Source organism: Panthera onca, chromosome A2 (assembly GCF_046562875.1).
Source record: "Panthera onca isolate mPanOnc1 chromosome A2, mPanOnc1 haplotype 2, whole genome shotgun sequence".
Lineage (NCBI taxonomy): Eukaryota > Metazoa > Chordata > Mammalia > Carnivora > Felidae > Panthera > Panthera onca.
Window position 1 is genome coordinate 14,144,859 of NC_138340.1, and position 61,438 is coordinate 14,206,296.

The window sequence follows — 61,438 nt, forward strand, 5'->3', positions numbered from 1 at the left end:
TTCCCACATTTTAGTGCATGGTAGGAGGCCAGAAAAGATGTAAAGAAAGAAAAAGGAACCTCTTATGATGTAGTGACAGGAGTATTGGAAAATGAAGAACCATTCAGGATCAGGAACTTTTAGTGTAGCTGTGCAAACCAGGAGCCCTATGAACTGACTTCAAGCATTTAGAGAGCCCCAGAATCTTGGGACAAATAGGGAATTGGAGGTGGGGAGGTTCTCTGAGATACTATATAGAAAAGGAAGCTGAAGCTTGGAGTTAAGTTCATAAACCAGTAGCTGAGCCTGGGACAAACTTTTACTTAGCACCCATGTGTGGGTTATTATTATCCCCTTGGGGAAGACTGCGTGATGTGAACAAAGCCAATCCCTGTCCATGTGGAATTTTCCTTAATGTAGTTTTCATCCTATCTGCTTTATTATATGTTTTAACGTTTCGATTTTTAAGCAATCTCTACATCCAACGTGGGACTTAAACTTACAACCCAGAGATCAAGATTCGGAGGCTCCACCGACTGAGCCAGCCCGGGGCTCCTCTTCATCCTATCATAATGGATAGTATTTAACCTCTCCCCAGGGAGGAAACTCTAGGCTCAGAGAGTTGAAGTCACTTGTACAAAGTCACACAGCCAGAAGGTGTCTCGGTCTGGATTTCACCCCAGAGCAAGTGCTCCCGATCAACTTTGCCATATACTACCTCTGAATAGCGATTACAATTATGTAATTATAACTAATGTAATTAATAATTGCAATATAGCATTATAACGTTAGTATAGCTAATATATTAACATTATTGTTATGATGATTACTGTCCTAAAAAGCAGCAGCAACCACCTTTGCCCTGGGCCAGCCTCCATGATAAGGGCTGTCCCTATTCTTTTATTCAACCAATGAATGCTGACCACCTGTTTTGTGCCAGGTACTCCCCCCCCCCCCCCCCCAATTTCACAGATGGGGAAACTGAGGCCCAGGAAGCTTCTCCCAGAGTTTGAGGTATACCGCAACTGGGTGTTCCGAGACCACCTTTGGAAAGCAACCGGATAGTGCTCAATTAACCCGAGGCAGTCTCGCCGCCCCTACAGACGGAACCACCGCGGTCACACCGCCCACCGCCCAGCGCTACTGAACAGCGGTTGGGGCGGGACCACGTCCTCGTGAGGCCGCCGCGACGGCGGTTAGAAGCCCTGCCCCCCGCGCGTGCGCCCTGCCTGTTCCGCCGGCCCGCTCAGCTGCGGGTGTCCGGGCGCGGTTGGAGGCGTCCCCGAGGAGCGCGCGCGCTTGCGCCGGCGTCGGGCTCGCGCACGCGCACCTGCGCCGGCGTCGGGCTCGCGCACGCGCACGACGGCGGCGGCGACGGCGGTTCCTGCCGGGGGCTGCGAGTGGCGGGCGGCTCGGAGGGGAGCAGCGTCGCTGAGGGGCTCGGCGGCAGTGGCGGCGGCTCGGCACGCGTGGCTCTTGGCCCGGCTCGCGCAGCGGCGGGCGTTTCAGTCCGGTTCAGGGGCGTGGGCGCGGCGGCGGCGGCGGCCCGAGGCCTGCGGCCTAGGCCTCAGTGCGGCGGCGGGCTCGAGTGCGGCGCGGGGCCGGCCTGAGGGCCCTACTCGGCGGCACCATGAGTGTGGAGGCGTACGGGCCCAGTTCGCAGACGCTCACCTTCCTGGACACTGAGGAAGCCGAGCTGCTTGGCGCCGACACGCAGGGCTCGGAGTTCGAGTTCACCGACTTCACCCTCCCCAGCCAGACGCAGACGCCCCCAGGTGGCCCCGGCGGCCCCGGAGGAGGTGGTGCGGGAGGCCCGGTCGGCGCTGGCGCGGGCGCTGCGGCCGGACAGCTGGACGCGCAGGTGAGCGGCACATGGCGGCGCCGGAAGCCCGGGCCGGGCCTCGGCGCCCGGGAACCTGCCCCGAGTCCCGCACTCCGGCGGCGTCCGAAGTAACCTGTTCCAGGTCCCTCACTCAGGCCCGGCCCAGGCTGACCTTCCCCGGGTTCCCCGATCCGGCCGGGTCCGGAGTAACCTGCCTCGGCTCCCGGTCTCTAGCGGGGCCGGGGCAGACCTGTTTCGAGTCCCGCTCCGGTGGGGTCCGGGTGATCTGGTCAGGATCTACTTCAGGCCGCGTCTTAGGTCACCTGCCCGAAGTCGCCTTCTGGGCGTGTCCGAGGTGACCTGCCGTCGGGGGTGACCTGTCCCCAAGTTTTCCTCCAGCTGAGTCCGTGCCCTGTTCAAGCCAGCTCCGTGGTGATCCGTCCTCCCTGCCCCACCCCCCACCTGTGGTCCCAGCCGTCTGGGCATTCCCCCTCTCCCGCCCCCGGTCATGCCCACTAAACCGCGGGTTCAAATTTCCCCGGGCCCAGGGACGCTGGAGAGGGCAGGGTCGAAGCTCCCGGAGTAGAAACGGAATTTCAGCCTCCAGTTGAGAACCCCACACTCGCTGGTTATGAAGATTATTCAAGAGACAGGTTGCGTTTTGTTTTTCCTTCTTGCATTGCCTGTTGCTGAAACCGACTTGTTATGTAACTCCCCAGCTCTGTCTTGGAAAAGTTAGGTTTGAGTTTGTTCCTCCAATGGGGGCAGTGATAGTGGGTTTTACATAAGTGGTACTGCCACGTTGGAAAATTTTGTTTTTAATGATGTGAATGTTTAGGGAAAGCTACTTAGGTATTTTAAGTTTGGGTTTGGGTTATGAGAAGTATTAGGGACGCACTTCCTGAACCTATGTCCCAGCCCTGGAGTGGCAGAGGGGACTGGCTGGGGTTTTGGGGTGGGATCCCTTGTCACAGGTGTTCCTTGGCATGAGGATCCACTGTCAGGGCTGGGGGAGCCACCCCATCCTCAGCCAGAGTGAGCTCAGACTCTGTCCTTGGGGGAGGAGGGCTAGCATTCTAGTTGATTGAGTCACTCTCGTGGGTAGACCACCCACTTGGATTTTCTTTTAGCCCCTAATAGAAGCAGAAAACATTTGACTCATTCTAACCCCAGATTTCCTTAAAAATAGATGCCTGATGGGTGGAGCATCAGGGAGAACAGGTGTGCAAGTATGTATTTTTTCAGCTTGGTTTACATATGGTGGAGGAAGATAGGAGAGAGTTTGCCTGGAGAAACGAATGAGCCGTTGGACACTCATGATGACACCTGTAGACCTCTCTGTTTTCACAGCTGTGAAATGGGGGTATAGGAGTTTTATTTTTGTTACACTTTTCAACATACCTGAAATCTGCACTTATGTTTGGATGGACCGGAAACATACATGAAATCTGGACTCAAGTTTGGATGGACCAGATAACGCTGTTTGTAACTTGTGTCCAGTGCGTCCGGAGGCTGAGGATAAAGATCACTCAGTTGAGCGATGTGCCATGGTTAGTGGCAGCTCAGGGTTGGTAAAGGTAATCGTTTTATTGCAAATTCTTTTTAAGACTTTTATTGCATATTCTTTTCTTTATATTGGCCAGTGTTTTTCTGGCCAGTGTAAAACAGCTCTGAGTTCTAGTTTTGTTCCTTGTATTCTGTTTGTGATCAGTGAGTTACAGGGCATGCCCTTCTCTTTCAGTTGAAATAATCCATTTTTCTGCACCTGAGCACTGAGTTGTATAAAATAGGAGCTTTAAAACTCTCCACCAGAGGTAAATGTTGCAGTTGAGCTCACCTGAGTTCTGATGACATCAAAAGGGTTTATCCTTCTTTACTTTTAATTAACTCAGATGACCCACTCACGCGTGTAGCCCAAGTTTGTGTTTGGGGAATGGGAGTTACATCCTTTGTGTCGTAAGAGAAGGCTCTGAATTTGGGGGCAGGAAAAGTCTGAATAGAATTGAAAAGTGGAAAAAAAGTTGATTCTTCCCTATGCCAGTTGGTGGCATTGGCTGCCTACAACATTTGGGATTTTCCTTATTTGTCCTCAAGAGTTGGCTGGGTAACTAACTGTACAGTGGGGCTTCCAGAAAGACTCAAACCCATTCTGAATGCCTTTTGATTTTATCTTATTGAATGAGTAGCTGTAACTTATCAAGTGCTGTGCAGCTACTTCTGTTTCACAGCTTTCTTGAGATAGAATCCATGTAGCATACAGTTTGCCCATTTAAAGTGTACAGTTCAGTAGCTTTTAGTACGTTCAGAGTTGTGCAGCCCTCACCATCGTCAATTTTGGCATATTTTCATCACCCTAAAAAGAAACCCCATACCTCTTAGCTTGTCAGTCCTCCTTTCTCCAACCCCAGGCAGCCACTAATCTTTCTGTCTCAGGTTTACCTACTGTGGACATTTGATATAAATGACAATATGTGGTCTTTTGTGTCTCGTTTCTTTCACCAAGTATGTTTTCAAGGTTCATCCATGCTGTAACATGTATCTACTACCATTTCTTTTTTGACTGAACAGTATTCCACAGTACAGACAGACCACATTTTGTTTATCCACTTATCTGTTGGTGGATATTTGGGTTGTTTATCCTTGTAGCTATTATAAATAATGCTGCTGTGAACATTCATGTGCAGGTTTCTGTGTGGCTGTAGGTGAAATTGCTGGGTTGTGTGGTAACTCTGTGCATAACCTTTGCAGGAGCTGCCAGGCTCCTTCCCAGCGTGCAGCCACTTTTGATACCAGTTTTGCTTAGTGGGTTTTACCTGAAAGTTTGTTTAAATTTTTTTTTTTTTTAACGTTTATTATTGAGAGACAGAGAGACACAGAGCATGAGCAGGGGTGGGACCGAGAGATGGAGAGACACAGAATCCGAAGCAGGCTCCAGGCTCTGAGCTGTCAGCACAGAGCCCGACACGGGGCTCCAACTCACAAACCGCAAGATCCTGACCTGAGCCGAAGTTGGACGCTTAACCGACTGAGCCACCCAGGCGCCCCTACCTGAAAGTTTGTTTAAAGGCAGAATGTGTGTCCCTGCCAGGGTAGAATGGCACAGGGGTGACTCCTGCTGAGCTACAAGTTGGTTCAAATAACATTTGTTTTGCTTATGAAATGAAACTGATATTTATCAAAGCCTTCCAGATCATGGAATGAAAAGTGCTGACATAATCCTGCCAAGTGTCCTTAAGATACAAGGGACCATTTTCTTTTGCCTATCTGACTCTTCGTGGGCCCTTCCCCCGCCCATCAGAGGGCAGGGAAAGGTAATTTCAGAAGTGCTTTGCATAATAGTTGGTGTTATAAACCTTCTGCCCTGTCTAGTTGGAATATATCCTTTTGATGGTTGCTACTGTCATGTTTTCTCCAAATATGGGAATTATGGTAAAGATGTAAGAGTTGGGAACACTACCCAGGCAGAAAAAGGAATTGATACACACAATGATATGGATGCATCTCAGAATAATTCTGGGTAAAAGAAGCACTCTGACCAAAAAAAAAAAAAAAAAAAGAATATATACCCTGTGATTCTGTTTGTATGAAGCCCTAGAAAGTGCTAATAGTAGTAGAAAACAGATTAGTGGTTGGGAGAAGGAGGAAGGAAAAGAGAGAGGGTGACAAAGGGCATAAGGAGACTTGGTGATGGATGTGTTGGTTATCTTGATTGGGTGTTTACATACACTGATGTATGACAACTTATAAAACTATACACTTTAAGCATGCACTGTTGATTGTATGTCAGTTACACCTCAATGAAACTGAAAAGGCCACAGGGAGATACCACTACCTGCTCATAAGAGTGGCTCAAATTTTTTAAAAGGCTGGAAAGCCACTTGTAACTTTCATACCTTGCTGATGGGATGGTTCACCCATTTCTCTGTGGTCCAGCAGAGAAGCAAAGGTGGTTGTCCACACGTGGGGCTGCTCTGAGCATTTATAGCTGATTCGTTCTTGAGAGCCCCAGACTGGAAAAAACTCCAGTGACCATCAACAGGTAAATGGGTAAACAAAGGCTCTTCTTCAGTTGTAGTCTTGAGTACATACACTTGAGCTTCTTTTCCTCTTCAAGTGGTAGATACTTGAGTAAAGAGTTGCTACCTAGTCTTCAGAATTGATCATGGAAAGCTGTCCTAACATATTCTTGACCATCCAGGTAAACAGATCATCTTCTGCTTATTGGCCTGTAGTTTATGAAGAGGAGGAATGAATTCAGTACAGTCTAGGGGTTCCCAAAAGTGGTGAGTTTAAAATTTGAGTGGGACTTTTTCCATCTGGTTTTGTGAACACTCAGTTCAGCGGTGATATAAGCACACCTTGAGAAAATTGGAGATAAGACACTGGTAACCTTGCAGGAGCTCTGGCAAGTGTTCGTTCAGCACTTTCCCCTTATTGGATTTCCCAAGTTTGTTTCTAGATGGTTAGGACTCCATGGGCGATTAGGGGAGAGGAAGGGCTTACATGTCATTGGTGAATAAGCAAAATGACTTCTTACTCTGTTCACCCTAATTTCTTAACCCAGATTGAATACGATTGGGGGCAAAGTTAACACTTGAACAATACCAGTGTTAACTGAAAAACAAAGTTCTTTCTCAATCCTGCTCCCACAACCAAAAAAAGGAGACGTTTTTCTAATAGCTTTATTAAGGTATGATCACATACCATAGAGTCTTGTATGTAAATGTGCAATTCAGTGTTTTTCTAGTAAATTTGCAGAGTTGTTCGACCATCACACAATTCATGGCCTCTTTTTCTTCCCCTTCCTGCTCCTTCTCCTTCCTGCCCCTCCCCTTTTTGCTCCTGTTAATCTTTGTAGTTTCTCATCAGCATCTCTAATGTAGGGAAATGGAGTGACCCCGTGCTCAGCCACTCCCAGTCACCTGTTGGGGGAGATTCACCACCCTGTATGCTGGGCCCTCCACGTGGGTGCAGAGTCAGGAACGGAGGCCTGGCCACGCTGCTTTCAGGGTGAGCCTGGGAGCCCTCATATATCTGTTCATGTTTACTTTTGATCCCACTGTACATGCTGTCAGGCCAGTCTCTTCAGCCTGGTCGTTGTCTCCTGCCCCTCTCTGTAGTCCTGCTTCTTGCCTTGCTGTGCTCTCTGAGGATTGGGGGTCAAAGTGAATCCTTTGCCATCTGTAGCTGTTGTGTTAGAAATGACAGGTGCTGCTCAGACTGCGGTTGACCTTTGGGATCATGAGGGCCCAGAAGAGGGAGTGGTCTGCCCTGCAGAGGGAAAGCTTTTGTGAGCAGTGTTCCTTGAGTTCAGGAAGGCATGCTGCTGGGCAGAGAGGTGGGCATGGAGCGCTACACTTGGCTTGGTGTGGAGGAGAGTGGGTGCGGGCAAGGGTTGATACGCCGTGCCAGGGGCTCGGGCTGGATCCTAGAGCCTCATGGAGCTGCTGAGGGGATATTGTGACCTCGCTTGAGAGGAAGGGCCCTTAGATGGCAGGTAGACCTGGCAGAGTGTGGACAAAGCCAGAAGGGGAGCTCCGGCAGAGTGCCTTGTGGTCAGATATGTGCCTGTGCATGCCGGCGCATGTGTATAAATGTGAGTGTGTGAACTACTACAGTACCAGGCAGCCAGAGTGGCCACTCCTGCTGGGACATGTTGACTGCACTGGATACCCTGTTGCCCCTGAGTCCTCATAAGGAATTATGGCTAGAGCAGACACAAGTTCTGTCTGTGGTTTTTGTCAGGGCCCGTGATCCCCCAAGGCTGAGGCAGGGCTCCTCTCTGATGGGAGGTATGGGTGGAGTTGGCGCTGGTCAGCAGACCCTTTGGAGACACTGCCCTGAGAGAGAGGGTAAGAGGCTCTGCAGAAAGGGAGAGACCCCACCAGAGCAGCATGCACGGAGGCTGGAGGGAGCAGATTCTGGGCAGTGGCTCTCAACTGAGGGGCATTTGTGGTTGTTGCCCTGGCAGGGTGGTCTTGCAGTGTTGCCGGGATAGTCCTGCCCGCAGAGAAGGGTCATGACTCCCAGTTCTGCTTGGTGGGACCCGGAACAGAGTGTGGCCTGGAAGGTGTGGAAGGGCAGCGAGTCTGGCTGAGTCTTCAGGGCTTCATTTTCCAGGTCTCGGGGCCCTGCTTTCAGGGGGTCTTTGAACTCTTCTTGGCAGAGGAGCTTTCCTTGAGAGCAGCATCCTGCTTCCTCTAGTAAACATGGGGATGCTGGGTCCTGGGATCCCATGGCTGGGAAAGGATCGTTGTGCCTGTTTGTATGTGTTAGTCTGGTAGCAGCTTGTGAGCTGGATTACTGAGCCAAGCCGGGCTTCTTTGGATCCCTGCAGACTGTTGCCTGGATGGCTTCTAGACCTAGGCTGCTTGCTGAGCTCTGCGGGTAGCCCTTTGTCACGACTGAGGATGGCACTTTCGTGTCTGCTTTGCTCCTTGCAGAGCTCAGCTGCCAGGGATGCCAGTGACTTGGGGGAGGTGGCTCTCCTCATCTTGGAGTAGAAGGCATTTGGTCAGAACTGTGCTTGCCTTCCGTCACTCTTTTTGAGTGCATGGCTCCTCGGACTCCATGGAGGCCACCGTGTCCATCTATATTGTGTAAAAACGTTGGTTATGGATTCTCTGCAAGTAAAGAAAACAAACCCGGCATATCCATCTCCTCAGTTCAGCAGTTTTGTCCTCTGGCCCTTTATTCTCATCGCAGAAGAGCTTTAAAAGAAATCCAACATGTTATTACATCCTTCCTTCTGAGGTTGAGCCATATGAGTTAGCAATACACAATCATTTTGACCTATATTTACTATGCGTTTCTAGAAACAAAAAAGCATCTTTCCATCATAGGCAATACTGCCGTTGTCAGATGAACAGCACTGACAGTCGTTTTTTGGGATCATCTAATCCACAGGGCTTCCCTTTCTCCACAGATTCTTCACTCGTGAGAAGATGTCTTGACTTGGTCTGGCCCCCAGTGAGGTCCACCATTTATGTGATGGTTATGAATCTTGGCTTGCTCTCCAGGGCAGCCTCTCCCTCTTCTTTTCATGCCACTGAGCTGGGGTCCAGTCTGTGTCATTGTCCTGTGAGGTGTCCTGGCTTCTGGACTGAACCCATCATCACACCCTGGCTTCTCCCTGCAGGTGTGGAGTGGGCTCCTTTGAGAGTAATGATCCCAGGGCTGGACATGCAGAGGCAGCCCAGGTCGAGGTGGGGATGCCTCGGACACATCAAGGACACTCTGAGCATTGAAATGAACCATAGGCCTGGACTCAGCATGCTGACCAGAACAAGGGTTCTCTGTAAAGAGGGAGGCTGGTGAGGATCCTTTTTATCCAGAATCTGGGGACCACTCTCTTGAGTGGGACCATGTGAAGGCATTTTCGTAGGTCGGAAATGGTTGAATGTCAGCAGTTACATGTGGTTAAAACTGATGGATTAAAGAAGGCTAAAGAGACAGCATAAGTAACGAGTGTTAACTAGGTCTTGAATGTAGAAAACTAGAAAGGACGTTAGGGTGTTGGGGAATTGTGCTTGTGCTTATTAGATAGCAGTATTATATCAGTTTTATCAGCATAATTCCCAAGCGTGAGGCTTGTATAGTGATTACATGGAGAAGATGCTTGTCCTGGGGCTTGCGACTCTGAAATGGGTCAGGAAAGTAAAAGTGTGTGTGTGCAGAGGGACAGAGCACGTGTGGTAAAGTGTGCGTGGCTGGTGGATCCAGGTGATGGTTATGTGAGTTGTTTATTCCCTGTCGTTTTGAAACTTTCTCGAAAGCTGGGGGGAGGCCAGAACTTCTGTTAGCTTTTTCCAGAGGTGAGGCTCAGCCTCTCCTTACCCTGAGGGAAAGGTGATTGCCCACTCTCTTTTTATTTAAACCTCAGGATAGAAAAATACTTTTATTGATGAGATGAATTATTTTACATTTCAGTGTTTATGCTTTTAGTGTGAAGATGTATTCATTTAGCCTACACTATGAGGGCTTCCTGGGGTGTGGCTCATTTCTAGGTCCTGGGGTCATAGTAGGGACCCCTGCTTTGGGGCTCCACAGATGGAATGGGGGAGGCCTCCCTGGGAGGCGCCCTGTGGACTGAGACCCAAAGGACCAAGAGCCAGCTGTGCAGAAACCAAGGGACAGTGAGTGCAAAGGCCCCGGAGCACTGGCAGACTCAGAGACTGAGGGACTGAAAGGTCCATTTCATGCTGCGTGGTACAATGCTTATGAGGTTTGGAGTAAAAATCTGTGGTCTAAAAGTTCTTACCAGCACATTTGGGAGTGATTTTTGAATTTACATGCTTTTCCTCTGTGGGACTGAAGCAACCTTTCTTCCTGCTACTCTGATGTACACAGTGAATTCTGTAGTTGCTTGTATGAAACTGTCCCTGGGCAGAAAACATCTGCAGACCTCTACCCAGAGCAGAGGCGAAGAGGGAACTGTTTCTCCAGTGATGTGATGCCTGGGAGTGGGCTCAGGGTTCCTGTGGGTGCGGGGGGGGGGGGGGGGGTGCTGCCTCTCTGAGCCTTGCAGGCTGCGGGGGTCCTGACTGGAAGTGAGGGGTTGATAATCTCGGAGGACCTCAGTCCTGTTCTGGCCAAGGACCCTTCACTCCTCCCGTCTTGTCACCTGGCATGGGTTGTGGACCTTCTCTGTGCTGGGCACTCTCTAGTTAGAGCTTTGTTTTAACTAATTTAATTATAGTTTCTAAGGTCAGATGTATTTTTGAACTTAATGTTTATCTTAAAACTTTCCAGAGAGTAGAGGGAGAAACTAACAACCCCACTATAGAAGTCAGTTTGTGTTGTGGCCAGATCGTAGCTGGGCAGGAGTGGGGCTGAGTGGGAGCTGGGAGTGTGTGCGTGTGTGTGTGTGTGTGTGGGCCACGTATACATTATACGTTCCCTAACCAGGAGGCTGGAGGGCTACTGGGCCTTGGAGAATCTGAACTGTCTTCTCTGGGCCCCCAGCTCTAGTGGAGGTGTGGAAAGTCTACCTGACCTTGTATCTGTATCATATTGTCTCCCAAGAGTTCTGAGAGTAGACCTACATTTCTTTCCCCATTATTAACCTGAAGGGGTAAGTGTGCAGGGTGGGTCCCCATGTGGCTGGTCAGGAGGTGTCCTCTGCTGGTTCAGGCCTTCCCCTGGTGAGGGGAGGTGAACTGTGGGATCTGAGGCCCAGATGAGGCAGGAATGGGTAGGAAGATGGCACCCAGGTGGTATGCACTTTTCTGTATTACTCTGTGGACCAATTTTGATGTTTCAGGACAGTAAAGCTTCAGATATCACCAAGGGCATTTCTTTACACGTAAAAGCTTATGCAATCTAATAAGATATTTTAGGAGTTCTTCTAGATAAGGAATCTGTAAACATTTTCTTAAAAGGCTAGATAGTAAATGTCCTAAACATTGTGGGATAAGAAGTAAAATTGAGGATATTATTAGGTATTTAATCCAGCTGTTTATAAATACTGGGGAGCGCCTGGATGGCTCAGTCGGTTAAGCATCTGACTTCAACTTGGGTTGATCTCATGGTTCGTGAGTTCAAGCCCCGCTTCGGGCTCTGTGCTGACAGCTAAGAGCCTGGAGCCTACTTCAGATTCTGTGTCTCCCTGTGTCTCTCTGCCCCACTCACACTTGGTCTCTGTCTCTCTTTTTCAAAAAATAAACAATTTTTTTTTTTTTTTTTTTTTAAATATGAGTACCAGGGTGCCTAGGTGGCTCAGTCAGTTGAGTATCCAACTCTTGATTTCAACTCAGGTCATTGTCCCAGGGTCATGGGATCAGTCTCCAAACCTACTTAAGATTCTCTTTCCCGCCCCCTGCTCATGCTCTCTCTTTAAAAAAAAAAAAAAAAAAAAAAATGTAAATGCTATTCTGAGCTTGAGAGGGGGAGCTGCATGCTTATTCCTTCCTGGACCACCTTCTTAGCCTTCTGATGATCCTGGGTGGTGGTGGTTTGTTTGTTTGTTTGTTTTTAAGTTTATTTTGAGAGGGGCAGAGCATGAGCAGGGGAGGGGCAAAGAAAGAGAGGGAGAATCCCAAGCAGGCTCCGTGTGGTCAGTGTGCAGAACCCGACCCGGGGCTCAAACCCATGAAACCATGAGATCATGACCTGAGCTGAAATCAAGAGTCAGATGCTTAACCAACTGAGCCACCTAAGCTCCCTAATTCTGGGTTTTAAGGTGTTTTTCTGCTGAGATTGGATTGGAAAGATAGCACATTTCTCTTTAGAAAGATGAAAGCTGATCAGAGTGAAGTCATAAAAGGTGTCAATATGCATTTAAGCTCAGGATACCAGATCTATGGAAAGAATTGTTTGTTTTTTAAAGTTCATTTATTTTGAGAGGGAGAGCATGAGCAGGGGAGGGGCAGAGAGAGAGGGAGAGAGAATTCCAAGCAGGCCCAGCATTCGTCAGCACAGAGCCTGATACAGGATTTGAACCCATGAACTGTGGGATCATGACCTGAGCCGAAATCAAGAGTTGGACGCCTTACTAAGTCACCCAGGCATCCCTGGAAAGAATAGTTTTAGATCAAGTAAAAAGTTTGCCTTCCATAATATTCTCAGAAACCTTGTTACCTTAAATACTTGAGGAACCTGTTTACTGATTTTAAGAGTTTAAATGGGATCACAGATGTCAATTTCTTTCTTTCTTTCTTTCTTTCTTTCTTTCTTTCTTTTTCTTTTCTTTTCTTTTCTTTTCTTTTCTTTTCTTTTCTTTTCTTTTCTTTTCTTTTTTGATTTTTGAGAGAACATGAGCAGGGGAGGTGCACAGAGAGGGGGACAGAAGATCTGCAGAGGGCTCCATGCTTACAACAGAGAGTCCGATGTGGGGGCTCAAACTCAGGAACCTTGGGATCATAACCTGAACTGCTTTATCAGTCGAGCCACCCAGACACCCCTGCAGATGTCAATTTCTAATTGCTGCCTTCTGCAGCATGAGATGCATACCTCCTTCTCTGCCATAAGATGAAATCCTGGTGCTGTGACCTGGCCACACACTTTCAGAAAACCAACATGTGTTGGGGCGCCTGGGTGGCTCAGTCGGTTAAGCGTCCCGACTTCGGCTCAGGTCATGATCTCGCGGTCCGTGAGTTCGAGCCCCGCGTCGGGCTCTGTGCTAATGCTCAGAGCCTGGAGCCTGTTTCAGATTCTGTGTCCCCCTCTCTCTGACCCTCCCCCGTTCATGCTCCCTCCCTCTCTCTCTCTGTCTCAAAAATAAATAAATGTTAAAAAAAAAAAATCTCTTAAAAAGAAAACCAACACGTGCGTGCCTAACACAGTCATACCAGGAGACATTGCGAGCCAGCAGTGCTGGCCCTGGGTGGCAGCCTCACAGTAGCATTGCCACTGCATGTGTCAAGAGAAACATTGCCAAACAGGTGACTTTTTGAAGTGATAGCCAACGATCAGAATTTCAAAGCACCTCAACAAAGAATGTAACAATCTAATTAAAAATGGGCAAAGGACTTCAATAAACATTTCTCCAAAGAAGATATATAAATGACCAACAAGCACAAGAGATCCTCAGTTTCATTAGCTACCATAGAAATGCAAATCAAAGCCACAATGAGATAACTACCTCATATTCATTAAGTTGGTTATTTAAAAAAAAACCAGAAGAATGATAATGAGTATCATCGAGGCTATGGAGAAATTGGAACCCTTGTGCACTGTTGGTGGGAATGTAAAATGGCATAGTCTCTGTGGAAAACACTATGCAGTTCCTCAGAAAAGTTAGATATAGAATTACCATAAGATCCAGCAAGTCTGCTTCTTTTGGGGTATATCCCCAAAAGAATTGAAAGCCGGAACTTGATGAGATCGCTGTATACCATGTTCATGGCAGCCAAAAGGTGGAAAAAACCCAAGTGCCCACTGAAGAGTAAACGGGTAAACAAAACGTCTGTCCATACAGTGGAATGTTATTCAGCCTTAAGAAGGGAAATTCTGACACATGCTACAACATGGATAAATCTTGAGGACAGTATGCTATGTGAAATAAGCCAGTCACAAAAAGACAAACACTATGAGACCATTTATATGAGATCTCTAGGGTAGTCAAGTTTTCAGAGAAAGTAGAAACGTGGGTCCCAGGGGCTCAGGGGGGAATGGAGGGTTGGTAATGGATACAGAGTTTCAGTTTCAGATGAAAAAGTTGTAGAGATGGGTGTTGGTGATGATTGTAGAATAATAGGACTGTATTTAATGCCACTGAGCTATACACTTAAAAATGGTTACAAGGGGGAGGGGGGTGTCTGGGTGGCTCAGTTGGTTAAGCAATCCAGTTCTTGATTTCGGCTCAGGTCATGATCTCCCAGTTCATGAGTTCAAGCCCCGCGGCGGGCTCTTCGCTGACAGTGTGGAGCCCTGGGCAGTGTGGAGTCTCTCTGCCCCTTGCTTGCTCGTGCTTGCTCTCTTTCCCTCCCCCTCCCTCTCCCCCTCCCCCTCCTTCTCTTGCTCAAAAATAAATATTTTAAAAATGGCTACAGTAGTACATTTTATATTATGTGTATTTTACTACAATTTAAAAAAAAGAGAGATCAGGGGTTCACAAAGAAGTGCTTGTGATTGTTACAGTACTGTCTTTGCATTAAAATCCAAATGTTGATTTTGATTTTTTCTTTGAAAAAAAATTTTTTTTTCAAACAAAGCATAGTTTTCTTTCATTTAACTTGGTTGTTGCCTGCCTGAAAAAAGTGCATTAAAGTAGTGGCAGAAGCTGTGAAATGGGGTTCTAATGTGGGCTGAGACCATTACAGACACAGCTGTAGATACCCCCCTACTCACAACCCAAATGCGCCACTGCAGTTTCCAGAATGCCCCCTAGGGGGCAATGCACTTCCTGATTCCCCCGTGTAACTGGGTGTGTGCTGCCCTCTCCCCCCACCCACCCCCAGCTCCACATCCCCAAGAGATCTGCTGTCTTTAGAATCTTACAGGTAACTTGGCTGGAGCAGTGGACAGGAAAAGGCCCCGGGGGCACTGCTGGCTTGAGCTGCACTGGCCTGAGCTGACCCCACATGGTGTGGCTCTAAGTGGCAAGGGCTTTTTGAGGGAGGGGGGGGGGCCAGTGTCTGATCCTGTCTCACTGCTCAGAGAAATCTGGTGCCTGCCCTGGGGCTTCTGTCATTCATTCCTCCCCGTCCTCATCACTGTTCCGACACTCCTGCTGCCTGACCCAACCTCATGTGGGAGATGTGTCATCTCCTCCTGTTGGGAGGATGGGGAGATGACAAGGACTGTTGACTGCTGTCTGAGGTTCCTGGCGGTGGCTTTAGGAATGCCCGTTAATCTCTGGCGAGTTGAATCCATGTGCCTCTGAATGGAAATGTGAGCTCAGTAGAAGTGCCTGTGAAATTCATGGGTTATTGTTAAAATTGCCTTTTGGTATGTTTTTGCAGTTGTAACTTATAAAAGGTAATATAAGTAGTAAGATTATAGCCTGAGTTTGGAAGGTCATCCTAACATTGAACTACTAATTCATAAGGAAGAGGGGCTGCCCTCTGGAGAGGGAAACTGGCAGTGGAGGAAGTATGTTGACTAGTGAGAAAACTGCTCTCCCTCATCTCCAGTGGACACAGCCTTTACGTCTGGTGCTTAGGCTTTGGTGGGACCCATCACTCTGCTGGCATTCCAGGCCCTCTGTCCTGACACTGTGCAACTGTCCCCAGAGGGGATTGCAACAACTTTGTAAAAAGTCATCCTGCTCCTTGTGACCCTCAGTCATGGGAACGAAGCGTTTTCCTCAGCATCCAGTTTGCTCATGGCTCCGTGACCAGATGGGATTGGACCTGGATATGCAGGAGGCAGGGTGGATGACCTAGGTCACCATCACCCTGTTTTTGTCCAGATGGGTTTAATAGGGAGAGTGTAAAAAGTCCAGTCAGAAGAAGCTGAACTGTCTTAGGTGGAGAGCAGGCCGGCACTTGTGGGAAGGTCACCACGGCTGCTCGTTTGAGGAGAGGTCACGTGCCTGGGCTAAGGCCTGGAAGCTGCAGCCTTGCGTGGTGATGGTACTGTTCTGCCGTAGGTCGGTGGACCAGAGGGCATTCTGCAGAACGGGGCTGTGGATGACAATGTGGCCAAGACCAGCCAGCTGTTGGCCGAGTTGAACTTTGAAGAAGATGAAGAAGATACCTATTACACGAAGGATCTCCCTGTACATGCCTGCAGGTGAGTGCCGACGGCAGAGTCTCAGACTCATCCCGCAGAGCTTTTTCATTCTAGTGGGTTTGCTGGCTTTAGAAGCCCATCTAAGCCAATGAACTGTGACATTTGGTATTACGAAATAAGGAGATTCTTCAGATTTGTGTACACATAGTCAGGAGCAGGAGGGTGGGGTCAGCACACTCTGACACCCCTAATTCACCTAGAGGGTAGGGGAAAGACTCTCCTTCTCAGGCCTTGAGGTGGTTGGTTCCTGGTACCTGTTCCGCTCACTCATTCAAAAGAATTCCTCACATTTGGTGAGCATTTAGGTTTAGAGGGTAAACAAACAGCAGCTAAAATTTCTCTTACAAAGAGATGATTGATTGTAGGATACTTTAAAATATCTGCCTCTCTGATGTGTTCAAAATTCCCCCAAAATTGGAGTTGAATAATCAGTGGGTAGACCTGTTTGTTGACCAAATTTGGAATTCTCATCTAGAGCAGGATCCATCTGTTACATTTTGACCCTTAAGCTTGGACTTACTCTTGCTTTGTTACACATACGCAAGAAAATTGAGACCAAAAGAGGTGAAATGATCTTGCTCAGGGCACCCGGCCAGTCAGGGCCACTTTAGACCTGGGCCACGGCTCAGTCTTGCCCACCTCTCGGGCACATTGCCCCCCCAGAGTCTGTGCCCACCACAGGATAGTGCTGCTCTTTTCCCTGCTCTGTGGACAGACTTTTTTTTTTTTTTATAACAATTTTGGCTTTTTGTTTTTAACTTTATTTTGGCTCTTGTTTCCACTCTTGTTTACAAATGTTTTTATGTACGTGTTAGTGATGTGTCAGTGTTCCTGTTGCCTACACATTTGACAGTGAAGTGGTTCCGGTAAAGCTGCAGGTGGTTAAAGTTTGCACACCCCCTCACCTTCCCAGCTGTCCCCAAGGTGTGGGGTGTTGCAGGGAAGGTTCTTGGCTGACCCACATTCAGTTTGAGACTGAGTCTTGGCTTCATACGCACAGAGGACTCTGTGGTGAGCCAGTTTTTGTTTTTGATGTGTTGATTTTCAGAAGAATGAGGCTGGGGGCTCTCCTGAGGTGCTCCTTGCAAGCTTGAGCTCAGTCTGCGCCCTGAGACTCTCTGCTGCTGGGGCTGAGCTGAGCGTTCCCAGGAGCATGGCGCCCTCTGCTGGGATGTGGAGTGCCTTGTGAACGTGGTGTGGTTACAGCTTACTCTTCTGTGTGCCCAGAGCCAGGGATGCTGACTTCCGTTCTTTTAAGTCACAGTTCTGGAAACTTCAGGCCAAAGGGAGTGACAGGGGGTTGCTTTGGGGTGTCAGACCTCCATTGTTGGGCTCACCTGGCACTTTCCACAGTTCTCACCCCTCACCTGGAAGGGGCTTTGCTGTTGTCTAGGGCCTCTCTGAGGAAGCTCCCCAGCACCCTGAACCCTTTCCCTGCATTTGCAGGGTCAAGAAGCCTCTGCAGTTAACTGATTGGATTTTGCTAGTGGGATCGTTGGGTTTGAGTATGTGTTTAATGAAAAATTTAAAAATGTTGTAAGAGGAAAGAATTTTACATCCTGCCAAATTAAAACCAGAGAAAGACCTTCCAGCTTTAACTGTTGATGTTTTGCCTTTTTTAGTTACTGCGGAATACACGATCCTGCTTGCGTGGTTTACTGTAATACCAGCAAGAAGTGGTTCTGTAATGGACGTGGAAATACTTCTGGCAGGTAGATAATCAAACCGCGCATGTGTCTTTAATCAGTGCTGTGCTCAGATTTGTGTGTAAATTATGGAAATGTTGAAGCAAAAGCACAATATAAAATCACGCTAACAAACCTGGTTTTTTCCCTCCTCTGTGACTGGTTTAACTTGAAACAGATGGTGGTGTGTGAATGCCTTAATGTATTTACCCTTGATTTATTCTCTGTGGTTCTTTTTATTATGCAAGTAGGGTTGGCTTAATTCTCGTTCCCAGTTTTTATTTATATTTTTCTGCAAGATGAGCTCCTGGCACGCCCGTTTGTCTTCATTACTGGGTGCCTGGGGAGGATGTTCCCAAGACAGTAATGGGCATCCATGGGAGCCGCTTCCTGAGAAGGCTCCCTCTGGCCTTAGCTCATCGGAGCAGTCCTGAGGCTAATACGGGCCAGATCCTGAATCATCGGATTAAATTAAGTTCACTTGACCGTCGTCTCTGGGCTTCCCTTCCTGCTGTTGATCAGCAGCAGCTGTGACTGGGTCTCTTGTATTTGGGGTGAGACCAGTTTTGTGCTGGTGCTTGGATTCCAGGGAGAGTCCAGTCTGTTTGTCTAGTTCTAGTGATGGGACTCCTTGGTCCCTACCACCAGTGAGGGTCCAGTCCTAGTGGCTTCTCCAGAGGCTGCCATCATGTGTGATAGCTCACTCCTCTGTCGTAGAGAAGCAGAGCAGAGTCTTGTGGGAAATGGCGCCTGGTCTTCGGCAAGAAAGCAGCATTTTCTGGGGTTCGTGTTTTAGAGACATAAAGTGGTGAAACCCCGTAGGAAAGTTTATTTGCGCAGAGCCCCCACTCTTCCTGTGTCTTCAGCAGCTGTAGGCCAGGCCTCACCATCTCGTACTGCCTGAGGACAGTGGACAGATCTCGTGTCATCTTAGAGTGAGCAGTGCGAACTGTGAGCTTCTGAGTGAGGCAAGAAAGGGGACTGATGCTTAATTTTTTAAAAAATGTTGCATTTATTTTGAGAGAGTGAGCACAAGAGGGGGGGGGAGGGAGGGAGGGAGGGAGGGAGGGAGGGAGAGAGAGAGAGAGAGAGAGAGAGAGAGAGAATATGAATATCAAGCAGGCTCCATGCTGTCAACACAGAGCCCTTACTCAGGGCTCCATATCACAAACCGTGAGATCATAACCTGAGCTGAATCAAGAATCAGATGCTTAAGCACCTGAGCCCCCCAGGCGTCCCATGGTATTTATTTTAAAGGTTTGAAAGGAAAAGCATCTTCAGGGTAACCAGTATCATATCCCATTTTCAGAATGTTCTGGGTAATTTCAGCATTACTGTGATTGCATTAGTTCCTCTCCTGCAGGAAAAGCAATTAAATAAAACTTAGCTGGCAACCCCAGCTTCCGGTCAGCAGAGCCAAGATCAGGGAAGTGAGTGAAAGGCCTCTAAGAGAAAACAGACTCTGTCAGCCACCACTGCATGTTTGCATGAGGCCAGATTATAAAGATAATGGGGCAGCCACTGCCTTCAGGGAGCTTCCAGTGTAGGTGGGGTGAGGTGGGTGCAGAAAAGACAGAGGAAATCAGAGTCTGGTAAAATGCCCAGTTGTGTGTGACAGCTTCAGAAAAGTGGATGCTGAGAGCGGTGACGGTTGGTTGGATAATCTGACTAGCTTCATGGGTCCAGAGAGGGTTAGGATGTCAGCTGAAGCTTGCAACAGAAGGGGTTTCCCCGGAGGTGAAGGGAGGGCGGCAGCAGCAAGGCAGGCTGGAAGCCCAGCAGGCGTGCTCAGTGCTCAGTGTCTGACAGGCGTTCAGGTAGCTGGGAGAGCCCAAGGCAGAGCCAAGCACCACTTGTTGGACCCCAAGCAAGGCTGACTTGTCTTAGGGTGGAGTTTGCAAGCCCCGGGTGTAAGCGAGCTCTGTCCCGGAAATGGGAAGGCCACGCGGCAGTAAGGAAAGAGCGAGACAAGCCGGTTTCAGATAGTTCAGAGCCGGCCCTGTGCTTCCTGAGAGTAGCCCTGGGCCCTGCTGCTCCATGTTTTTTACTGTCCTCAGGTTTCTAATATGTTTGGTTATCGAGTTTCCTGGCCTGCAGCAAATTAGGAGGGGCTGTTGCTCCTGGAAGCAGGCACAGTGGCCAGAAGAGACTACACCGAGAAAGAAGCCTCTCCAAACAGAGAGGAGCGGTGGAAGGGGCAAAACCTCCTGCTTCTCCGGGACAGCAGTCTTGGCCTCAGTGATATGTTCAGTCAGGCCCCATACGTAGGATTTCAGAAAGCAGGAACTAAAAAAAAGAAGCAGGAACTATGTGAAACGTGTTAGGAAAGTTTTCCTTAAAGGCTGTTCAAGTCGGATTGATTTTTACGCTCAGTGGGGAGCCAGTTCAGGGGCGGGCTGGTCCCCTGGGATGCCAGATGGATGAGGTGTGACCGCCCCTGCTAATGGACTGTGAACGGTACCGGAACTTTTAACGGGGGGGCTTGAAAATTGGAAGTGGTGAAAAGCCAAACTTTGGGTGTTAACTATTTATCATTTCCTGGTTTCAGCCACATTGTAAATCACCTCGTGAGGGCAAAATGCAAAGAGGTGACTCTGCACAAGGATGGGCCCCTGGGGGAGACAGTTCTGGAGTGTTACAACTGTGGCTGCCGCAATGTCTTCCTCCTCGGCTTCATCCCTGCCAAAGCGGACTCCGTAGTGGTGCTCCTGTGCAGGTGAGGGCGGGGCCCTGATTTGGAGGGGGCGGGGCATTCGGTGCCAGCCGGCCCTATTCTGCCCAAGGGAGAGGTGTGAGCACATTTGCGGGGGAGGGGCTAGTCAGAACTGAGTGTGTTGAGGAACTCTTCTGGGGCGGGTTCTGGTTAAGTCATGAAAACACTTGTGTAAAAGCGGTGTTCTAAAAGTTCAGAGTTCAAGTGCATGGGGAGAGGCAATGTATTATTAACAATTTAAAGGTAATGTGATCACATAATAAAACGTAGGGAACATCATTTTGGGGTGAAAAGTAAGCCTTGGGGGCAGAGGTCATCCTCACCTGGGCTCTCCCTGCCCACGGTGTTTCTGTAGGCAGCCCTGCGCCAGTCAGAGCAGCCTCAAGGACATCAACTGGGACAGCTCCCAGTGGCAGCCCCTGATCCAGGACCGCTGCTTCCTCTCTTGGCTGGTCAAGATCCCTTCTGAGCAGGAGCAGCTGCGGGCCCGGCAGATCACTGCTCAGCAGATCAACAAGCTGGAGGAGCTCTGGAAGGTAAGGGCCTGCTGAGAATGCAAATCTGCCTCAGCACATTTCTGGTCCAGGGGGAGCTGCTGGGAGTGTGTTCAAAACAGGAGATTCTGGAAGGAGCTCAGGAGAGACTGCCCTGTGTACTTGAGTGGCCCCTTGGTAGAAGCCCATGGCCACCTCCTGCCAGGCCTGTGGGGAAGGACAGCTCCGGTTGTTGGAATTTCTCTCTTGTTGCAGAGGGAAAGAGGGTGGGAGAGGGTGAGGGTGGGTAGTGGGAGGGAGGAGGACCAGAACTGTCTGTGGATGGACCTGCTGGGAGGACCCTGGGCCTGGGGAATCAGGACTGTGAGGATGCTGTACAACCCCGTGGGGCCTGTGATGTGTCAGCCAGGGTGACACCAGGCCAGGGGTGAATGTTCAGGGGGAAAGGGTCCAGGTCACACAGGTCAGAGAGGCAGGGCCTATGGCAGCTGGTGGAGTGAAGGGGAGGGGTTCCATATTGCGTGGTGGGGTGCCTGCCCCGCCCAACAGATCTCCTTCCCAAGGGAAGCCCTTCTCTGCTTCTGGCAGCTTTTATGATAAAATTTCAGTAACTGGGCTAGAAATTTTAATTAGGTACCTGTATAATCTGAAAATTTTTTTTAACGTTTATTTAGTTTTGAGAGAGAGCGTGAGTGGCAGAGGGGCAGAGAGAAAGGGAGACACAGAATCTGAAGCAGGCTCCAGGCTCTGAGCTGCCAGCACAGAGCCCGATGTGGGGCTCGAACTCACAAACTGGAAGATCGTGACCTGAGGCGAAGTCGGACACTCCACTGACTGAGCCACCCAGGAGCCCATATATAATCCAAAATCTTTTTCTTTTTTCAATGTTTTTTTATTTGTTTTTATGAGGGGAGGGAGGGGCAGAGAGAGGGGGAGACAGATGGTCCGAAGCAGGCTCTGCACTGACAGCACAGAGCCCGATGCGGGGCTCAAACTCATGAACCATGAGATCATGACGTGAGCTGAAGTCGAACACTTAACTGACTGAGCCGCCCAGGTGCCCCTAATCCGAAATCTTAAATGTGAATTAATTTTTGAGTGCAAGTCAGAATATTTCTGCAGTGTCATCTAGCAGGGTACCTTTCTGCTTCGATTTTCAGATTGCCAGATTTATAAACGTTTCCTGTTTATATCCCCACAGCCCAGATACTGTTCTGTCCCGGCCAGGGAAGAGTGTGTCACCCCCGTCGGTGCAGCACAGGGTCAGAAAGAATGGGGGGGGGCGGTGCTCCCCTTTTGTTTACACACCCAGGGAACTAGTGGTCTTTCTTGTACCCCAAAAGAAGTATTTTCTCTCCTAGTTCAGGGGCTAGGCATTGGTTGGAGGATGCGGCCATTTGATGGTATAGGTGCGTCAGGCTGTGTACTTGGGGTGTCATTGCCAATATTCGCCCTGCTGGTGTAGCCCTGGGCAGAGGAGGGTTAGGAGCAATGGCTGAAGTTTGAGCAAAGACCCGGGCCAGCGTCTGCCTCCCTGTGCCACATACACTTCCTCATACGAGGGCTCTCCTTGTGGGGTGGACACCACTGACTGCTGGTGCCCTTCTCTGTGTCAGGCCAACGTCGACTCATTCTGAGAGGTGATGGATATGCTCTGTTCTTCCGGTGACTAGTGAGCTCGTGTGTAGTTCCTGTCGTATGTCGGTGAAAATGGGCAAGAACACGGTGTGGCGCTTGTGTTGTAGGAAAATCCTTCTGCCACCTTGGAGGATCTGGAGAAGCCCGGTGTGGATGAGGAGCCGCAGCACGTCCTCTTGCGGTACGAGGACGCCTACCAGTACCAGAACATATTCGGCCCTCTGGTCAAGCTGGAGGCCGACTACGATAAGAAACTGAAAGAGTCCCAGGTGATGTGTGTGCAGGAGGGTTTCGGTCATTGTAACACAGCGTCTCTCCTAAGGTCTGGGGAGGGCAGTTTCCTCTGCAAACTGCGGACGCTGATGCGGGCTGAGGCACAGTGCCCTGAGAGACAGAACGGTGGATTGAGGGCAGGCGAGGGTGTGACCCTCGGGCAGACGCCCGGTCACTCTGAGCTAAACACCGGCCTGAGTGTTTTCTGATTTAAAATCCAACAAAAATCCCTCACAGTTGGGTTCGCAGCCTTTGCCCACAGCTACAAGAGTCGGACCCGAGGAGCCATGGCACGCTGAGGGCGCTCCTCGTACCAGTTCCACGAAGAACACATAGGAAGTGGGAGCTCCGAGGATCAGCTGTCAGCCTCCTTCTCCCTCTGCAGTTCACAGAGAAGCCGCCTCCAAGAGCAGACACCGTGTGGGGGTCTCCTGGTCAACTTGAGTGGGTTCTGGGGGTCCTAATGGCTTCTCTTCTGGATATGCCCTTGTCGGTGTTTCAGGCTGTTGGGTGCCGCTCGCTGTACCCCGACGTCATGGCTCGTAAGGTTGCCATAGGGCACACACCTGTGGAAACCCAGACACGAGGAGTCCAGGCCTGTGTCTGTGTCTCAGGCTAACAGGGGTCTTATCTTTCATGTGCTCAGACTCAAGATAACATCACGGTCAGGTGGGACCTGGGCCTTAACAAGAAGAGAATCGCCTACTTCACTTTGCCCAAGACTGACTCTGGTAATGAGGATTTAGTCATAATTTGGTTAAGAGGTGATTTTAAGTTTTAAAATATTTGTGACCATAAGTAGCATAAAATTCCTAGTTTCTCCCTTGTAAAGTGTCCCTTAATTTGTTTAAACTCTTCATGGTGGCAGCCTCGGCACATGTTGAAAACGCTAACTTTCTTGTTGTCTTTTTTCTGGAAGACATGCGGCTCATGCAGGGAGATGAGATATGCCTGAGATACAAAGGGGATCTGGCACCCCTGTGGAAAGGGATCGGCCACGTCATCAAGGTCCCTGATAGTATCCTTCGAGTAAAGAAAGGCGAGCTTGTCCTGAGCGCCGCAGATGGAAGAAAGGGCGTCTTGGGCGGCCATGGCTGGAGGTGCCCCTTTGAGGGGAGTTTGCCGCCGAGCCCTTTCTTCAGCTGTACTGAGGGCGTGCGGTCTGCTTCAGACCGGTCAAAGAGCGGCTTTGCCTGAGGCCAGGGTGCTCCCAGCTCTGCCCCCCGGGGCTCTGTGGAAGTTCCTTCAGAAGCCCGGCCGGGGTGGGGCCGCTCCCTGCCTGCACTGCCCCAGTGCGCCCAGGGAGGGTGCGGGAGCTGGCTGTAGTGAGCCACACACAGCGGCGTCTGTCCGCGAGCGCCTGGGGCAGGCTGGCCTTCTCTGTTTGGCGCAGAGGAGGGGGCTCTCTCCTCAGTAGCCTAATGAAAAGTCTCCTCAGAAAGGTAAACCCGGCTTTTGACAAAGATGAAACTTAACTCAGTGGCACAGATTATGGCGATGAGATCGCCATTGAGCTTCGGAGCAGTGTGGGCGCCCCTGTGGAGGTGACTCACAACTTCCAGGTGGATTTCGTGTGGAAGTCAACCTCATTTGATAGGTATGTCCACCTCGCCCCCTGCGGGCGCACCTGCCACCTGCTGTGCAGTCAGTCACTTGCTGTTGGCCCAGGCACTGCCTTCAGCACCTGGATGATTCTCTGCATCCCAGAGGGCAAGACTTCACCCGTCTGGGTCGTGCGTGTTGCTGACCCTGAGCTTTCCTTCCAGGATGCAGAGTGCTTTGAAAACGTTTGCTGTGGATGAGACCTCCGTGTCAGGCTACATCTACCACAAACTGCTCGGCCACGAGGTGGAGGATGTGATCATCAAGTGCCAGCTGCCGAAACGCTTCACGGCACAGGGGCTCCCAGACCTCAACCACTCCCAGGTTCTCACTTTTTCAGGGGGGTGGAAGGGGCCTGGCCTGACCGGCAGAGCCTGCCGGGTGGGTGGCCCTCCACTCGGCGGGGGCGGCTGCAGCCTAAAAGCTGCTTGTGTCTGAAGGTTTACGCTGTGAAGACTGTGCTGCAGAGACCACTGAGCCTGATTCAGGGGCCACCGGGCACGGGGAAGACCGTGACCTCTGCCACCATCGTCTACCACCTGGCTCGGCAGGGCAACGGGTAGGGCTCAGCACGGCCCGAGGTGGAAAGAGGGAGGCCTGTCTGCTAGGCTGCCCGGGGGCTATTTTTTGTATTATTTGTATGAGGTCTGGCCTTTATGGTTGCTTTTAACAAGAAAGCCTGCTGCTCTGGTAAAGGCGGTGGATGGGTTGACGTATCCTGAGTTTTGTGCCTGTGTGCTTCGAGGGGCTTTGAAAGTCTTTACGGTGCAGACGGGAGGGTGAGGATGCGGGACCCAGTAGCACTGCTGCGCGAGAGAAGTGTAGAAACCAGGTGGGTACAGGACGCTCTGCAGACTGGTCGGGTTTTGTAGCTCCTTCAGCTTTGTTCACTCCTGGCGTTAGTCTTAGATTGCGAGCGGGTTCCACTACCTGTGATTCAGAAGGCCAGTGCTGGCAGTTGGCGTTTCCTGAATTTCCCCTGGGCGAGTCCTGAGACGTCTGTTCACGTTGTGTTGAAGGCCTGTGCTCGTCTGTGCTCCGAGTAACATAGCTGTGGATCAGCTGACTGAGAAGATCCACCAGACTGGGCTGAAAGTCGTGCGGCTCTGCGCGAAGAGCCGTGAGGCCATTGATTCCCCGGTGTCATTCCTGGCCCTGCACAACCAGATCAGGAACATGGATAGGTGGGTGTTGAGCCGCCTGCCTCGAGCGTGGTGCTTCTCCCGCGTGCGGGCCCTGGCAGCGCCTGCCTCCTGTGCCCGCTCACGTGTTGCTGTGCCTCCAGCATGCCGGAGCTACAGAAGCTGCAGCAGCTGAAGGACGAGACTGGGGAGCTGTCCTCTGCCGACGAGAAGCGGTACCGGGCCCTGAAGCGCACCGCCGAGCGGGAGCTGCTCATGGTGAGCTCTTACCTGTGGGGTGGTGTCGTGTTCGGTTTGGCTGTGGGAACTGTTTGAGTTTGCCAAGCGTAGGATGGCATCTCCAGGTCAGGTTTTTTGTGGGTTTTTTTTTTGCTTTTGAGAGAGAACTTCCATACCTCCCGTATTTACCTTCACTGTGGTTGTGCACCTTGGCCAGGAGGTGGGTCTGCAACATTCTCCTGCTCTTTTTTAACAAACTAAGGTTTTCCTGGCTCTGCATTGCCTCTCAGAGGCTGTCTTGAGGCACAGAACCATTTCTGTGCTGAGGGGTTATTCTGATGAAGTTCACCAACTTAGGATCTCAAAAGTTAGTGTCCCTGCAGCCTAGACCTAGAGATTGTTTGGGTGGGACAGCCTGTTGCCATAGGTGTCAGGGTTGGGGGGTGGTCCGTGTCCTGTCCCTTCTGCCCTTTGGGGCCTGGCAACATTTACCATGCCCTGAGGCCTCGCCTGCTCTCATTTCCAGAATGCAGATGTCATCTGCTGCACGTGTGTGGGTGCAGGGGACCCAAGGCTCGCCAAGATGCAGTTCCGCTCCATCTTAATTGACGAGAGCACCCAGGCCACCGAACCAGAGTGCATGGTCCCTGTGGTTCTTGGCGCCAAGCAGGTGGGCCATGTCACTGTTCCATGTAGTCCTGTTTGAAAACCAGTGGGTATTCTCTTGTTCGGTTTCATGTAAATTTCAGTGCTGGAGGTTTATTTTTGGTAATGCTCTGTAATGCCATATGATGTCCTGGCAGAGCAGAGGGATGCATGGAGGGTCCGCTGAGGGGTTCTTGGAAAGATGGGTGACACAGAGAGCTCTTTGGGTCCAAGTGCATGTCTGTGTGTCTCATATACAGGTCTCCCCCACCGTCCAAGAGTAAAGAATTCCCTTGAAGCCTCTCATAAGCCAAAATGGGATAAAGTGAAGAACATCCCCGCTTTCCAAAAATTCGCATTACACCATTCTGCTTTTACAAAAGGCCTGTGTTAGTTCCTGTTTTTGACAACCAAAATAAATTGGCAGAGGATTTGTGCTTTTACGGAAAAAGCCATTACCATACTAACGTGGTCTTTTGTGAAAGAGAGGTGGCATAACACGAACCTTTTTGGGAAAGCCTGGATACCTGTATGTGGCGGCAGGTTTTCTGGCGCCTGGTCAGATGGTACTGCTTGAATTCGCGCGGCTGGGTGGTTGTGTCTCAGGGCCCCTCGGGGCCCCTTAGTACCCTGTGAGTGGGTGTCTAGGCGGTTTCGTACTTGAGCTCCTCACCTGTGTGGGCTTCTCGCCACAGCTCATCCTCGTGGGCGACCACTGCCAGCTGGGCCCTGTGGTGATGTGCAAGAAGGCCGCCAAGGCTGGACTGTCCCAGTCGCTCTTCGAGCGCCTGGTAGTGCTGGGCATCCGTCCCATCCGCCTCCAGGTCCAGTATCGGATGCACCCAGCGCTCAGTGCCTTCCCGTCCAACATCTTCTACGAGGGCTCTCTTCAGAACGGCGTCACCGCAGGTAGTGCTCAGCCCACAGTGGGGCCTGGGGTGACGGAACCTGTTGTCACTGCCTACCCGGCCTTATGTGCTGATCGCTTGTGTGTAGGGGGCACCTCAGAGAGGCACAGTGGTCAGAGGGACAGGATGTCGTCCACTCTGGAGTATGGGATGTCCTTGGGGTGTGGGCGAGGGGAGCTCATGTCCTTGCAGAATGCAGTCACTGTCTGAGAGTTCACACCCGGGGGCTTATCACACAGCAGGCAGAAGAGGAGATGGCAGAGCTGACGGCCCCTCTAACTCCTTGCCCTGTTGAGGTTCTCAAAGCCCAGGCCCCAGGAGCTCACGGCACTGAAGTCCGAACTACTCTCATAGTAACACTGAGGCGTCACGTGCCCTTTTACCGTGCTGACACTGGTGCTGAGGGTGCAGGAGCAACCCTGGAGGGCTGGCCAGTGCCTCAGCATGAGTGGGGACAGTGCTGCCAGCCAGCCTGTGGCTTCAAGGAAAACAGTTGACAGTATTTACCACCAGTGATAAAACCTGAGGGTTCAAATGAAAATCAGAGTTTTGGAAATCTCCTGTCCCTGTCCTGAGCTGACCAAGTCTTCTCAATGCTGAGAAGCTTTTCTGATGAGATCTGTGGTGGTGACAAATGTCTGTGAAGACTGTAAATCTTTAGGAGCTCTGCTTGACTTGGTGAGCAAGTACTTCCCATTTGACAGCCAGCAGGGGTGTTACAAAGTCAAAGGCCATCCTGAGGGCACGGCGGAGGAGAAAGGCTCTCTTGTCACCATTCTGCAGGGTAACCTCCTGTCCAGCTTTGGTGTGGAATCTTGCAGAACTCCACAGTTGTGGAGAAAGTTCTGAGACACTCTTCCCTTTCCCAGCTGCATGCATCTGTGAGGCCTGATCGCCCTACTGCAAGGGCTCACGGGAGACTGAGTACGGAAGCAGAGTCAGCTGAATTGTGAACTGAGTAGCAAAACCTCAGAGATAATATTAGCAGGACATACTACTTTTCGTTAAAAATATTTTTGCTAATGTGTTTAAAGGAATTTGTATTTTATATTTCTAGGTTTCAAAATACAGTAAATGTCAGTAGGTACAACCCATGGAATTGGGAGCTGTTTGCATTCCTCACCTTTTCAGAATGTAAACGGGCCCTGAGACTGGCGTTCTTAATGTCTGGTTAATGCCGCAGCCTGCCCTGTCGGCCTTGTCTGGCCTGCTGTGTGGGTGAGGTGGAGGCTGAAAGCGCACGCCTGACCAGGGCCGTGCAGCCACTGCACAGTACAGCCCTGGGAGTTGATGGTGCTGTTATTACTACCGTCACCGTGAGACTTAGAACGTCACTGGTCCATTGGGTGGTGGGGCTAGGAAAGGCCAGGCCAAATGGAGCTTGTTTGCAATTTGACAGTAGCTGGGAGAGCCATCACTTAGCTCTCATTCAGGCCCTTGCCGGCCCTGCTCTGCCTCCTTCCGTGGCATTGGCTTTGTGGGGTAGAGGGAGTGGGAGTGGTGGTTCCCTGCTGTGTCCTCTGTGCCCAGCACGTAGTCAGCACCCAGTAAAGCTCATGTTTTTAACTTCATTGAAGTGTAAAGAAGTGCCCAAATCCTAAGTGCCTAGCTTAGCGAGTTTCCACTGAGTGAACACTCTTGTATGATTAGCTTCTGAACCCCAAACACAACCTGACCATCTTCCAGGAGCCCCGTTGGGCCCTGAGGTGATCCCTGTCCAGGGCAGTGCTGGCACCAGCCCAGACCCATTCTTGGAGTGGCCTGACATCAGCTGTGGCAGGAGCATTTGCACTAAGACGGGCAGGCACTATAGAGCGGCCCCTGCCCCCACCACCCTCCGTGGTTAAATGCTTGCCAGCAGCCCCTGGGCTAATGAGCCACCAAGCTAGCCAGTTGGCTCCTGGATGTGATCTCTTTCTCAGCTTGACACAAAGGGGGTCATTGATCTTAGGCTGTTTGGATGCAAAAGTAACATTTTTCTCATGCTGATCTGTTGATTAGATGCAGCTCCAAAGTTCCCAAAGGGATGGGTGGGGTATATGAACGGACAAGCCAGTTTTTAAGATTAAAAGGAAATGTTTAGGACCCAGAATGGCCAAGGTGAACGTGAAGACCACAGTGAAGGCGCTGGCTTAACACTATCAGATGTCACAAGTTACTGCAAAACTGCAGTTGCCAGGATACTGTGGACATAGTGCCCAAGACAGAGTCTGGGGGCAGACTCACCCATCATAGACCTTGATCTGTGACGGGATGAGGTGGACTCGACCGTGTCATCCACAGAGGCCCATTGCAGGGGCTTATGAATCCTTTAAGGCACTGCAGTGAAGCTTCCAGATGAAAATAATATTTTTGTGGCCCTGAAGTAGGCAGAGGTTTCTTAAACAGGCCACAGAAAGCACCAACCAGTGAGATCTGTTCAGTGGGTAAGCTGGCTTTGTGCATCAGGCAGCTGGGTGTTGGTATGCATGGCTTCACTGCATCCTGGGTGTTTGGGGGCAGTGGACCCGACCCACTCTGATGGCCTCCCCAGGGTCCCACGGACCAGGAGCTCCTGCCCGGGGCTGCTGCTTCCTCTTCCATCATGTACCTCTGACTGTGCTGTCACGGTCTCTGCGTTGCTCCATTTGTGCTCAGTCCAGATAGGCTGTGGCTTTTTTCTCTAATGTGAAGTGTTGCCTCTTCCCTCCCTGATGACAGCGGATCGAGTGAAGAAGGGGTTTGACTTCCAGTGGCCCCAACCTGATAAGCCAATGTTCTTCTACGTGACCCAGGGCCAAGAGGAGATTGCCAGCTCAGGCACCTCCTACCTTAACAGGTAAGCAGACTCAACTGTGGCGTTTACAAGCTTCGTTGGTAGCTTGGCACGTGGCCACTCACTACTTGCTAATGTGTTCATTTCTTAACCCAGTGCTAAAACTTGCCCTTGCCCTCCTTGTCCTCATTCTGTTTGGACACCTACACCAACATCTTATTTCCATCTTGCACTCTCAGTATGTATTTTTTCTATTGAGCAGATCTTCCTTTCTTTCTTTTAAAGAATTGTATAATTTTATTTTTTATCCTCTCTCGGCCTTTTGGCTAAGATCAAGTGTAATTTCATTTTTTAACATCTGTTTATTTTGAAAGAGAGTGTGCACAAACAGGGGAGGGGCAGAGAGAGAGGAGAGAAAGAATCCCAAGCAGGCTCTGCACTTTTCACGCAGAGCCCTACAAGGGGCTCGATCCCACAAACTGAGATCGTGACCTGGGCGGAAATCAAGAGTCGGGTGCTTGACCGAGCCACCCACGCACCCCTGTTGAGCAAATATTTCTAAGCCCACGTGTGAGCCTTTTCTCTCCCCTTGTGACTCCCTTGGTAAATGATGTGCGCCGGACAGGGCCTTCACAGGGCCACCCTGGAGGTGGGACTTGTCCCCATACCTCCCACAGCCTCAGGAGCCCACCGGTACAGCCCAGGAACTGAAAGGCTAATTTTCGTAGGACGGAAGCTGCAAATGTGGAGAAGATCACCACGAAGCTGCTAAAGGCGGGTGCCAAGCCTGACCAGATCGGCATCATCACACCCTATGAGGGCCAGCGCTCCTACCTGGTGCAGTACATGCAGTTCAGCGGCTCCTTGCACACCAAGCTCTACCAGGTGCACACCTGATCGGGTCTGTTGGGTCCCCACATAGGAGCTGACCTTGACCTGATCTCCTGGCCCGGGAGTGTGAACTGGCATAGTTTTGTGAAGGCGCCAGGTTCCCTCAGGTTATTCTCAGGATAGTTTTCAGAGCAAAACTTAAAATAATCCCAGGTTGAACACTGTAGTGTAGTTGTTAGCATTAGCCTTACAGTGGATATTACATAGTCGTGAAAACGCTGTTCACTGTTGTGTCAGCTCCTAGATAAAACCTCCAGAATACAGGACAAGATAATTATTTCTCTGTGTGGAAGTGAACTAAAATGCAAAGTAAGACAAGCGGTCTCTCTTCTGTTAACTTGGGTACAGTCTGACGTTTTTTGTGATAGGCATGTATGCTTTCATTATTGGGAAACAAATTGCCAAGGTTAAAAAGACAACCAAAGCACAGGAAGGCTAGGAGAGTGGGGCTGGGGACTGGGAAGGCCCAGTGGGAGCAGGCCTAGCCAAAGGGATCCCCCTCCTCGCTCCCCAGAGGTGCACTGAGCAGGGGGCTCTGCAGGCTTTGGGTCCCAGGCTTACTGGTGGGATGGGACGGTGCGTCTCAACACAGTTCTCACAGTCTGAGGGTCCTTGAAGGCAGCCAACTGACTATGACCATGTGTCCCTTGTAGGAGGTGGAGATTGCCAGTGTGGACGCGTTCCAGGGACGAGAGAAGGACTTCATCATCCTTTCCTGTGTGCGAGCCAACGAGCACCAAGGCATTGGGTTTTTAAACGACCCCAGGCGGCTTAATGTGGCTCTGACCAGAGCAAGGTATGGAGGACTAAGTCCCCTTGGACCTTGCCAGTGGTCGGGTGCCTCGTTCCTGCCATGGGAGTTCTTCAGATGGACTTTTCCCTTGGAATCTGGAGCTGGGAGGGTCCACCCGAGAGCTGATCCTTGCCTGGTCGTCCTCTTCCTGTGATTAGTCCTCACATCACACCCTTACAGGGCGGGGTGGGGCTTCAGCAGCCTGAGGTCAGAGCACTCACAAGCAGCAATCTAGAAAGAATGCCTCCCTGCAAGACACTTTTGTTTATTGTCCTGTTGGGTTTCTGTGGCCTCAGTTTTGTGGGACGTGTCATCTCGGCCCTTTTGACCTAAGATCAAAACGCAGTAGCATGGGTTGTGTCCCTGTAGAGACTTTTAATCCATGAAATCTAATCTTTTGGTCCTGGAGTGTAACCTTTTTTGAAACAGTGATGATAGCAGAGGGCACCCAGAGAATTAGGTGGCCTCCTGTGTCACCCTTGAGTAAAACCAGACCACAGCTGCCCTCATACGTTGGTTCCTTCCCCTGTCAGGCAGGGTATCTTGGTTTTTGTCTGTTACCCCCCTCCCCCCTTCTAAGGTGCTCTCGTTTGGTGGCCAACAGTGGGGGTCCAAGTTCAACTTGGGGGTCTTGCCACGGCTAGGTGAGGGTGAGCATCTGCCAGAAGCCAGGCCCTGGCTTGGGTGTTGAGTTCCATGCCCCAGCTTGTCAGGGTTCCTGAGGCCACAGAGTCTGCTGGGACTGCCGATAACTTCCCAGGAGGCCGACTTATGGCTGCGGAGAGACTCGTCTGTGAGCTCATCTGCTCATTGTTGTGTTTTGACATCTGGATTCCTTTAGAAACTGCCTGCAGATCTATCCAGTGCACTGTTGGCAGCTTGCAGGGTGGGCTCCATTGCCAGGTCACCATGACCAGCAACCTACCTGTCCATCCCCAGGCCTCACGTTGGGCACTGTCACAGGCAGGCCAGGCGTCTGGGGAGGGATTTAGTCGGTGGGATGAGAGGAGAGCGGCCTGGGCTTGGCTCCTCTCACCTTGGATGTGGATTTTGAGTTTGTTCAGTCTCTCCTCACTGTTCTTCGTGGTGTTCTGCTCACCGTGCAGAACCCTGAACACCGCGTTCTTGGGCCCACACCTTGCAGGTATGGGGTCATTATCGTGGGCAACCCAAAGGCCTTGTCCAAGCAGCCGCTCTGGAACCACCTGCTGAACTACTACAAGGAGCAGAAGGTGCTGGTGGAGGGGCCCCTGAACAACCTTCGGGAGAGCCTCATGCAGTTCAGCAAGCCCAGGAAGCTGGTCAACACCATCAACCCGGTGAGCACTGGCTGCGGGTGGCCAGAAAGGGGTGGAGGAAGACTGTGCCAAGAACCCCCTTCTCCCCAGGCCGGTGTCCTGGCACATGGTAATGGGCAATGGCAGGTATGACCTGTAGTAGGTGTGAGCCGAGGGTGAACACACGTGTGTGTGTACTGGAGTGATCACGCTGGCCTTTGCCCCAGAGCTCTCCCGGCCCAGGTCTCACAAGCATTCTTAGGCCTGTTTGGACATAGCCTTTAGGGATGCAAAGTCGTGGGTGGCGCCTAGGAGTTGAACACAGGCAGTTAGGAAACCTTGTGAAGCCGGGGTGCTCTGGGGGACTTAGAAGCGGTGATGCTGCTTGATGTGAAGCCTGGAGACAAACATTCAGCACCAAAGGCCAGATCTGTGGAGGAGGGGTGGGCAAGGCCCAGCAAGCCTCAGCGTTGGCCTAGTCATGGCCTGGAAGGTGGCCAAGCCATCACATCTTCAGAAAGTGCTTCCTTGTGTCAAGGTGATAAATTCCTCACCTATCTAAACCCTTTGCAGGGAGCCCGCTTCATGACAACAGCCATGTATGATGCTCGGGAGGCCATTATCCCAGGATCAGTCTATGATCGGAGCAGCCAGGGTGAGTCTGCTCTGTGGGGGGGACCACACTGCCCTGTGGATGTTGATCATTCCCACGCCTGCACCTTTTGGCTCGGTCACTCCTGGGGTGATCTCCCAAACCTCAGTCCACAGAAACCTGCCTGATGAAGAGAGTTCCTTCTTGCTTTCCCTTGCCTGAAATCAAAGAATTGGTCTTTGTCCGTTTCTAAATACAAAATGTTTTTTAAATACCATAGCTCTGCCTTGTAGAGGTCTCCAGGCAAATACTGTAGCGCTGCCCGTTTGCTCCCATGCCGCAGGCCGCAGCGCTCCCCACCCACCCCGCCGTTTGCTCACCTCCTCAGCGGGAGGGGCACTCCTGCAGCACCTCCAGGCCCCCCACGGTCTTGGTTCTGGTTTCACTGCCTTCCCCAAGTTTCTGCTTGTTTTCTCAGACTGCTCTCTTGTGTGGGGTCTCTGTGTCCTAAGGCTGAGCCTTAACTCTTGCTGCATGGAGTACCTCCTCTTGCTGGAGCCAGTGTCTAGATCGTTCCCATTCATTCCCCGGGTCCCTGCTTCCTGGGACGCTTCCCTGCACCAGTCTCTACAGAAGGTGACAGCCTCGCCCAGGTGCTTGGGGCCACATGCCCGCATTTTACATTGAGCCTTGTCCCCTCATGTACTCACTGGCCATCCTGGGGCCAGGTATGCCCTAGCAGCTGGTCTTGTGTGAAGTGGGCGAACCCCCTTTCCTCGCTTGCCTGTTAACTCCGATTGCTGGGTTCAGGTGACAAATCTCATTGGCACATCCAGTGAGTTGTCGTGTAGTTGAGGGTACTCTGGGCCCATCCTTCGTCCTTGAGCGCACTGTGGGCCCAGCTGAGGCTCTCGACCCTTGGGGGCAGACCAGAAGGTCACATTCTCGTGCCTCAGCAGCTCACTTTGGCTCCCCAGCCCCTAGGGCAGCTCTGTGCAGATTGGGACATCCCTAGCCTTGGGGGTACCGGGGGGCCTTTGCCTTCATAGGATCCACTAGTCTGTCAGCTCAGGGGTTTTCCGTGGAGTGGTGGAGACGGGGGTGCGTGTAATACGAATAAAAAGTTTGCCCTACAAAGGACTCTTTTTTTTTCCCCCCAGTTGGAAATGAAGTGTAGTTTGGATGCTTGTAGGCCATTGATTCTCCAAATCCCGTGAGAGAAAAGCTTGTTCCCAGGAGCCAGCCCCAGGGAGGCTATCGAGAGTGGGGGTTGAGTTGTGAGATTCTGTATCAGGTGGCCTCGTTACAGGACCTCACGAAGAAACGCTGTGGCAGTCAGAGCAGTGACAGGACAAGATGGACATTCCGACCATTCCGACTGCCATTTGGGGGCCAGGCAATAGGCTCGTTTGGATATGGCCAGTGACACCTGCTGTCTACCTTGTGTCTTGCAGGCCGGCCCTCAAACATGTACTTCCAGACCCACGACCAGATCGGCATGATCAGTGCGGGACCCAGCCACGTGGCTGCCATGAACATTCCCATCCCTTTCAACCTGGTCATGCCACCCATGCCACCACCAGGGTATTTTGGACAAGCCAACGGGCCAGCCGCAGGTGAGCGCGCCAGGCAGCAGCACCGAGGACAAAGCGCATTGGTGTCGGAGTTTGTTCACATCTGGGCTTTGAGCGGTTGGGCCGGTCTGTCAGGTGCAGACCTCCTTCAAGGAACCCTGGACTGCTGTCTTTCAGGCCGGGGTACCCCAAAAGGCAAGACTGGTCGTGGGGGGCGCCAGAAGAACCGCTTTGGGCTCCCTGGACCCAGCCAGACGAATCTCCCCAACAGCCAGGCCAGCCAGGATGTGGCATCACAGCCCTTCTCCCAGGGCGCCCTGACACAGGGCTACATCTCCATGAGCCAGCCCTCCCAGATGAGCCAGCCCGGCCTCTCCCAGCCCGAGCTGTCCCAGGTGAGCCAGCAGCAGAGAAGTCAGGACAGTCGGAAGGAGCCCTCCCCATATGCAGACCTCACACGCTCCCCTCTAGCGGCCTGAGCACGCCTCTCAGAAGGATGGCCTCCTACGTATCCTACCCTTGGCAGGGGGTACTGTGGGGTCTGGAACATTACCTCTCCGATCTTGTCTTAAGCGGTGGTTTGGGTTACCTGTGTTCTGTCAAAAGGTAACCAGTGTGGGTCCTGTGCCGCTTAGGCTTCAGAAGCGAGCTGCCCAGATCCTTCTCTGGGGCTGGTGAGGGGCCAGACATGGAGCAGGTTCTTGCGGCTGCAAGGATTTTAGCACATCCTCTGCTCGGGTGCTTATTTCCCCAACTTTGTTTTTCAGGACAGTTACCTTGGCGATGAGTTTAAGTCACAGATTGATGTGGCGCTGTCGCAAGACTCCACGTACCAAGGGGAGCGGGCGTACCAGCACGGCGGAGTGACAGGGCTGTCCCAGTACTAGAAGGCAAGCTGATCCCTGCAGGAGGTCGTCACCAGTAACTGGATCTGATGGGAGATTTGGGAAATGCGGGGGAGGGCTCTCAAGACCCCCAGAGGCCAGCTTGTCCTTTGAACTGTCATTTTCTCTCCCTGTACATCTGCTCATGGCAGTGGGAGGATGGGAGCTTCATACACACGTCTCTGCATCATAGTCCCTCCTGAGAGAGTCCTAGAACTCAGCGAGGAAGGGCTGGATGTGGGAGTCCTGGCGGAGGGGCACCTCTGCAGGAGGGCCTTCCGGGTTCCTTGAAAGCCCTGTCATATGGTTCCCCTGACTGTGGCGTGACCAGAGCTGGGCGAGCATGGGCCCGGTCCCCTATCCGTGCGTGTGCTGGGGAGGTGGGGTGCTGGTGCCGCTGACAGAGGAGGCCCCTTAAACTCTCGGCTTCCTTCTCTCTGGGTGGGGAGTCACTAGTCTGGGCACCAGCTTCTGAGGTTCCGCTTCACGGGTGCAAAGGAAAGTGGGGGGAAGAGCCCCGCACCTTCTAGCTGCCCAGCTGCGTGGGGCTCTGCCTTCTCTGACGGCCCCTTGCCTCCCTCCCTCCCCACAGGTGGCGGCGGAAGAGCTAAGCTATGTGGCTTAGTCCATCAGCATCTTATTCTGGGTAATAAAAAATAAAAATAAATGGATACCTGTTTTCCACTGCTAAAACTGAAGCACCACTGTGAGCAACAGGAGAGGGAGAGGAGCACCCGAGGGAGAGAGGAGCCCGAGACAGAGCGAGCGCCCACTGCTGGCCCGCGGCGGCGAGGAGAAGGAGAAGGGAGAGCGGGAGGCGGGCGGCCACGGAGGACCGCCCGCCAGCGAGCCCTGCCAGCCCCGCTCGCCAAGGAGGCCCAGCGCTCGCCGCGTCCACACCTGGGTCTGCGACCAGGGCGGAGGGAGGAAGACCCTCATCTCAGAGTAGCCCTTTCCTCTGTTCTTTTCTTTCTGTTTCTCTTTTATTGAAAGGGGACTACGTTTTAGCAGGAAAAACTTCGCATTTCTGTGCCGAGCAGGCTCCTTGCCGGGGCGGCCATGCCGGGAGAGCCCCGAGGAGGTGTGGGTTCTGTCCACACCAGCTCTGAAACTGCCCTGGTCACGCTGCCTGTGTTCTAAGAGGGTTTCATTTAAAGAAAACACGGTGTTTTGGGTTTTTCTGTTTGTTTTTTAAAGATTCTTTCAAAGGAGTACTGAAAAACATACTTTCCTGAGTTTGTCTCTCAAATCTTAGTGGTGGACCTGGAAGATGTGAGAAGCTTCCAGGAACGAAGTTTAAACAAGCCAACACATCTCAAGATTAGGATCAACACCTGTGACGGGATCGCGAGGAGGATTTTTGTTTTCAGTTTTAGCTTCCGGCGGCTTCTCCCTGCACGTCAGGGCGGTGAGAGAGCACCGTCTCGTCCCGGGCCAGGCAGCCCCGGTCTCCGCTGGACTCTGAGAAGCAAAGTGCTTCCTACACGCGGTGGACTCGCGCCCCACCCTGGGAGGGGCCTTGGGCAGGACTGGCTGTGAGGCCAGAGGGTGAGGAGGTGGCTATTCTCTGGCCAGTGGCTTCTTCCCTAGGGTCCTTCCTGAGGATTTGATGGAAGACAGCAGCAGCCAAGAGGACCCATCCCCAGGGAGGCACCCACGGTCCCCGTGGCTGGTTAGACACGCTGAGTGCCCCACTCACCTTGTTCTCCACCCCACCCTCCAAGTTGGGAGCCCCTCTGCCTGTGGGCACAGGTGTGATAGGGTGGAGTGATTTCTGCTTTTGGGGGGCGGGGGGGAAGGAGCATGTATCAGAAATAGGTTGGTTCTGTGCCAAGGGGGCTTGGGCCACAACACAGGAAGTTACTGTAGCTGGGAGAGCCACCCCCAGCTCCTTGCGCACCACGGTGGGGTAGTACTGTCTCCCTGGCAACCACCTATTTGGGGACCATTCCCTGCCTATCCAGGCCCTGGTGACCCTGCCCCCCGCCCCCCGCCCCCCCCCCCCCCAGCTTCCCCGTCCCAGTGAGGCGAACACTGGCCCTGATCTCAAAGCCTCCAGATTCCAGCTCGTACGTGGGAGACGGGGACACACAGGCCACCTTCCTTCTGGCAAGGCCTCTTATTTATTACCATTGCTGTAGGGCTTTCGGTTTCCCCCTTCTTTTGATAGGCCACATAGAGGCATAGAGTTTGGATAGGTTTCCGCTATGACCCCTTGTGCGACACACCCCGTGGGCAACACCTGTGCCCGCCCATCCACCCACCCACCTGCCCTGTTCTGTTCCCTTGGAATGCCTTGCCTCTGCTTTGTGCTGTTTGCTTTGTTCTTCACCTTCATAGCAGCAGTTAATTCTGAGTTTTCCAAATCAAGGAGCATATGTACCAAGGCAATGTAACTTTTGATTTCTGGTCAATTTGTTTTAAGCTCTATTGTCACCAATAAAATCTTAATTAACAGCTCTTGTGTTCACACCGGGACAGATCAACTGCAGGGAGATGGCAGAGCACTTGGTCTGGGGACCTGGCTGGTTGGGAGCCTTGGGGTCACCTGGATGGCAAAGCGGAGAATGGCCCGATGTGCATAGCAGGGACTAGGGGGTGACCTCGGTGCAGTGGGCAGTTCCCAGGCTCTTAGGCACGTTAGATGTCAGGCCGCCTAGAGATGAGGTTCTGGGAACCCAGCTCTAGGAGGGCTGGGCAGGTAGCATCACTGTGGGACACTCCCAAGCCCTGGCAGTGGGTGGTGATGGATGTGGCTGCTTCCTTTCCCGCCCTCAGGTGACCAGACCGGAGACAGGGAAGCGGACCACGCAGTGTTTATTGTTGGGCCCCTGCCTGGCTCCGTCAGCGACAGCCACACTCATCCACCACCATGTCCTCGTAGTGCCGCAGTACCACATTGTCGCTGTTGTCAAAGAAGAGCACAGAGATGGGCGACAGACGCGCAGGCACGCAGCAGGGCAGACCGGCGGCACCGGGGGCGGCCGCGTGCATGAGCGCGCGCAGCACGGCGTGGTTGAGCGGGGGCGTCCCCCCGGGTCCGGACAGCGCCGCGGGCAGCGAGCACTGGCCCTGGCAGTAGTTGGCCAGGAAGCCGCGCGGCGCAATGACCCATCGGTGCCAGCCCACCTCGCGGAAGCTCACGTAGAGCCGCCTCGTGCGACACGCGCCTCCAGGGCTGCCGCCCACTGAGGGCTCGGCTTCGCGCCGCGGCCGGGCCAGTGGGTGGCACAGGCGCGGGTCAAGCGTCACCAGCAGCAGCGAGGCCTCGGCCAGGTGCGCGCAGGCGGCGGGGACCCGGGGGCGCAGCGCCAGCGCCAGGCGGAGGCTGCGAGGCGCCGAGGCATTGTGGGCCCAGGCGGCGCCCAGCAGCTCGGCGCGCACCGGGACCGTCAGGGTGGGCACCACCTGGCGGAGCAGCACGGGCCCAGCGACCGCGCCTTCGGCCGCCTGAGTCACGCTCAGCTCCCAGCCGGCCGGCTCCTCCGCGGCCGCCGTCGCAAAGCGCATCTCCAGGCGGGCCCTGCTCGGACGCTCGGCAGGTTCCACGGCTGACAAATCGAAGACGACGGTCCACTCAGGGCACTGCCCCGAAGCCCAGGCGGGCTCCGGGGGCCGGGTGGGCGCACCTGGGATGGCAGGGAGAGAGCTCGGCTCGCGCTGCACCCCAGCGCCCTGCCCGGCCTGCCCTTAGGGGGTCTGTGGGGGGGGGGGGGGGCGGTGTCTCTGCGGGTGGGGGAAAGGTGAGCGCCTGGGGAAGAGGGGCGCCAAACTGCCTTCTAAAGGCGTCAAATGGTGTGAAGTGGCGCGGGGAGGGGGCGATAGAGTGGGGGCAGGGCATCGTTTGCAAGGAAGAAGTCCTGCCCAGCGCAGGGCAGCCTGCCCGCCAACCCCAGGCAGGGGAAGAGACGAACGGATGCCTGGGGGCTCGTGGGGAAGCGATGCTGGAGAGGTGGTATCTCCGGGAAAGGCATCAAATGGTGTGAAGCAGCGGGGGTGGGGGCTGGGGTGGGGGAGATGGGGGCAGGGCTTCGGCTGCAAGCTGGGGGCCTTGCCGGGTGCAAGGGCGCCTGCCTTGGGACAACTCCAACCGGTGCCCGCAGGTGTCCACGGGGGAAGAGCAGATCGAGTGAGGAGGCCCAGATTGCTCGTGGGCTGGACGGGACGAGTGGGGACACTCGGAGGTGCTCTGGCCTCCCCCACGCGGCGCTGGAGGCTCGTGGCAGGGCGCACAGAGGAGTCTCGGCCTCCCGGACACACGCCCCCAACGCAGGCCCCACTTACCGCGGTCCGAGATGTGGCGCACGATGTTTCCGGCGACCCCCAGTTCCTCCATGTGGCACGGTCTCAGGGTGGTTCCCTGGGGCGTCCGCCGCGGGCCCACCCTGGCCTCCTGGGGGTCCCGGTGGCGGAAGAGGCGCCACATGACGGGGGGTACGGGCCGGGGCGTGGGTGCGCCCCGGTGCGCGTCAGGCAGCCCGAGAGCCTGGAGCAGGGTGGCGGCGGGGCCCGGCGGCGCTGGGGCGCGGGCTGGGGGCGGCGAGGGCAGCAGCAGGGCCAGGAGGAGGAAAAGGACGCGGCGGCCAGGACGGCGGCACGGCGATGGCATCTTCCTCGCTGGCGGCGGCCGGACGAGTGCTCAGGGGCCTCCGGACTCCCCCGACCTGCAGGCTGGGGGGCGGGGCCGAGGTCCCTGGAGGGGCCAGGACAGAGGTCTGGGGCTGGGCGGGGTCAGGGTCCCGGGGGACGTGGCCGCGGTTCTGAAGCCCGACGAAGGTAGACCCCCGGGGGCGGGGTCTCGGGGGTGCCGGGCAGGGGTCCAGGGGGAGGTGACGGGCAGTGGCCAGGGCCCAGGTGGGGCGGAGCTGGACGGAGCCAGAGTCCCGAGGGAGGGGCGTGGTCGGTCCCTGGAGGGGGGCGCGTGGTCGGGCGGGGCTGGGTCCTAGGGGATGCGAAGGCGGTCGAGGAGTTCAGAAGCGCTTGTCTCTCACCAGGCCATTCCTCAGCGGCTTCCTAGAGGCCAGAACCGGGCCGCGGTTAGCCCCGGGCCCCATGCCCCACATACTGCCCTGTCCCGACTGCCTTGCCCTCCACTTCTCTTTTTCCTACCCGGCGGCGGGGGCTCACCTGGGTCCTTCTTCCCTTCCCACAGGGCCAGAAGACCTTGCCTTCCGCCCACTGGGCATGGCGTAAACCCTCCTCTCTCCTCCCTCCTGAGCCATCCACAGCCCGGCCGCTGGAAAGTAAAAGCCCTCCGCCTGACTTCCGTCTTCTGCACCTTAATTTTCCAAAAACGCAACGCCGAAATCGCTCCCGTGTGCCCCACTGCTCTCTGTAAATTCCATTTCCCCTGCCTGTATCAGTGGCAGGTCTCTGGGGTTCCGACTGGGAGGGGACCTGGGCACTGGGGGTCTGCCCACGACCATCTTACCAGATTCAACAAGGGTTTCTGCCCCTGCTCCTTGGTGCCTGCTGGTGCGGAAACCGCATCTTACTGTGGCTTAATGGTCATGGTATTGCCTATTCCTTTTCCCACTTAGGCGAGCCCTTCCTGTCTTTGCACATGGTCTGTCTCCGCAGAAGTGGATTCCACCTTCTCGTTTACATACAAATGTATCAAGTTTCTTGAGCTGGTAATATATTCTCACGATCCAGACATCAGAAAGAATAGAAAACTCGCAGTGTGCCTGAGCCGCTGCTGCGACTCGGCCTCGGGGTCTTGCTTCTGTGTAGTGCTTTACACAAGTCTTGCTGGTGTCTCACAGATACTAGCCTACAGGGGTATCGCCATCCCCTCACTTTGCAGAGCAATCTAGCTCAGAGACCCTTTCATGTAAGGATCTACACTGGACCCGAACTCAGTCACTTCGATCCATTCTTCCCTTGGGCTAGACCCACTGGATTCCCTTCCTGGGAGCACGCATCCCATCCTCTGCCCCCTTTCCCGTGGTTGGCTCTCTCTCTTTCTCTCTCTGCAACGGGCAGGGGCCCTTGATCTGTGAGTTTATAGATGAGCCCTATGTGGGCCTCCCATCTGCCCTTGCTCTTCTGGCTTTGCCTGCTGGCTCCCTGAGCAGAGCAGAGCAGAGCAGAGGTGGGGTTCCCAGCTTCTGGACTGTTCTCGTAGTTCAACTGCTAGACGACACAATCTCCCTTTCGGGCTCTGGTTTCATTTCACAGCCTCTGCTTGGCCGCGATATCTGATCCGTGGGGAGTTTGCCCTCGGGCTGATTCGAGATCCCACGAAGGTTTGCTCTTCTCCAGATGGTTACCAAGTATTCTGACAGCTCCTGCCTCCCAGTGATCTTTAGGACTAGAGTCTATTCTATTTATGGACTCAGCTCTGTTTCGGTTTCTATATATTATGTTTAATACCTTCAAGGATGGGTACCCTCACACGTGCCTTTTTATCAGAACTTTCCCAATGATGCTGGTCTATTTTTCTGTACAAGCTTCCAAGCACCCCTCCCCCTCAAAACTAGTGTCAGTATTTTGGGGGGGATGTGTGGCTTCTCTATGATGTCAGATTTATGCTTTTCAGGTTCATTGCACCACTATGGGGAAAAAAGAATCAGAACAAGGGTGGAAGCTGGAGGGTGATGAATGAGGGCAGGCAGCGTCTCGGGTGGATTCTGGATGTTTCCTCAGAGGTAAGGAAGAGAGGGAGTGAGGGAACTCCCTAGGGCTTGGCCAGGTCTTCACCCTGAGTTTCCTTCAACCGCAATGGAAAAACTATTCCGGAGAGGATGTTTGGGGTGGGAATGGGGGCCGGTTCCGGATGTTTTCAAAGATGCTAGGGATGTCAAGCAGACCTGGAGACGGAGATTGGTGCACAGAGGAGCACCGTGAGCTGGGAGAGAAACTTGGAAGTTGGGGTGAATGAAATGAAAGGGGCCTGGGAGGGGGGGGAAGGCCAGCAAGGAAATGGTGGTGGGTACCGTGGGGCAGGTCAGCAGAGCGAGTGTGGGGTGAGGAGGCCCCCCCCCCCCCATGGCTGGTGATCCGGGCAGAGCCTGAGGCGATGACGGGGGCTTCAGACTGAGGGGCTGGGTGAGGGGCACTTGAGCTGTGTAAGTCCCCACCAGATGACCAGGGGCTCTGGGAGGGGGAAGGGGTGAGAAGAGAGAGAGAATGAGGCCAAGCACAGTGAGGACGGGGGTGGTGCTACCTCGCTGGCACGTTTTGTTTTTGCAGCTCCGAATTAAAAGTGGTCCCCGTCGTCATTCCTTGCTGTTCTCAAACCTCACTGCATTTTTGTCCGTGCAGCCTGCACAATCCTGGTTCTGAGTGCTTGAGATTTCCCCCGGGGGCTGGGTTTGGTCAGTTGTGAGAACTGCCCTGTGCTTCAAAAGGACATCTGTTCACCCTGCTTCTGGGTGGCTTGTGAGCCCAGACCACTTCCCTCAGTCCCCTCAAGTGGAGATTCTGGGTTGTACACTGTGGAATGTTCCAGATCAAGAATGCCACCTGAATTTCTTGTCCCATCCTTTTACTCGCAACTTTCATGTACTCTGGACTTGAAGTCTTTTAACCAGTATAGAGGTGGATATTGAAAGAAAAAAAAAGTCTTGCAACCATTATGATTATTTCATGCGTATGCGTATTTGGATGCGTGATATTTGGGATTCTACCCTCTTCTTTTGCATTACTTATCCTGCTTTCACTAACCTTCTTTTTTGCATTTATTTTGTTGTACCTGTTTTGTTTTGTTTTGTTTTGTTTCCGGGCTGCCCTCTATGCCCCAATAGCATTAACAGAAGTATTTACTATCTGCTAACGGTAAACCCCACCCTCCTGCCAAGTGCAAAGGCCCCAACCCCGTTTTGATATTTACTACATCAGGCCTCACTTTTTTTTTTTAATATTTTTTTTTTTTTTTTACGTTTATTTATTTCTGAGACAGAGACACAGCATGAGTGGGGGAGGGGCAGAGAGCAAAGGAGACACAGACTGGGAAGCAGGCTCCAGGCTCCGAGCTGTCAGCGCAGAGCCCGACGCGGGGCCCGAACTCACAAACCGTGAGATCATGACCTGAGCCGAAGTCGGTCGCTCAACCGACTGAGCCACCCAGGCGCCCCTCACTCTCTTTAAATATCAAATTAGGCATTTAAAATTTTTCACCCAGGTATGTATCATTTCATCTGCTGATCTGCCTCTTGGGATAGTGTTTCTGTTTTCTGAAATATACCCATCGAGAACTATGCATGGTACATTTTCATAGGTTTCGTTCTTGTGGGTGTCCTGTCTCTGGAGTAATTGTTTTTATTTAAAGATTTTATTCATTTTTTTTTTAATTTTTTTTTTTAACGTTTATTTATTTTTGAGACAGAGAAAGACAGAGCATGAACAGGGGAGGGTCAGAGAGAGGGAGACACAGAATCCGAAACAGGCTCCAGGCTCTGAGCTGTCAGCACAGAGCCCGACGCGGGGCTCGAACTCACGGACCGCGAGATCATGACCTGAGCCGAAGTCGGCCGCTTAACCGACCGAGCCACCCAGGCGCCCCAAGATTTTATTCATTTTTAAAAGTAAACTCTATATTCAAAGAGGGGCTCAAACTCATGACCCTGAGGTCAAGAGTCGTGTGCTCCACTGGCTGAGCCAGCCAGGCGTCCTCGAGCAAATGCTGTCAAAACTGTGTATGAAGGGGGCACCTGGGTGGCTCAGTTAAGCGCCCGACTCTTGATGTCGGTCCAGGTTCTCATCTCAGGGTTCGTGGGACCGAGCCCCACGTTGGGCTCTGCGCTGACAGGGCGGAGCCTGCTTGAGATTCTCCCTCTCCTTCTGCCCCTCCCCCACTCATGAGCATGCACTCGCGCTCTCTCTCTCTCAAAAAAAAAAAAAATTCGTGTGAAATTCCCAGTTGCTTCAGCGTTTGACATGCTAGTTTCCTCCACGGTCGTCCAGCGTCCCTCGCTGCTGTTAGTGTTACGGTTCATTGGCCATCTTTTCTGTGGCTGTTTTGCATTTTTCACCGTGGTGTGTTTGAGGCCTGGATGTCTTTTTATTCGTCCTCTTTACGGTTTACATCTTTACATCTGGAAAATGCTCCTCGTTACATCTTCTCATACGGTCTCTCTCTGTTCTCCTGTGAGGACTCAGCTAGCCCAGGGGATTCTTAGAATTCTAGCTGTCATTTTTTCCAACTGCTTTCGCTGTCTTCTGGGCCACTTGTTCACAGCTTTTCAGTTAGCGATTCTCTCTTCAGCTGTATCTAATTGTACGAGTCTTAACACGCACAGCAGGGCGAGGAGTGGTCCCCAAAAAGGTACGCCCACATCCTAATCTCTGGCACCTGTGAATGTGACTTTATTTGGAAAAGAAGGTCTCTGCAGATGTAAGTGAAGGGATCTGGGATGACCTCATCCTGGCTTTAGGGTGGGCCCTAAATCCAAGGACAAGTGTCCTTACAAGAGAGGAGAGCCAGAGAGGAGAAGGTCATGCGAAGACAGAAAATGGAGATTGGGGTGATGCAGAGAAACACCCGGAGTCCCCAGAAGCTGGAAGAGACACGGAAGGATCCTCTGCTAGAGACGTCAGAGGGAGCACGGCCCTGCTGGCAATTTTAGACTTCTGGTCTCCAGAACCGTGAGGGATAAATTTTGGTTGTTTTAAAGCTCCCCCAACGTGTGGTACTTTGTTACGAGGGCCCCGGCAACGTAAAATGACATCCAACGTCATTTGTGATGGTTTTTCACGCCTTTTGTTTTTCTTAGTAAGATTTTTATTTTCGGATAATTGTAGATTGGCAGAGATGTTGCAAAGACAGTACAGGGGGCTCGGGTGTAGCCCTCACCCAGCCTCCCTGAATGCTACCGTCTTACACCTCCACAGTGTATTTGTCACACTAGGAAACCACGGCTGGGACAGTGCTGTGAACTAAGTGTAGGCCTTATTTGGATTTTGCCAGTTTTTCCACGGATGTCCTTTTTCTGGTCCATGATCCCACACGGCATTCAGTCACCGTGTCTTCTTAGTCTCCTCTGATCTGGGACAGTTCCTCAGCCTCCTTGTTTTCCATGACCTGATGGTTTGGAGGCGTCCTGACCACTTTTCTGTAGCACGTTCCACATGCTCCTTGCTTTTTAGCCCATTCCATTTTATACCCAACTGAGCTAACTCTAGCCAACCTTGGGGAACTTGGTTCTTCTGCTCGTGATGCCCATGGGGTCGATCGTGGCAGCGTGTTCCCTGGTATGCCCTGCCATTTGTGCACGGAGTTTGTACTTTCATCCTACTGGAAATGCTGGCCAGGTGCCAGCTCCTCAACGCACATTCTGGCTGGGCATTCGCAGGCCAGACAGAGGAGGGGGCAGCACTGAGCAGGGCTGGGTGGTCTGGCCTGCTCTTTGCCTTGGGCTCTGCATTGCAAGGACATCTCCACCAGGAGTTCACTAGTTTACAGCAGGAAGATCTTTCGGGTTTTTAGTTTTGGCCAAGCAGGTGCTCCCCTCTCCCACCCCTGGAGTTCTCTTTAGCTGTTGCTTTTTCTGGAAGCCTCTGAGGGTTGGTCAGACTCTTCGGCGAGACCTCACTGAAGTCTTTGTGGAATGGCCAATTCATGTTCCCTGGACATTGGACGATCTAACATCCCCCAAACTAGACTCTTAATCCCCCTCTGGCAGTGCACACAGCCCTGAAGTCTTGGATTGTCTTTGTTTCTTTTTATTTGTTTCGCCTAAAACAGCACAGTTGGGATCTGGTCACTCTCCTCCTCCCACTATGGCCCCTGTGCCCACATGCCCCGATGACAGTGACGGCCTCGTGATGATCAGTCACCTTGGCCAACAGGCCCACACACAATCCAGCTGGGGAGACCACACCTGCTGCCCAGCCTCTCATGTCTGTGACCCCTGCTCACCTGTCTGGTCCCTCTCTGCCCTGGGTGCCAGCTTTTTGGCCTTAGCAGTCCCCACTTGTAGTCTCCTGCTTTGAGGGTGCAAAGTGCTTTTATTCATGTGAACCAGCCACAGAGCCCTCCTCTGATTCAGCTCTCCGCTCTGCTAATCCTCCAGTTCTCTGCTCCCCTGCCTCTGAACTCCAAGGAGATGTTTTAAATCTCTGCTTCTCTCACCCTCCTCACTGCCCGTTCTGACCTATCTCATCGAGCTCTGAGCCCACTGCTTCCCTGAAACCACCTTTCCCAGGCCGTTCACTGATGAGGCCTCCAGCAGCCAAGTCACAGGGGCCACTGGCTCAGTGCCTTGTGAGTCGTCGGGAGCCTCCGACCTCGCTGCTGCTCAAACCCTCCTCGTGTTGTCTCCGGGGCGCCGTGCACCCTAGACTCTGCTGGCCACCCAAACCTGCCTCCATTCACTCCTGGGGCCCCTCCAGGCTAGGGGCTTTGAATATACCATCTGGCTTACAACCTGGGGCTGGTGAGTCCTGGGGGCCTACCTCCATGATGCTTGATGAGGACCCCCCTTTTTCCTCCTTCCCTAGGACTCCTAGGGCCTGAGCCCCCAGCCTTACCTCCTGCTTGGCTGACCACTGGGCTGCCCTGCTGGACCTCAAGGCCGGGAAGAGTCAACATGGACAGAGTGGGGGCTCTCTGGGCCACCATGGCACCCCCGCGTCCCCACCTCCACTGCCACCTGCTTAGAGGTCACTCTCTGGCCTGGCTAATGGTTGCTCACCCACTGGACCAGCTCCTCAGCTTGGCCTCACGGCTCCTACCCCGATTCTTGCCTTTCGCCAGTCTGCCCCCACCCCCACACCTGTCTACGCACTTCCTGCCTGTCCTTACAGCATCTAACTCTGTTGCTACATCATCCATGCCTTTATTACAGTCTCTTTTGGATGCAGGCTCTTTTGGATGCAGCGTCCGTGGCGTGGCGACATCATCCGCTGCCTTGTCTCCGGGGCCGGCCCACAGAGCGCGGGGCCGGACAGACGTGGCTAAAGGAATGAACCGGGGCGGCGGCCCCTCCACACTCACTCAGCTTTGCTGGCCTTGGGGCTCTGGGCCTCTGCCGCGTCGTATTCCCGGACGTCCTTCAGTTCGCGTACCTGGCCCGTCAGCACCTTGGCAGCAAAGGCCACGATGTACTGTGGGAGGGGGAGGCACCGGTGAGAAAAAGCCACTTCTGCCCTGATCCTGCTGCCCTCCTAGAGGCCGCGCGCTCCGGGGCCACCAGCCCAGCGCACGTGCCGGTGCCGTTCCTGCTGCCGAATATGCCCCGCCCCGGGTGTGCCCGAGAACGGCCTGTGCCTGGACCACTGCTTGGGGCCGGGGGGCCAGGACAGGACTACCAACTGAGGGGCAGCCGGTGGGCAAGGAGCTGGGGGCTCCGACTCACCAGGAACCAGTAGAGGTTCATGAGGGTGAGCAACAGAAGGAGCGCATTGAAGAAGAAGTAGAAGGGGATGTCAGGCACTGAGCGCAGGCTGCAGTGACACGTGGCGTACAGAACCTTGAGCGGGAACCAGTAGAGGCGGAACCAGAACCTGCAGCGGGGAGGGGTGGGTGGGGGAAGCTGTCTGGGAGAGGGGGAGGGTTGCCCCACTCGGCCCCTGTGCTGTCCCATCTGGACTCGTCCACCTGTCCCTGCACATCCCTACCCACCCCTGTCTCCTCGCCCACCCCTGCCCATCCGTCTCCATTCCCGCTCTGTCCTTTCCGGCCCAATCCTGATTCTGCCCTGCTTCCGTCCCCCCCCCCCCCAATCCCGTGGCTCTCCCATCCGGGAGGCCCTGCCCACCTCACCAGCCCCACCTCCTTCCCCGCTTGGCCTCACCCCTTCCCACAAGACCCACCTCCTCCCCTGAGTGCCCCGCCCCTTCTCGCCAGCCCCACCTCCTCCCGAGTGCCCCGCCCCTCCTCGCCAGCCCCACCTCCTCCCCTGCCTGGCCCCGCCCCTTCCCGCCAGCTCCGCCTCCTTCCCTGCCCCCCCACTCACCAGCTGAGGCAGAAGCTGAGGCAGCCCAGGTCGGAGGCCAGCGCATGGAGCCTGTGGTGGGAGCCTCCGCGAGACTTGAAGTAGACATTGAGCTTGGTAAATTCCAGCTGCACGTCGCTAATGTCATGCAGGAAGAGCACGAGGATGCCCACATTGTGGTACCTGGGGGGAGGAAGTGGGACAGGAGAGAGCGGGTTACACTGGGGACCCTTGCCCTGCAGCGAGGCTGCACCCCAAGCTTCCTGTAGGCCCCTTCGAAGCTGTCCTCCCTGGCCCACGTGACTTGCCCATTCCTGCCACTGGCCAGGTCAGTGGCAACACCCAAGCTTTACCTGCCCCTCCGCAGCCCCATCTGCACCCTCCCTGTCTCACTGTCCCCAGGTGACCTAGGAGCCTCCCTGGAAGTTGTCTGTCCCGTCTCATCTCTGGGACCCCTGACCCTCAGCGGCCTGGGCCATTTTGTATCCAGATCCCCCACAAGTTTTTCCCTCACCTTAAACATCACTGCCATGCTAACACTCCTAGGTTTTTTGTTTGTTTAACCTGAACACTGCTGCAAGCTGCAGACTTGCCCAGGAAAGGCCAAGTCGGCACTAGGCTCTGAAGGAGCCTGAAGGCAGTCCCACTATCCCTCCTCAGCATTCCACCTTACAGCTGCTTGGGCCACTGGGCCTGAATTCAGCCTGGTGTGGCTTGGGCTCTTTCACTCTGCCCTCTTGACAGCTCATGTGCCGCAGGCCCTTTGCACATGCTGTCACCATCCCCTAACGTGTACCTCCCCAGTGTTCGTGGAGCCTTCCTTCACCTCCCTTCAGTCTTGGCTCACCTGTCACCCAGCCACCCATCTGTACCTCACCACCCCTGCGGCCCTGATCTCCGGACTTGATTTTTCTTCACAGGTATCACTTTTAAACAAACTCTCGAGTTCTTTTCTCATTTGTTTGCTTGGGTTTTATCATCGGATTCTACTCTACAGCAGTGCTGATAGAATTTTCTAAAATGAGAGGCATGTTCTAAACCTGCCTTGTCTAATACGAGAGCCATCAGCCACATGTGACCACTGAGCAGCGGAAATGTGGCTGGTGTGGCTGAACAGAATATACGACTTTACTTCCGTGTAATTAAAGCTGAAATAGGCCCGAGTGGCCAGCAGCTCCCGTACTGGAGAGTGTAGCTAGATCAGCTAGTCCAATAGGAAGAGGACGTGAACCGTCTGTTATTTTAGATTGTCTAGCAGCCACATTAAAAAAAAACAAAACAAAAAACAAACCACACATACCAGTAAAGAAGAAGAGATAAAAATTAATTTTAATGCTATATGCTAATGAACTCAGTACATCCAAAATATTGTCATCTTAACATGCGGTTGGTACAGCAAAAGCATTGGCCACGTATATTCACTCTCCTTTGCCTTTGAAATTGCGTGGGATTTTACACCTATGCGTGTTGAAGTACGGATAGGCTACATCTGAAGCACTCAGGGGCCACATGTGCTGGCTGCAGTGGCTCTAGAATGCCAGGGTCGGTCTCTCGTGTTCATAGCTGCACCATGCACACCCGTGCGTGGCAGGCGGCCAGGAAACACTTGCTACGTGACCCGGCCAAGGCTGCCGTGGGGTTGGAGGGGGATGGGTGGGGGGATGAGCAGAGTGGGGGGTTCTCTGCACTTGATATACCCCGTCCCTCTGGAATCTCTCTTCATAACCACCCCTCCCCCCGCGGATACTCACCGTGGCCCCCTTCCCCTACGGTCAGTAGCCTGTGCCCCATGCCAGCCTCCTCTCTGTGCTCATGCTGTGCCCTGTGCCCTCCTGCCTGCTCCCGGACTCACCGGAAGGCATAGGAGGAGACGATGAGGACCAGGGTGACCACATGGTGGACGAGCATGACCACTGAGTCCTTGCGCCAGGCGTCCATGTACAGCGTGGCATAGATGGAATGGCCGTAAAAGCTTCCCTGCAGCAGGTAGGCGGCTGCGATGTCCCGTGGTACCGCCATGCCCGACGTCCAGTCTGGGGATAGCAGGACTGTGTTGGCAGGGACTTACAGGGCCTCCAGGACGCCTCAAGCTGGGGTGCGTCCTCCACAAGCCAGGGCATGCCACCCATTTCTGCAGGTGTCCTGGTTGCCGGTTTTCTGTTCTCCTTCTCTACCCGTTATTTTTTACGAATAGCTGTTATTTTTCGGAACAGCTCTAGATTTATAGAAAAAGGTGCTCCTACCCCTGAAATCTGTCCCTTGCAGGATTTCCAACTCTGGCTTGGCCCCCCTTCCTGTCTTCTCTTACTCATCGGGCTCTCCTGAGCCAGCCCCGATGCCCCTGGCCTGGGCTCTCCAATCCCAGCCGGATGGAGGCTGCCCCCTGCCTCTCCATGCTGGGCGGGACGGCTGAGGCAGAAATCGGACCTGCCAATGCCATGAGTACGGACTGTCCCACCAGGTGGGTTGTGACTCCCCTTCACCGGCTCCTGCAGCCACCCCCATTCCTCCTGGCACCTGTGCCCACCCATATGCAGGCTTCACACCCTCCCGGTGACACTGACCCCTCAGCTCTCCCCGTCACCTCTACTTCCTCCCCAAGAGGGCTCTGTCTGCGTTGACCTGGACTTCTCTGGACTGTGTCTTGTTCTCTGGCCACTCCCTAAAACGGCCTCCTTGGGCTCCATCCGGGGCCTCCTGTCCCCCAGCCTCACAGACCTGGAACCAGACCCTCATGTTCCCCGGAAGCCTGGCCGTCCCCTAAAAATACTCAGTGCCCTCGCCTCAGTGACAATTCTTCGTCTGTGCCTTGACCTCTTATGCACCCGGGATCCACTTGGACCCCCATCCAGGGCCCCCTTCCATCCATACCTCTGCTCACTTCCTCTGCCCTCGCCACCCTGACCCTGGGCCGGGCACCGCTGCCTCCCGCCCGGCTCCGCCCCAGCTCCCCCTGACCTTCCAGAGCCTGTTCCCGACTCTCCACTCCCCATAGCGGCTTCAACAGCCGTGAACACACAAGCTCCGTCACCCAGCGAGTCCACGCCTGGTATGTGCTCAAGGGAACGAAAACCAGGGCTCCGTGTACACGCGCATCCACAGCGGCACTGTTCACAATCCCCAAAAGGTGGAAGCAACCCAGAGTGCCTGTCAACTAGTGAGGGGGTGAGCAAAACGTGGTCCGGCCACACGACGGAACATCACTCAGCCGTTTCTAGAAAGGAGCGATGCGCTGGCACACACGACCGTGTGGATGAACGTCAAAAACAAGAGGCTGAGTGAAAGAAGCCAGACACAAGAGGTCACGTGACGCACAATCCCATGTGTATGAAACGTCCAGAACAGGAGACTCCGTAGAGACAGAAAGCAGATTCGGGGGTGCCAGGGGCCGGGGAGGGAGTGCTGCTCATGGGGACAGGGTCTCTTCTGGCGTGATGGAAATGTTCTGGAACTAGACAGAGGTGATGGTGGCACAAGATGGGGAATGCACTAAATGCCTCTGAACTGTTCACTTTAAAATGGTGAATTTTTGGGGCGCCTGGGTGGCGCAGTCGGTTAAGCGTCCGACTTCAGCCAGGTCACGATCTCGCGGTCCGTGAGTTCGAGCCCCGCGTCAGGCTCTGGGCTGATGGCTCGGAGCCTGGAGCCTGTTTCCGACTCTGTGTCTCCCTCTCTCTCTGCCCCTCCCCCGTTCATGCTCTGTCTCTCTCTGTCCCAAAAATAAATAAAAAACGTTGAAAAAAAAAAAAAATTAAAAAAAAAAATAAAATAAAATGGTGAATTTTTAAATTGTATTTTTTTTAATGTTTATTTATTTTTGAGAGAGAGAGAGAGAGCGCACACGCAAGCAGGGGAGGGGCAGAGAGAGAGGGACAGAGGATCCGAAGCAGGCTCTGTGCTGACAGCAGAGGTCCCGATGTAGGGCTCAAACCCACAAACCCGCGAGATCATGACAGGAGCCGAAGTGGGAAGCTTAACCGACTGAGCGACCTGAGCGCCCCCAAATGGTGAATTTGTTTAAACTATGATAAAACACATGCAACATAAGCATTGCCATCTGAGCCATTTTTAAGTTCAGTAGCATTCATATGTTCACACTGTTATGTGTGAACTCCTTTCATGTTATAAGACTCCAGCCAAGGGGCGCCTGGGTGGCGCAGTCGGTTAAGTGTCCGACTTCAGCCAGGTCACGATCTCGCGGTCTGTGAGTTCGAGCCCCGCGTCAGGCTCTGGGCTGATGGCTCGGAGCCTGGAGCCTGTTTCCGATTCTGTGTCTCCCTCTCTCTCTCTGCCCCTCCCCCGTTCATGCTCTGTCTCTCTCTGTCCCAAAAATAAATAAAAAACGTTGAAAAAAAAAAATTTAAAAAAAAAAAAAAAAAAAAAAAAGACTCCAGCCAATCCCCAGAACTCTTTTCATCTTGGAAAACTGAAACTGTCCCCACTGAACACCCGCTCCCCGTCCCCTCCCCCAGCCCTGGCACCCACCGGTCCACTTCCTGTCTTTGTGAATCTGGCTACTCCAGGACCCTGTATAAGTGGACTCATGCATTACTTGTGACGGGCGAATTTTAGTTAATTTTATGTCACGTATATTTTACCTAATAACAAAAAATGCAGCCACCCCTCCCCCATCGGTGGATTAGATCTCCTCCCACCACTTTGCCAGGTCTGGGGGCTCCCCAAAGCTTGACAGCAAAACCCACACTTGTGGCAGGGCCCTCCCTCCGAGTTCTGTCCTCGGCCACGTGGGAATGCTGCAGGCAGTGGAGGCCCCCCAACACACACAGCCGCCGGGTGCTTCTGTCCCTCTTTAGAAGGAAGGGATGTCGGGGCGTCTGGATGGCTCAGTCAGTTAAGCATCTGACTCTTGATTTCGGCTCAGGGTCATGATCTCAAGGTTCGTGAGATCGAGCCCCGTGCCGGGCTCTGTGCTCGACAGCGTGGAGCCTGCTTGGGATTCTCTCTCCGTCTCGCTTTCTGCCCCTCCCCTACTCATGCTCTCCCTCTCTGTCTCTCAAAATAAATAAATAAACATGAAAAAAAAAAAAAAAAGAAGGAAGGAACGTGGAGGCGCCTCAATGCACAGAGCTCACTGTGGAAACAGGACACCGAGTTTTCCACCTATCACGCTGGCAGGACTTTTACCATGGGTGAGCGTCCCCCTCCAGCTTCAAGCTCTAGGTCTGAGGCAGGGTGGTGGTGGTGGGGGGGGCACAAATACGATTCATCATTCAGACTCTGTCTGCACCTCCGCGCCCTCGGGGGCCGGGCTCCGTTCACGGACTGCCAGCCTGCTCTCCACGTTCACATCCACCTGCTGCTCTGGTGTCACCCCCGCCACATTCCCCCTCTCTGGCCTCTGGGAGCAGCTCCTGGGTGTCCCAAACCCAGCTCCTGCTCTCCCTGAACCCCCCCCCCCACCTCCCCCACACACACATACACACCAACCTCCGCTCCAGATCCCAGCCCCTGGAGTCCTCCCCACTCTCCTTGCTCACCCCAGCCTCGGGCTTGGCAAAGAATCCTACCAGTTCCACCTTCAAACCATTTCTCAAATCAGCCACTTCTCTCTCATTCTGGGCAGAGCCCCTCTGTGCCCTGGCTCCTGCCCTCATTCCCCTGCTCATCTGGGCCTGTCAAAACCCCCCTCTGCTCCCTCCGGGAAGTACCCCCTGTCTTGGGGGGCTCCTCGCTGCTCTGATCTGCCAGGAGTGTGCCCATCCCGCAGTGGCCAGTGCAGTTCTGATCGGCTCTAGGCACCTCCAGGTCCCCATTCAGAAGTCACTTTTGGGGAGGCCATCCTCACCCCTGCAGAAAATTCTCCCTCCCCCCCCCCCCCCCTTTCCCCCAAGTCTTCTCATCAGGCTGTTCACAGATTTCGCATTTCACTGGCATTACAAGACATCAAGGCTGGGAGCTTTTGTGCTCACAGCCGTGTCAGCACAGTGCCGGGTACACAGTAGGCGCCCGCTAAACGCACATGCGAATAAGCAGCTAACCTGCAAGCATGTGATCACAGCATAATTTGTAAGAAAAAGCCAGAAAAAGCTCCAGGCCTGAAACTGAGACAGTTCCATTGTGGTTCCTTCACATAAAGGAAAAATTGAATGACGGCTAAAACCTGCCCTCTAGGGATTCATAAGAATGGCCACGTGGGTGACATGGTCCCACCAAGACAGGCTTGTCACCAGGACACCGAAACACAGCAGCTCTGTGCCCAGCCCTCTGATGGGAGCGTGGGGCTTGGTGCCACCAGGAGCCTTCTGAAACTGTTTGTGTCACACGGCAGGAAACATGTCCATGTGTGTCCCTGGTACACAGCCCGGGTGGTCAGCACAGGAATAGAGAAATCCTGACATCCCCGTCACAGGGTTTTCTGTAACAGGCTGCCTGTTGACAATAAAGGGCACTGCCGTCACCTTCCTGCCTGTGCCACCAAGCTCAGGCCTTGACAACCCTTATATCTGACCCAATCAACGGCTGCAGCCATTTCACACCATCGTTGTCTCTCTGCCAAGCTGGTCAAAGCCACATAAGCCACGTAAGGCCCACTGGGCCACTTTCTTCCTTGTCCAAGACTCTCCTGCCTCCACATGGTAGCCAGAAGCTTTTTATGATTCACAAACCCATCTCATTTGGGAGAAAACTCAAACTCCTCCTATGTTCCTCTTGTCCTCGTGCACCAAGCCCACGCATGCCCCAGGGCCTTTGCACATGCTGTTCCAGACACCTGGAATGCCCACCTGGGCCCACACAAGGGCTCACCTCATTCATTGTGCCTCCCTGAGCCCTAATAGGACCAGTGTCTAAAGAGGTCATTTTCCTGTCTCCAAAGCCCCTTGATCACCCTTGTCTTGGGGCTACCTTGGGGCCTTGTCTTGGGGAAGATATCCAGCATGAGACGTGTGATGAGTGTCTGGCTCCCCCACGTACCCCTCTCCATGTGCAGAGCAGAACCCTCCCCGACCCTGCTCCATCTGGCAAGGCCCCTACCGTAGAACACAGAGGGTGGGTCGTGAAAGAAGGGGTAGTCGGTGCCGAAGAGCAGGTAGGCGCTGTAGCTCCAGGCACCCAGGTAGAAGAGAAACTTCCAGGCGCTCTCAGGCATCTTGGCGGCATCTCTAGGCTGGAGGCGACACCGCTTGGCCAGGGGCTACGGGTGAGAAGGTGGGTGGCCATCAGCGCCAGGGGCCCAGGGCCAGGAAACCCAGGCTCAGGGGCCCTCCAGGCTGGGTGGTGTTGGGGAGGGCCGGGCCCAGTACCCACAGTCGCCTAGAGCGTAACCAGAGCCCACGTGTGCCAGCCAAGGGCTAAACTTAGTGCCCAGCTGTCCGGTGCAGGGTGGGGAGGCGGGTGAGGGAAGACCTGAGGGAAAGCCCTGATGGCAAGGAGGGGGACATGTGAGTGTAAGACAAGGGAGACCAATGAGGTCAGCCCAGGGGAGTTGGGGGTCACAGAGGGCGCTGGGGATATAACAGGGAGGAGGGAGGGGGGTTAAAGAGAAGATATGAAGGGGACTGTGGAGATAAACCTGTGAAGAGAGCCTGGAGGTGAGCATGGGGGCATCTGGCAGAAGGGAGATGGGGCCGGAGGCCCAAGTGATCCCTATGGGAGGTACCTCGGAGGCAGAATTTGGGGGTAGAGAGAAGTGGGTTGGGGAAGATGGGGTGGGTAGCTGGGGGAGAGCATGAAAACGTGGAGGGACGGAGTGGGGAACGGGGCAGAGAGGGAAAGGGGAGAGGGCAAGGAAAGAATGTTCAGTGAGATGGTAAGACACGAGCCGAGCCACAGGGACCTAGGGGGACACCAGGGAGGACTCGAAGGAAGAGGGGTCATGCAGTGGTGAGGCATGGAGAAATTGAGGAGGGGGGCACAGATCCCCTGGAGTCCGGGAGCCTGGGCCTCAAGCTCCCTGGGGGCGGGGCTCCAGGGCTGCTGGGTCAAGCCCGCCCCCTTCCCTCCAGGAGAGGCTTGAGGGGGCCCGGAGCGCCAACAGTTGCCATGGAGACAGCTGGAGCCAGTTTCGGTAACCCCTGGCAACCAGGCGGCTGCCAAGAAGATGAGCTTTGGAGGAGAGGGCAGCCCCTCCACCCATTTCTTGGGAAGGGCGAGCCTGGAATTGTTCTCGTCCCACCTGGACTGACGGTAGCTCCGGGGGTTCCAAAAGGGAGGGTGTTTGCGATCTTGCCACCAGCCCCCCCTCATTGCCAAGCCTGCTCCTCCGGGAGGGAGGTGGCTCCACTCTGGTTGTCCCAGACCAACCACATGCCCCGCCTGGGCTCTGACCCTCAACTTCCCGGATCTCCCACTTCCCAGCTGGAAATTGGGAAAGTATAGGGGGAGCAACAAAGCCAGATATGGACCAAGGCTGACCTGTGGAGGGGCACATGTGCCTGCTTTCCCCTCCCTGGAGCAGGGTGGTGGCTGGGGTCTCTTCCCCATGTGGGTGATACGGGGACGGTGGTGGGGACAGTGGCGGCCAAACAACACCCTATCCTTGACTTAACAAGAGCCAGCCTCTTCCCAGCCAGTAGAGAAAGGCCCCTTTGTTGGCGCCGAGCACTCTGTCCCTGCACCCCCTGCCACCTCCAGCCAGATTGGGGCGGGGTGTCCCCAGTCGGTCCATGGGGGAGTCGCAGCCAAGCTAGGGGCCCAAATGCCTTCCCAGCAGCTCTCCTAGCAGCGACCCCTCCCTAAGGATGGGAGGGAGGCCAGGCGCCAATGTCACCCACAGGGTCACTCTCCAACTGGAGCGGTAGCCTCCTCAGACTCGCTAGAAACTGGGCAATTCGGACGCAGCCCCTCGGAGGCAGCCCAGTCCAGCCCTGGAGACCCAGGCCGTGCCACCTCCCAAGACTGCGACCACCGGCGTGGTCGGGGAGCCCAGGCCTTTGCCTCCCCACGTCGGAGGGTGGCGCTGACTCCAGACATGCGCGAGGCAACGACCGGGTAGCTCCGGCCTCTTCCCGGTAGCAGCGGAGGAGTCGGCTCCGCCGCCCCAAGGACCTCGGGCCCCTCTCCGGTTCCGAGCGCGCTCCGCATGGCCCCGAGGCGCAAGGCGCAGGCGGCTCCAGTGCCCTCAGCCCACCTCGCCCGCGTCCTCCGCTCCTCCATCCCGGGTTCGGCCCTCCTAAAAGGGCGCGCGGCGGCCCGGGCTCTCCCACCGCCCGGGGCCGCCTTGTCCGGCACTGACGGGTCTAAGTCTGCCCTGGTTCCCCTACATCCCAAACACCCCATCCGTGTGGGGGTCCCCACGGCCCGGCGTTCCTACAGCTCGGCCACACCCCCGCATCCACCCCACCCCCACCCCTCTCAGCCCTAAAGGGACCAGCTCCTCCAGCCGCAGGCGCCCCACGTTCCAGCGACCCGGCCCGTAGAGGCAGAAAGGGGCACGCGAGGGCCCGGGGTCCGTGGCCCGGACCCCCGATAACAGCCCGGCCCCCCCAGCCCGCGGCCCCACGTCCCGGCCCTCGGTGGCACTGACCCGAAAGAGGCGCGCGGTGGCCGCCGAGCGCAGCGCCGTCCAGCCGAGCGCGCCGAGCGCCAGCAGCAGCAGCTCGGGCGGCGCCAGGTGCGCGTGCTCGGCCAGGCCGCGGCGCGCCAGCCCCCAGCCGCAGTCCGCGCAGCCCCGCGCCGCCGCCAGCGCGCTGCCCCAGCCGCGCTGCACCAGCTGCGCGTAGCTCGGCATGGGCTCGGGTCCCGCCGTCCCCGCCGCCGTCCCGGCTGCCGCCATGTCGCCCGCTCGTCGGCCGCCGCCGCCGCTTGCGCCCGCCCGCGGTGGCCGCCGGAGCCGCGCGCCTCGCGTCACGCGCCGCAGCTGGGCCGGGGGCGCGCCGGCCGGAGCGCTGGGGCTGGGGGGCGGGGCCGGCGCAAGCTCCGCCCCGAAGGGGGCGCGGGCGGCGGGGACTTGGGGCTTGTCGCGGCGTCCGAGACCCTGAGGGCGCAAGGGTGCTCTGTCTCCCAGAGGCGGCGGCGGCGGCGACCAAGGGCGTATAAAACCCGGCGTTGACGCGATGCGTCCTGGAGACGGGCCCGCGCTCCTGCCCATTTTCCAGTGGAGGAAAGCGAGGCGCGGAGCAGCGGGGGACGGAGTCTGCCCGGCGCCCGCCGGTCCTGGACCCGGTACCCGCTCCGTAGTGCCCCGTGCCCACCCTGGGCCCCCCCACCCCACCATTCAGTGTCCGCGATGTGGGGCACGGTGAGCACCCGCCCTTCGCCAATAATTCTCCTTCCAGGGCCCTCCAGCATGCTTCTCCGGCCCTGTCCTGTCCCTCCCTCGGATTTCACCATTCCTGGCCTCAGAGCCACCTGCTGCTATCCATGACCCTGAGTACCTGGCAGGCCTCCCCTCCAGCAGGTTTAACACAGGCCTGCAGGGGAGGCAGAGGGAGTGGGCACTCATGTGCTGGGACTCAGACGCTGGATCAAGACTACTGGTTCCATCGGGAACACCCCTGGTGATACTCTACTGTCCATTGATCAGGCCCTGTGCCTGAAGCCCCCAGTGGCCATGATCGAGGTCACCTGTTGGGGATATCACCTTCCTGACACTGACAACCCTCCAGGGTTCCCACATTCTTGTGTTCTGCTTTCCCTCCCACGTTGGACCTCTTCCCAAAGCCTTTAAGATGTAGAGTGCGACAATCAGTGTGGGCCCTGTGGGAGGCCTGACCTGACCTTCAGGTGTATGGGTGAAAATAGAGAGGACTGAGGAGGCGCACGTCTCTCCTCCTCAACCTTCGTCCGGTTGAGCAACACATTCAGTTGGCCCTGAATGTTTACGAATTCAGTCATCTCTCTGTACATGCACAGCCTCCTGTGGCCCTGAACCCCCCTAGTGGCTCCTGCCCGTTATCCTGGCTTCCTGCTTATCCCACACAGATACCAGAAGGAGCCTGCTTGCTGTCCTCCCTCTGCTCACAGCCTTCCATGGCTTCCATCATGCAGAGTAAAAAGCCAGCTTCTCGCTGGGACTCAACCTACCCTCATGCTCTCCTTTCCATCTTGCTCCCATTTGCTACACTGGCCACCTCACTGTGCCTCTAGGAGCCCTCCCCCCACCCTACAGTCCAGCCTGAGGGCCTTTGCAACTGGTTATTCCCGCTGCCTAGAATGTTATTCCCCCAGGCGCCAGCAGGGATCGTAACTTCCTTCAGACTTCACCTACAAATGCCACCTGCTCGGTGCACCCTTGACTTTCCCATCAATCTTTTTGTTAGTCTGCTCACTGTACCTCCTACTCATTATTCCTGACCATGCACTGTGTGTGGGCAGGGGTCCGTCCCACCCATCAGACCAGGAAGAGACAGGCCCAGCATGTGGGAGGTATGAGGCCTGCCTGGTCTGGTCAAGTATTAAGGCCCAGCTGGAGGCCAGAGACATGATTAAAGCTGCAGCTTGCCCAGCAGGCAGAGGAGGACTCAGGGATGCTCAGAAAACTATATGTGTCCCCAGAGCCCTGTATGGGCCTGTGGTGCAGCCCTGGATGTTCCAAGTCCCCCACCCCCGCCCTCCCACCCAGCACTATCTGGTCACCATGGCAGCCATCAGTAATGGGAGAGGCGCCCCCGCCCACCAGCCCAGTCCCAGATGTGTAGAGTTTCATCTTGGCGGGACCAGCTGGAAGGCCACCAACGACGGGTGGGGGGCGGGGCAGAAATGAAAGGTGGCTCCTGGTGCTGGCAACTGAGACCTGACAAGGGGCTGCTAAGGGTCCCCTTCCCTGTTCCACCTGACGGCAGGCCTCTTCTCGCCCGAGGAGCTCATCCCCAGGCCATCCCTCCCCACCCCTGACAGATGCCTCTGCCCGGGGATTCTTCTGTCACTTCCCTCCCCTGCTGAGCTCCTCACCAGGCAGGGATGGGACAAGGGTGGGCCCTGCTGCTGGGGATCCCGAGCTCTACGTCCCGTCCTGGCAACCAAGCACCACCTCTGAGGTAGATGAGGCCAGACTCTGGCAACCCAGTATCTTATCTTCTTCCTGGAGAGGCCCAGACACTGACCTAGGGACAAAGAGCACAAAGCCCCGTCCAGCTTGCAGAGCCCAGCGCGGTCTCCGGGGACTCTGCACGGGCTGTTCATGCGGCCTTGAATGAATGCTGGTCCCCCGGGAACCTGGCCTGGCAGCTCCTTCCAGCTGTTTGGGTGGATACAGCTCAATGGTGACCTCATCTAAGAGGCCCAGCCAACACCACTCCCCTGCTTGCCTACCTCCCTCTCTCTAGATAGAGATTCCAGCTAATTCCCTGGCTTTCTCTCATGGAAGGGTGCTCACCATGGATTTCTCTCTCCAGGTAGAGAGCTCGGTGCCTCAGCCACTGTGCCCTCCCACGCCCACAGCCCCAGCAGCAGCAGGTCTCAGTCCCGGCTGAGGACTCCCCACAGGGCAGTAGATGGTTGGGTGGGGTTGTGGAGGGCGGGGGAGGATTTGCTCCCTGCACATACCCTCCCCATGTGGCTGAACTGAGGCCGGGGCACTTCCTACCTCCCTCACCACCTA

General features: G+C 54.2%; 3 protein-coding genes across 4 annotated transcripts; 1 reads left to right on the forward strand and 2 right to left on the reverse strand.

Moving 5' to 3' along the window:
• The first annotated feature begins 1,323 nt into the window (after window positions 1–1,323).
• Window positions 1,324–38,518, forward strand: UPF1 (UPF1 RNA helicase and ATPase). 2 transcript variants are annotated; one of them, XM_060630708.3, is made up of 24 exons: window positions 1,324–1,840; window positions 15,834–15,976; window positions 17,599–17,688; window positions 20,210–20,377; window positions 20,730–20,910; window positions 22,614–22,775; window positions 23,426–23,543; window positions 23,699–23,797; window positions 24,268–24,376; window positions 24,546–24,705; window positions 24,822–24,940; window positions 25,401–25,565; window positions 25,667–25,781; window positions 26,269–26,412; window positions 27,083–27,296; window positions 29,996–30,113; window positions 30,779–30,935; window positions 31,595–31,737; window positions 32,879–33,053; window positions 33,585–33,666; window positions 35,058–35,219; window positions 35,355–35,572; window positions 35,945–36,067; window positions 36,654–38,518. In XM_060630708.3, the coding sequence occupies exons 1-23, from the start codon at window positions 1,610–1,612 to the stop codon at window positions 36,062–36,064; spliced, it is 3,393 nt and encodes a 1,130-aa protein (XP_060486691.1). In that variant the 5' UTR covers window positions 1,324–1,609; the 3' UTR covers window positions 36,065–36,067; window positions 36,654–38,518. The 2 variants fall into 2 exon arrangements, with proteins under 2 accessions (XP_060486691.1, XP_060486692.1); XM_060630709.3 differs by having other exon boundaries at window positions 23,426–23,510.
• Window positions 38,519–38,861: 343 nt separating this feature from the next.
• On the reverse strand, window positions 38,862–40,670 carry GDF1 (growth differentiation factor 1). Its single transcript, XM_060630712.3, has 2 exons — window positions 40,346–40,670; window positions 38,862–39,690 (listed from the first exon to the last, which is right to left on the reverse strand). The coding sequence occupies exons 1-2, from the start codon at window positions 40,668–40,670 to the stop codon at window positions 38,906–38,908; spliced, it is 1,110 nt and encodes a 369-aa protein (XP_060486695.1). The 3' UTR covers window positions 38,862–38,905.
• A 6-nt stretch (window positions 40,671–40,676) lies between these two features.
• CERS1 (ceramide synthase 1) lies at window positions 40,677–58,803 on the reverse strand. Its single transcript, XM_060630710.3, has 7 exons — window positions 58,424–58,803; window positions 55,933–56,092; window positions 50,792–50,972; window positions 48,961–49,122; window positions 48,361–48,508; window positions 48,000–48,109; window positions 40,677–41,074 (listed from the first exon to the last, which is right to left on the reverse strand). The coding sequence occupies exons 1-7, from the start codon at window positions 58,670–58,672 to the stop codon at window positions 41,032–41,034; spliced, it is 1,053 nt and encodes a 350-aa protein (XP_060486693.2). The 5' UTR covers window positions 58,673–58,803; the 3' UTR covers window positions 40,677–41,031.
• Between the last annotated feature and the right edge of the window lie 2,635 nt (window positions 58,804–61,438).

What these genes read in the sequence shown, in the direction of transcription:
- CERS1 (XM_060630710.3), bottom strand. Translation starts at nt 58,672, where the DNA reads ATGGCGGCAGCCGGGACGGCGGCGGGGACGGCGGGACCCGAGCCCATG. An exon ending in CCACCGCGCGCCTCTTTCGG is followed by an intron (nt 56,093 to 58,423) that starts GTCAGTGCCACC and finishes TCTCACCCGTAG; the next exon opens with CCCCTGGCCAAGCGGTGTCG. An exon ending in GTCTCCTCCTATGCCTTCCG is followed by an intron (nt 49,123 to 50,791) that starts GTGAGTCCGGGA and finishes TCCTCCCCCCAG; the next exon opens with GTACCACAATGTGGGCATCC.
- UPF1 (XM_060630708.3), top strand. Translation starts at nt 1,610, where the DNA reads ATGAGTGTGGAGGCGTACGGGCCCAGTTCGCAGACGCTCACCTTCCTG. An exon ending in TGGTTCTTGGCGCCAAGCAG is followed by an intron (nt 26,413 to 27,082) that starts GTGGGCCATGTC and finishes TTCTCGCCACAG; the next exon opens with CTCATCCTCGTGGGCGACCA. An exon ending in CCCAGCCCGAGCTGTCCCAG is followed by an intron (nt 35,573 to 35,944) that starts GTGAGCCAGCAG and finishes TTTGTTTTTCAG; the next exon opens with GACAGTTACCTTGGCGATGA.
- GDF1 (XM_060630712.3), bottom strand. Translation starts at nt 40,670, where the DNA reads ATGCCATCGCCGTGCCGCCGTCCTGGCCGCCGCGTCCTTTTCCTCCTC. An exon ending in GCGCCACATCTCGGACCGCG is followed by an intron (nt 39,691 to 40,345) that starts GTAAGTGGGGCC and finishes CTGCCATCCCAG; the next exon opens with GTGCGCCCACCCGGCCCCCG.